Source organism: Pangasianodon hypophthalmus, chromosome 14 (genome assembly GCF_027358585.1).
Source record: "Pangasianodon hypophthalmus isolate fPanHyp1 chromosome 14, fPanHyp1.pri, whole genome shotgun sequence".
Lineage (NCBI taxonomy): Eukaryota > Metazoa > Chordata > Actinopteri > Siluriformes > Pangasiidae > Pangasianodon > Pangasianodon hypophthalmus.
Window position 1 is genome coordinate 7,104,284 of NC_069723.1, and position 65,772 is coordinate 7,170,055.

General features: G+C 40.6%; 2 protein-coding genes across 3 annotated transcripts in view; both read left to right on the forward strand.

Moving 5' to 3' along the window:
* Nucleotides 1-1,088, forward strand: part of LOC113533004 (transcobalamin-1) — a 3,032-nt gene extending 1,944 nt beyond the window's left edge. The window contains exon 4 of the mRNA XM_026924783.3: nucleotides 1-1,088. This exon is cut by the window's left edge and continues 456 nt beyond it. The gene's annotated coding sequence lies outside the window, so the exon portion shown is untranslated.
* A 25,401-nt stretch (nucleotides 1,089-26,489) lies between these two features.
* med13b (mediator complex subunit 13b) lies at nucleotides 26,490-52,180 on the forward strand. Of its 2 annotated transcripts, none has more exons than XM_053239721.1 (30): nucleotides 26,490-27,478; nucleotides 28,825-29,059; nucleotides 32,977-33,145; nucleotides 34,946-35,091; nucleotides 38,380-38,577; nucleotides 38,682-38,873; nucleotides 39,003-39,159; nucleotides 39,257-39,364; nucleotides 39,558-40,214; nucleotides 40,510-40,717; nucleotides 42,054-42,084; nucleotides 42,211-42,332; nucleotides 42,560-42,653; nucleotides 43,014-43,222; nucleotides 43,315-43,514; nucleotides 43,803-44,698; nucleotides 44,885-45,052; nucleotides 45,138-45,361; nucleotides 45,459-45,651; nucleotides 46,355-46,709; nucleotides 46,793-47,009; nucleotides 47,121-47,312; nucleotides 48,044-48,267; nucleotides 48,355-48,497; nucleotides 48,589-48,747; nucleotides 49,091-49,243; nucleotides 49,328-49,485; nucleotides 49,976-50,140; nucleotides 50,371-50,471; nucleotides 51,363-52,180. In XM_053239721.1, the coding sequence occupies exons 1-30, from the start codon at nucleotides 27,413-27,415 to the stop codon at nucleotides 51,493-51,495; spliced, it is 6,273 nt and encodes a 2,090-aa protein (XP_053095696.1). In that variant the 5' UTR covers nucleotides 26,490-27,412; the 3' UTR covers nucleotides 51,496-52,180. The 2 variants fall into 2 exon arrangements, with proteins under 2 accessions (XP_053095696.1, XP_026779874.3); XM_026924073.3 differs by having other exon boundaries at nucleotides 26,492-27,478; nucleotides 42,563-42,653.
* Nucleotides 52,181-65,772: the final 13,592 nt, after the last annotated feature.

The following is a 65,772-nucleotide window of genomic DNA, read 5'->3' on the forward strand; positions in this document are numbered from 1 at the left end:
CAACTTGGTAATCACTTCAGTGTAACCCACACCCATGTCCAGTGTGAAACCACACGCCTTAAGAAAACAAGGAAATAGTCCTTCCTTGAAACTCCAGCTAATGTGGGACCTAAACATTTAAAGTTAAAAAGCCAATATAATAATGGTTGTATAAACAATATTCAATATTCATTAATTATTTTATAAGCAATCTTGTACATCATTGATAAGGGGAAATAATAGCAGCTAATGGTAAGCTAATGGAAAGTTAATTAAACTGTTTATTAACAAGACAGTCATATTTGATACTTGTCTTCACATATCCATTGTAGACTGAATACTTAGAGTATCACCCTTTTCAAGTGATTCTGAGGTGTAGACCTTGCACTTTCTGCCATATGCTTTGGAAAGCTTTTTTAACTTCTAACTGTCATTATTAACCAAACTGTAATTGCAGTCCATCAGAACACACTGACACTACAAATGGACAGACAGCCACTGTTTAAAAATGCACTGTAATACATATGGACATAAATTTAAATGTGATTTAAGCATTATGGAATCCTCATTTAACCATTTTGGATAGGTACAGTAAATGGGTTTAGAGCATCATATTTTAGCTGCTATGCTGTTAACAACAATAACTGTAGTAAAATGATTATGAATAGTAAGGAGTGTTTATGACCTGTTAAGGTTTAATGGTTCTGAATGTAAAGTCCTAACTTTTAAAACTTTGTTTTACCAAGTGCTTATACAGTAGATGTATTGCTGTTTGTATTTTGTATTCTGCTTTAATTGTTGCTTAGAGATGTACAGTAGTAATGCAGTAATCCAGAGGTGCTTGAAAAAACCTTAAAATTAAAACAAAACTATAATGTCTTGTTGTGGACACATTTTAAAATAATTCAAGGTCTTCTGTGTAGAGTGCAAGGTTCTAATAAAGTACCTCTTTACTGAGGTACATAGGTATCGGCAGGCCCGGATAGGCCATCGGGAGTTTTAGAAGAAATCCCTGTGATCTGGCCCATTTTGTGCCTTATTTGCCCCACTCATTTGTTTGTTTTTTTTGTTTTTTCTTTGCCTGTGATGCAGCCAAGTGGCTGGCAAATCCTGCAGTTCCTTAAATTAGATTTTGTCCATATAGTCAAATGTGATTGAACAATAAATCTATTGGTCCTCTCCATATGGATTTTCTAAATAAAGCAACATGAAACAGTAAGTAATGCAGATGCACTGAAGAATGGACAAGAAGCAGTCATGTGGAGCAGAACGGGAAAGAGCATGAAAAAGAAAAGCCCTCCAAGTGAAAGCCTCAGAATGCAGAAAAATAACACACATTTTTTAAGGTAAATTCCAATGCAGATCAGTCTGATCTGCAAACACATTATCTATTTAAACTGTATTAAACTCAATATCACTATTTATCAATGAAAACTGCATCTGTCTGCATAACTGACAGTATTAAGATAAACATCTGAACATATTTTCGTTACAATTTGTTCTGAAAAATCAGTGGATACTTTTCAAGATTGTTGCTAATAAATCTCTATCAGTAGCCAACATTGATAGTCAGTAACTAGTTTGAGGTGGGTGTATGGGGGCCTGAGTGGGTTTGAGAGTCCCAGCAAGAATTTTTGTCCCAGTCTGGCCCTGGGTACTGTTAACCTGGGTGCCTCTGGTCATTCATTTTTATCGCTGGAGGGGATCTGTTTTAGACCTGCTTTGTCAAAGTCAATTAAATAAGTCAATATGCATTACCGAATTACCTATGACTAACAATAGGTGCAATTTATTAAGACTAGCTACTGGTATTTCAAAAAGATGTTAAGGATCCATGGGGCAAGCATAGCCAGGAATTAATTTCAGGGGGATGATGAAATATAAGTAAAGTCACCACAGGGCCTGTACTATTACATTGATAAGTGTGACAAGCTCATGTACTGGATGGAAATTTGTTATTTTAATCTTTTAAGGCATAGTCTATTTTCAACCTATCTTGATATATTAATAACATTGCCCTTTCTTACTGTGAAAATATGATGCTAGTAAGAGGGGGGAATGACATTTTATCTTACTTAATATTACCAAATTTAGTGTTATTCTCCTCCTCCTGTAGTAAACTTGTTGTATTTTATCACCTCTCACCTTGATATCCCTGAGCTAAGAGTTTATCAAGCTGGAAAATGAAAAAAAAAAAGTGTGATTCTGATTCATTAATCCTGAATCCTGAACCACGAAGTTCCCCATCATCCAAGACTTCCCCTGGATGCATGTTCACAACCCAGAGAAGGAAATCATTTGCTGGTCCCCCCACCATCATGCCAAATGTCTCAGAACCCCACAGCTTCTGGCCATATCTACCTCCATAGAGAGCCCATAAACATCAGCACAGGTGGAGATTGCTGCCTGTTACAAGAAGTTCAGGATGTGTCCAGTAAAGTCAAGGCCAGCGGCTTATGTCCTTATCGCCCTTATGACTGCACCATAGAGCTTATGGCAGGCACCGCACAACCGCATCTACCCACTAACATCCACTGAAGAACAAGCCATGGAAGCATACATTGAGGAAGCACTTAAACAGGGATACATTTGACTCTCCACATTGCCCACATCAGCAGCATTCTTTTTTGTTAAGAAAAAAGGTGGTAGACTATGACCATACTGTATTTTGACTATAGAGAATTAAACCAAGTGACCATAAAGAATCATTATCCCCTTCCTCTGGTTCCATCAGCCCTAGAACAATTCTGAGAGGCCTGTATATTCACCAAACCAAGAGAGGGACGAATGGAAAACAGTCTTTAGCACCAGTTCTGGCCACTCTGAATATTGCATCAAGCCATATGGCCTCTCTTGCATACCTTCAGTTTTCCAGTGTTTTATTAATGACATCCTTTGAGATGTGCTGAGCAAGTTTGTAATCACCTAAATAGACAGCATTCTTATCTATTCCCCATCCTAGAAACTCACTAACCATGTCAAGCAAGTGCTAAAAGAGCTTCTATGGAACCAGCTCTACATAAAAAGATATCTCCTACATATAAGATATCTCCTTCCTGGGTTACATTATATGCGAAGAGGGAGTTTTCATGGAGATGAATAAGGTAACTGCAGTCCAAGATTGGCCCAAACCTGTCACCATGAAAGACTTCCAAAGATTTGCCAACTTTTAAGAAGGTTAATTTGCAACATCAGCCACATCGCTGCACTGCTCACTTCCCTAATCAAAAAGCAGACCAATTAAAGTGGCCAGCTGCAGATCAATCCTTCTCTCACCTCAAGGAGGCATTTACCACTGCACCCATCTTTAAACACCCTGACCCCTCTAGACAGTTCATTGTAGAGTTAGATGCCTCAGAAATTGGAGAAGGAGTGGTGCTGTCCCGGCAATTAAGCAACAAGCCCAAACTTCACCCTGTCAGATTTTCCCTCAAATTATCATCAGCAGAGAGAAATTATGACATTGGAAATCAAGAGCTATTATCAGTTAAACTGACACTAGAGGAGTGGCGTCACTAGCTAAAGGGAGCTGAACTCTTTATTTATTATTTATGGATCTTTATGGAGCCTTATTGTCTATATGGATCACAAAAATCTCATATACATTAAGACTGCTAAAAGTCAATTCACACCAAGCCAGATGGGCTCTGAACAATGAATTCATTCTCCCTCAGTCTTGCATTGTGGGAGCTATTTCTTGGGATATTGACAGAGAGATAACCCAGTCACAAGAGCATCCTGTACCGGAATCCTGTCCCACAGGGAGAACATATATGCCCAACATTTTGCGAGACAAAGTGATCACATGGGTTCACACCCTTGCCACCGAACATCCCTAGGTTCACAAAACCTGTCAGCTCCTCCAAAATAAGTACTGGTGGCCAAGTGTGCACACCGACATAAACAGGTTCGCCTCATCATTTTCAAGCCAAAGTGCCCAGGACCGTGCCAGACATTAAATTGATTCCTCTGCCTGTTCCCCAATGGCCATGGTCTCACCATGTGATTAACCTATTTTCCAAGGAAACACAGTTATAAAGGTCATCATTGACTGCTTCTCCAAATCCCTACACCTAATTCCACTACAAAAACAGCCTTCAGCCTTCACAATGGCAGAAACACTTTTCAAGCACATGTTCAGATACTTCGGTATTCTGGAAGTCATAGTTAGCTAGCTTGGTCCAGTTTCATGGAAAAATTAGGAGTCATAGTATCACCTCAGGATACCACCCACAATCCAATTGTCAGGTGAAAGAGGCCAACCAAGAAATCAGCAGGATATTTTGTGATGCTAACCAGGAGGACTGTTCTTGGTTTCAGTTGGGCTGAATGTGCCCAAAACTCCCTGCACCACTCTGCCACTCAGCTATCCCCATTCCAGTGTATACTTGGTCTGAATATACCCAAAACTCCCTGCACCATTCTGCCACCCAGCTAACCCCATTCCAGTGTGTACTTGGTTACCAACCTCCTCTGTACCCGTGGAATACAACCAGAACACCAGCTGTAGATGAATGATTTCAACGTTCAAAGTGAACAGGTCTGGGAAAACACTCTCCAAAGACTCAAACAAGCAGCTCAGACATACAAGGAGTTCGGAGACGTCCGTAGGTAAGAAACCCCAATCTATGAACCTAGAGATCATGTGTGGCTGTCAACTCGAGATGTCAATCAAGGCTGCAGAAAGGTACAGATGTTCTGGATCGCCTCCTTTGCAATGAATTTTATGCCCATCATCCCGAGCACCGAGCTCCCAGATCTCGATGTTGGCCCAAAAGACAGCCTGCTCCCAAAGCGAGCTCTTTGGGAGGGGGTTCTGTCATGTATAAGCCAGAATCAGCAAGGGTCTCCAACTCTCAGGCGGCTCTACTTCCTACATAACATGGCAGCCTTGAACTCCATTTCCCAACATACATCACAAATTATAAACATGGCTGCCTTAGACTCCAGCTCCCCACACACACACTCACTATCATGTTCACAGTCACCTGATTTCTGATTACACACACCTGGACTCAATCACCACTCACCACTATATAAGCAGACACCAAACATACCCTCAGTGTAATGTATCATTCAGTGTTCTTTGTTCCTGACATGCTAAGCCTTGTTTAGTGATATTTATATTCTGGTATTCGAATCTCTGCTCTTGTCCTTTGGTTTCTGATTCTGATTACTGTTTGGCTGACCCTTGCATGTTTTTTGATGCTATTTTTTGACACACAATTTATTTTTTTTTTTGCTACCTGTCCTGTGTAATCTGTGCCTGCCTCTGCTGCTTGACACTCACCTTGAGTCCACTGTGTCTCTGGGTTGCATGTGTTGTCACTGTTACTGGTCATATGTATTATTTTTTACACTACATATTAAATTAAATACAAATTAAATGTAAATCAATAAATAGTAGTTACTTTTAGACAATCAGTGTGTCTTTCAGTGGCATCAGAATTTTAGAGCTTTTTTTCTAATTCGGTCATGGTCAATTTCCACCCAATATCCAGCTCTCCCTTATCACATGAGGGTACATGCTTCCTAGTACATGCTTCCTCTGAGACATGTGACGCTATGGTCACAGGGCAGTGTAACACACTAAGAGGAAAGTGCTACCTACCCTCTTCTGCATTCCTGGACTCACAGACACCCACAACTGGCTAGTAACAGGGGCAAGAGTATGCCATCCCTCCCATCCAAAAAGCACAGCCAATTTTTCTCCCTTGGCCTCTGGTCTTGGATGGCTGTGGCATCGTTGAGATTGATGATTGATGGGGAGAGAATGACGATCAGCTGTTTAGTTGGGAATTGTTACTGCTGCTACAATTCACAGACAATTTTCCACCACACCACCAGAGGGCAATCCTAAAAAATAAAAAGTAGCCTTTGGATATAAAATTACCCTTTGGATATTATTATTTGGTGCTTCACTTGTGTATGACCTGGAACTGTTTTTTGACTAACCTCTTTGGAATCTGGATTGTGTCCATTAACATACTCCTGCACATGGATCTTCACTATTTTCCTGCATTTTACATGCTACAGAAGGCCACTTCCATTGTCAGCCTGGAAGTTACTCCTGGCCTTGTCATGTACAACCTGAGAAATACAATGGTTCAGCTGGAATATGCAAACGTTTTCTCATGCAGCGTGGCAATGTGTTTGCTACCACAGCATCTGCTTTCCCCAGGGAAGTTGATAAGGTTTGTCAGTTCCTTGCGTTACGTACCAGAAGAACATTCACCTCGGCCACCACTACTTTCAATCATGTGAAATTTCAACATTCGCCAAGTTTGAGAGGTAATTCTGGGAGGTACGTCATCACCCTGAATCAGGAAAAGATGCTGGAGAGAGACTTGATTAAACAAGATAAACAGTCTGCCATTGATTATGCTCTTGCTTTTCGCATCCTAGTAGCCAAAAGTGTATGGAACAATCTGGCACTAAAAGTGGTTTTCTTTCAAGTCCTCACTGAGATGCTACAAACAGATCTACCATGTCACAACAATGCTCTCCCAGCTTATTCAGCTTGCCATCCAACCCTGACAATCTAGGCCAATCTAGGTAATCATGTCCTCTGCCTAGCCCCAATATACCCAAAGCCCATGGAAGTAGCCTGTACTAACCTGACTTCGGAAGAGAAGTAATGCCCTAAACAAAGTGGGCTTTGCTTATGCTGTGGAAATAACTTCTGAGTCACATCTGAGCCACCTAAACCCTAAAGCCCCAAAACCATCACCAAACACAAGTGAGAAAAGTCATATCTCATTCAATAGATAAGAGAATTCTCTTACCCGTGAAACTATCCTGGTGCTCATATTCTAACTATTTTCCAGAACTTGTTGACTCAGGAGCTGCTGGCAACTTCATGAAACCATAGCAAAAATGTTAAACATTCCACTTATACTTATTACCTTTGATGTGGGGTTCTTGTACACAAACATCAATCATCAACAAGGACTACAGGCTCTTCAACATTTTTTGAACAGTAAACCACTGGAAGCTTATCCTCCTGCGGAATTCATTCTTCAGTTAACAGAAAGGACATCATAAATCAACATGTTTCTTTTTCAGGATCAACTTTACATGCAAATACATGGCACAGCAATGAGAGCATGCTATGTACCAAATTATGGTAATTTATTTGGTTTATGAGAGAATGATTATCAATCTGTCTATACCAGTAAAATTTTAGGCTGGGGGCGGTACATAGACAACATCTTATGTTCTTGGAGAGGCACTAAGGATGAATTGCTTCTTTTTTTGAACACATTAACAACAATAATAGAAATGTTAAATTAAGTATTGATTATTCACTAAGAAAAAATTAGTTTTTTAGACTTGATGATTTCAAAGGGAGAGGGAGGTTGTCTGCATTCTACTGTATGTAGAAAGCCAACAGATAGAAACACCATACTAAGAGCTGATCCAACATGGCTAAAGGACAATATCCCTTTTGGAAAATTTCAACACCTTAGCCACATTTCTGATACAGACAGTGAATTTAAAGTACAGGCCAATGTATTAACAGAGTGTTTCACAGGTAGGGGATATCAGAAAAAGATGGTAGATCCAAGAGCCACTAGAAGAATAGGGTCTCAGAACACAAAAATGCCATCAGAAAACAGAATGTGGACTACCCTATGGCAAGACATTTTCAGGTAGCACATAAAGCAACCCAGACAGCCTCCTAGTGGAAGCATTAGAAACAATAGGTAAAAACATATAAGGTGGAGATCACTTGAAATTATTATTACAAAGGGAAACATTTTACATATATCAGATGAAGGCAATGGACTTTACTGGTTTAAATGAAGAAATTGAGTTTAGTCCCTTTCTCTGAAATCATTCATTCTCTTTTCCAATGCATAGTACTGAATATGTACAATATTTTGTACTTTTTGTATGCATGTTTCAGTTTATATTAATTTATCTTCTGTCATTGTGGCACCACCTAGTGATGTCCTTTTAGACTATCTAAATTGGAAGTGTGCCTTGGATTACCTTTTTGGATTCCACTTATCTCCCTTAAAGGCTCACATAGTGTCACTTCCCTGGATGGCTTCTTGCTAGGAAGGGGAAAAATCATCCAATGCACCATTCCTCTCTACAAACACAGAGGCACTCTACAGACAAAGACCCTTTCCTTCCTGATCACAAGGTCCCTCCCAGAATCCAGTTGTTCTTGAAACACTGTGGTTGGCTACCCATAACCTGACAATCTCATGGAAGGAAAGTGAGATCACAACTCATTGTTTTTACAACTCTCTTTACAGTTTCACTCTACCCAGGTGGAAAACTCCAGATACCGCATAAAACATCCAGCTTCCAGAACCGTATCCAGAGGTGTCCGAAGTATTTAGCAAAGACAAAGCTACAAGCCTCCACCTCACCGTCCCTGGGATTGAGCCATTGACCTCCTGTCTGGCTCCTCACCCCCAAGAAGCTGTGCATATCCACATTCCATGCCTGAGAAAAAGCCCTGAACAAAGGCTATATTAGGCTGTCTATGTCCCATGTAGTCGCTGGGTTCTTTGGGGGAAAAAAGATGGTGTGCTCTGACCTTGTATTGATTACCAAGACTGCAATGCTGTCATGATTAAGTACCAATACCCACTGCCTCTTGTCCCTTCTGCCCTCAAACAGGTAAGAGGAACAAAGATTTTCACCAAATTAGATCTTTGAAGTGCATACAAATTAATCCATATCAAAGAAGGCAATGAATGGAAAGCTTCCTCATGGCTGCCTCATGACTGCCTCTGGACATTATGAATATTTTGTAATGCCATATGAGCTTGAAAATGTTGCTTCAATTTTGCAAGTCTTTATTAATGAAATTCTTAGAGTTTTTGAAAACAATTCTCATTGTGTATATATCAATGATATGTTAACAATTTCTTTATAAGAGATGGAACATATTCAGCACATTTGACAAGTTCTCAAGAAACTCTTAGATAATAAGTTCTTTGTTAAATGGAAAAGTATGAATTTCTCCAGCCATCTGTGAAGACCTTAGGTTACATGCTAGACCAGCATGGGATGAAAATGAACCAGTCCAAGTGTGGAGCTGTAACTTCCTGGCCCTAGCCTCATACCACCAAGGAGATGCAAAGGTTCACCAGCGCGTGCATTCTTCATCATCAAAAACTCCTCACTTCCATTAGTTTGAGGGCATGCCTTTTGCAAATGTCTAAACTTTATTGTCATTCTGTCTTAAGGCTGCCACCTCCATATCAATTGACAGACATCAACTCAATCAAGTGATCAGGAGGTTCTTCATAGCCTTATGTGCAAACAACCAACACATCCAGAGCTGCTTTCTCCCCTAGGCTGAGTATGCACAGAATTTTCTGATTACCTCCTCCACAGGCTTCACAGCCCTCCAATGTATGTTAGGATTTCAGTTTCCTCTCTTCCCTTGGACAGAGGAGCCCTTGGGAGATTGGCAGTTGGTTATGAGGTTCTGTTCCTTTGAAAGATCTCCCAATCATCATATGGAGAAGCTGTGTGTCCAGGTGGGACAAGCAAAATGTGCACTGTCCAAAAATCTCTGAGATGTTTTCTCTATGCAAAACCCTGCATTCACTCCTAAAGATGCGCGGCTTCCAGGAGGAACTCAAAATAACATATTAAAAGTTGCCCAAATAATTTTAATCTTTGCTCCTATTAAAACACATTGTACTTGAACCTGCCATAGAAGCCATGTGTCTCTAGATTTCTATTAGTGGTGAAATCACACAGGCTGCGTTGTTCACTGAGAACAGTTTGCATTGCAATGGACAATGAGATACTGCAGTGAAATATTTGATAATTTGACTCACTAAAATATTGAATTTCACCAAGAATGATGAATAATGTAAACACTTTTGTTAAGAATTTTATTGCTGCATCATCCGTGCCTTGGATGTCACAGCAGTCAATGATTTGATGAGGAGTGAACAGACTTGGGAGGCAGCCCATGTTTGAATGCAACGTGCCATTTGCCATTAAAAATGCCAAGCAGACCCCAAATCATCATACACGTCCATCTCTATGACCTGGGCAGACGGTCTGGCTATCCACGAAGGATCTGAAACTCAAACTCCTGTCTAGAAAATTAAGTCCCCATTTTACTGGTCCCTTTCATATCCTCAGACAAGTAAATCCAGTTTCTAATAAACTAGAGTTACCACCTACGTACAAAATTACTCCTAGTTTCCATGTCCCTCTACTCAAACTTTACTTTCTATCTCCCCTGAACCAAGTAACCAGAGCTGAGCCACCACCACCATTAGAGGTCAGTGAGCACCTTGGTTTAGAATCTTCATGCTACTCAATTCCAAGGGATGGGGCAATGTAATGCACTATGCTAAGTGATCTTGACTTGCCTTTGAATTATTTTTTGGATATTATTGTTAGGTGCTTCACTTGTGTTTGACCGGGAACTGTTTTTTACTAAGCTCTTTGGAATGTGGGTTATTTCCCGTAGTAAACTCCTGCAAATGAATCTATCAATATTTCTCTCACTATTACTATATCTCCTTTGTTACACTAATTTTCATCACCAACAACATTATTTGTAGAGTGTTAAAGCAGAAAAAGACTGCTCTTTTTTCCCTTTTTTGAGTGATAAATCCTACTAGCATACTCGAATGTGAAAATGCACTGCTCCTGCACAAAAAGTGTAAAGGTTGGTAGGTCTTTCAGAACAAGCTCAATTCTTCATGGCAGGGATTCCACAAGCTATTGGAAACATTTCTTTGAGATTCTGCTCCATGTTGGCATGATTGAATCACATAATGGCTGCAGATTTTTCAGCTGCATATTCATGCTGAGAATCTTCTCTTCTACAACATCCCAAAGGTGCTCTACTGGTTTTAGGTCTGGTAACTGAAGATGCTATTAAAGTACACTGAACTTATTGTCATGTTTATTGAACCAGTTTGAAATGACTTTTGCTTTAGGACATGGTGCAGTATCTTGCTAGAAGTAGTCACTATAAGATGGGCAAACTGTGGCCATGAAGGGATGCACATGGTCAGCAACAGTACTCAAATAGCCTGTGGCATTCAAATGATGCCAAATTTTTATTAAGGGACCCAAAGTGTACCAAGAAAACACTCTCCACACCATCATACCAGCCTAAACTGTTGACACAAGGCAGGTTGGGTCCATGGATTCATGCTGTTAATGCCAAATTCTGACCTTACCATCTGCATGTCACAGCAAATCAAGATTTATCAGACCAAGCAGTTAGCTTGTGGAATTTAACAATTTTATTGTCCCTACACAATATTACACTGCCATGATCAAGGACATGGAAAGCAGGGCTGCAGGGGGTGCAGCAGCACACCAAATGTCTGGCTTTCTTTAACTGTAAATGCAGCTAGCAAAATAGTAATAACAAGAAGAAAACGAAGAAGAAGAAGAAAACTAGTACACATTATCATGCAAAAATAAGCCAAAAGAGCACTCTTTTTCTCCCCAATAAAACATGAGATGAGCCAAGTGACATATAAATATTTAAAGATTTGCACAGGTGTTTTGAGCATTCATGTGCATTCATGTAGCACAGTAGCCTATTTGTGACAGTGCATTTTCCCAATAGAAACAGCAGAAATTTTGAGTAAATTTGCAGCATAGGTATGCCAACTTTGCAATGCACATGTATGTGAAGAAGAGTCGGATCTATAATCCCAGGAAGCAGTTCCTGACTACACAGCTGGTAATAATATTACACCCTCCCCTTCTCTCTGAAACAGTGGAAATGCTAATTTTCCTGCTTTTCTGTTCTGGAAAATTGAATTGTTTCTCATGATTTTTTTTAAATGGTAAATCATGATCAGGGAAAAATCAGTATCGCACAAGCCTACCAAGCCACATTTTTCCAATCTTCAACTGTCCAGTTTCAGTGAGTCTGTTCCCACTGTAGCCTTAGATTCCTGTTCTTGGCTAACAGCAGTGGAACCTGATGTGGCCTTCTGCTGTTGTAGCCCATCAGCCTCAAGGTTCTATCCGATTCCTGCTCACCACAGTTGTAAAGAGTAGTTAATTCAGTTACTGTAGCCTTCCTGTTGGCTTGAACCAGTCTAGACATTCTCCACTGACCTCTCTCTCATCAACAAGGTGTTTCTGCCCACAGAACTGGCAGTAACTGGATGTCTATTGTTTTCTTTTGTTTTTTGTTTTGTTTTTTTGCACCATTCTGTGTAAACTCTATAGACTGTTGTGTGTCAAAATCCCAGGAGATCAGTAGTTTCTGAAATACTCAGACCAGCCCATCTGTCACCAACAAACATGCCACAGTCTCTGAGATCACATTTTTCCCCTATTTCGATGTTTGATGTGAAATGTAACTGAAGCTCTTGACCTGTATACCTCTAACCAGACAAACATACAAAAAATTCTTTTTTTTGTTTGGGTTTTTTTTTCTGCCTATGAACTATTTTGACAGCCCTATTTTAAGGTAACATAAATATGACATGAAAATGTTATTTACATAAAATGTTTTCTTTAACATAAAACATGTTTTATTTTTTAATTAATAATGTTTTTATTTTTTAATTAAAATGTTTTTATTTATAAAACAAAGTCACTAAAAGTGAAGTAAAAGAAACGTAAAAGTAAAAAATTTAAAACTTATTACTTTCCTAGTTAAGTGTGCTTTTATCACACAGATAATGATTTAATAATGTATTCAATTTAAATATTTCTAATACGTCAGAGCTTGATACAGCAATATTGTCCAAACCGCCCTGTGTTATGCACCTGTCTATAACCACTATAAAATCCAAGAAGAGGAAATTAGGCTGAGCTCAAAGAACAAAACACTGATTTCTTCTACAGTGGTTATATGCATAGATGTTTTAGAATATGGAATGGATCAGGACAAACTTTATCGCTCTGATAAAGCATTACAAACTTACTGGTGTGGAAGCAAGAGTTGATAAAACTAAGAATAGGCTCCCATTAAATTCACTGAAACTGAAATACACCAAAGCAGCTGTAGATTTCATTCTCAGCTGAAGTCAATGCCATTGTTCTACCTGGCCGCACACCACAGCACCAGAAAGCAGATCTGAAACTACTGCTGTCCAAATGCAGTAAACTGCATAGTTTCACTCATGATATTTCGAAAGTTATGGCAACAGCTGGTGCCTTTTGTGACAACTATGCACCACAGATCTTCACAGGTTTTGTCAGTCTGGACTTCAAAGCTAGCCTGTACTGCAAACCTTCCAGATGAAGAGAAAAATCCTGCTGTACATACTATGGAATAAAATGGAGCCTACATGGAACTGATAGATAGATAGATAGATAGATAGTGAAACACCTCTTTTGTCAAAAATAGACTGTCTCAGTGACATTGCTAATACTGTGGAGCAGTCCTCTAATGTCAACACTCAGTTTAGCTGCACAGAAGAGAGAGTCATTGTTCCAACACTTGACTCGGTAAATTTCCTTGACATTTTTTCAACAAAATGGTGGGAAGTAAGCAACAACTACCATTATTACTTCACTGGGTGATCTGGCAGTTCCATCAATTTTCAGACAGTGATATCATAGAACAAATTCTGCTGAAGAACAAACCAACTCCAATAAGAGAAATTCCAGAAGTGTCTCCAAATACCTCAGTCTAAAGCATAGTGGTACCTATATGAAGAAATCATACGTTTTACAATTGACAAGTTTAAAAACATTATTTAATTGTCTTTCAGCATCAAAGCTTTATGAAAGATGATTGATGATTAGACTAAGTCTTTGGGTCAATTTAAAAGTGAAAACTGAAGTTACATATACATTTTATATACTCATCAACAATATTATTAATAGGCTAATATTTTAAAGTGTCTTTATTAGTTATCTATCTCTCTAACAATATTTGGCATCCAATTTTTGTTTACCTCAAATATTTCTAAGTGCTGAGTTATGAATATCTCGTATACATACATACATTATATATATATATATATATATATATATATATATATATGTATATATATATATATATACACATATATATACACAGTCAGGTCCAGAAGTATTTGGACAATGATGGAGTTTTTGTGATTTTGCCTTTATACACCACCACAATGGATTTGAAATAAAACAATCAAGATGTGATCGAAGTGTAGTCTTTCAGCTTTAGAGAGGTTTTAAGTCTGGAGCCCATGTTCTCAAAACTCAAATTCTGAGTTTCCTCCCTGGAGATGCTTTGTCAGGCCTTCACTGCAGCCACCTTCAGTTGCTGCTTGTTTGTGGGTCTTTCTGCCTTCAGTCTTGTCTTCAGTAAGTTAAAAGCATGCTCTATTGGATTGAGATTTCTTTGCCTTCAAAAAGTCTTGAGTTGCTTTCGCAGTATGTTTAGGGTCATTATCCACCTGCACTGTGAAGCGGCATCCTATCAGTTTTGTAGCATTTGGCTGAATGTGAGCAGAGAGTATAGCCCTGTACACCTCAGAATTCATCTTGCTACTTCTGTCAGCAGTCACATCATCAATAAACACCAGTGAGCCCGTTCCATTGGCAGCCATACATGCCCATGCCATAACACTGCCTCCACCATGTTTAACACGTGATGTGGTATACTTTGGATCATGAGCTGTTCCTTTCTTTCGCCATACTTTTCTCTTCCCATCATTCTAGTTAATCTTGTTAAGTTAATCTTGGTTTCATCAGTCCAAAGAATCTTATTCCAGAACATGGGAGGCTTTTTTAGATGTTTTCTGGCAAAGTCTAATCTGGCTTTCCTGTTCTTGAATGCTACCAGTGGTTTGCACCTTGTCGTAAACTCTCTGTATTTACATTCATGAAGGCGTCTCTGGATTGTAGATTTTGACAATGATACGCCTACCTTATCCAGAGTATTCTTGACTTCTGTTGGTGTTGTGAAGGGGTTTCTCTTCACCAAGGAAAGGATTCTGCAATCATCCACTTTAGTTGTCTTCCGTGGTCTTCCAGGCCTTTCGATGTTGTTGAGCTCACCAGTGCTTTCTTTCTTTTTAAGAATGTACCCAACTGTTGATTTGGCCACACCTGAGGTTTTTGCTATCTCTCTTATAAATTTGTGTTGTTTTTTAAGCCTACTGATGGCCTCCTTCACTTGCATTGAGATCTCCTTGGACTTCATATTGGTAGCTCCAGTCGAACAGCTGCCAAATGCCAACTCAATACCTGATATCAACTCCAGACCTTTTATCTGCTTAATTTGTCTTGAAGTAACGAGGGAATGGACTGCACCTGGTCAATTAACTTCTTGTCAGTCAATTGTCCAAATACCTTTGAGCCCCTGAAAATAGAAGTACTTTGCTTAAAATGGCTATAATTCCTGTGGTGGTGTATAAAGGCAAAATCACAAAAACTCCATCATTGTCCAAATACTTCCAGACCTGACTGTATATATATATATATATATATATATATATATATATGTTGTAATATTGCGTACATTTTTATTTAACCACAGGCATGGATCAGTGAAAATCCTAAATACCTAGCTAATCTCCAAAATTATTAGCTTATTTCCATACATTCACAAAGTAGCATATCCAGAGGCTATATAACATAACATTTACAATATTACATCCTGTACTTTATATGTACAGTATAATCATTATTTCATCAGGTCACCTGTAAAAGTGTGAAAAATGCATTTAGACAGGGCAGTATTACTGCACTGCTCAAAATGTATTGCATTGCTTGATGGCGATGTTCTCATTACGGTAGAATTGTGCAAACTCTGTGATTTCCATATATGTTTACCTGAGGGGTGATGACTACCACTCAAAAAGAAAACAGTTGGCTATACTTCTGCTATTATGGTATACCTGTAAAACTGCTCCTTCTGCAATAAAATAGCCATGAACTAAATAAAGACTATAAAACATATATACAATCCCCTCTGAAAGTATTGGAATGGCAAGGCCAATTCTTTTCTTTTTTGCTGTACACTGAAGACATTTGGGTTTGAGCTCAAAAGATGAATATGAGATGATAGATCATAATTTCAGCTTTCATTTCCTGATATTTACATCTAGATGTGTTAAACAACTTATGACACCATTTATTTTGACTCACCCATTTTTCAAGTGACAAAAAATATAGAATACTAGTGCTACCTTGAGCACTAGCGATGACTGCATTAGCAACACATCACCCCAGTCCACCACTGCTAAAGTTGTGCCACTGGAGAACAGTAGAGAGCATGTTGTGGCTGTCCAAGCCCAGGTGTGTGATATGGCAATGGTTGTATCAGCATCTAATCTCCCACATAACTGAATCACTACACACTGGAGAGAATGGAAAGAGAAAAACCCTTGGTTAGGGGCGCATCACACTACCACATTCTTCAATACTGTTCCTGCGTTTCCAGTTCTTTCATTACACTCACAGTGGTGATGCTTTATAGTCAGTGTCTAAAAGAGCTCCTGAAGATGAATGTCAATGATATTCTTCAGATATGTTACAATACTTGCAAAGTCTCTTCTAGCAAGCTGAAGAAAGGCTTCAAACTCTATGCTTTGTCATATATACACAGCTACAAATGTCTAAGATGTCTATGTATGTCAAAGAACTCTCATGTCTAAGAATCTGCAAGTTAAATAGTAACTCAAGCAGGAACTGCGTTGTGTTGAACAACTCTGCAGAATTATACCAGAACGTGTTATACACTAGTGCACTGATATTGTGTAGAATTGAACTTGAACTTGCAAAAGTGCAGTAAATACACATCAAACTTAATCTCTTGGGTGTTATTGCCGTTAGTGTTAAAAGTAAAAACACATCAGAATTGGCTGTGAGTGTAACCAGAACCCTGTCTTATCAAGAATAGTAGCTTGACTGAAACGACTATATACCATGTATTGAAACAGATTTTAGTCGTGTGCCCTGCCTTGCACCTCTTGCTAACAGTGGTGCTAGCAGAAGCAAACTGGAAGAAAGGACATGGAAAATAAGGTGAGTAAATTATTAGAAACTAATTAAAAAGTCATTGGAATAAACAAAAATGTTTGGGTGTGCAGGACAAATGGATGCTTTGACAGTTGAAGAGTGGGCATTAGCACCAGCAAAAAACTGCTGAGAAAACATTCAAAGAAATTGTTCAAATAATGCAAAGGCATTTAAATCCAAAGCAACTGGTATTTGCTGTGAAAATGAATATTTTCTGTTTCATAAGCAAAACCAAGTCTTTGCAGACTTGCGGAGCATTGCCAGTTTGGCAAGGTGTTGCCTAATGCCCTCAGAGATTGGTTTGCGTGCAGGCTGCACAATGAAAGCATGCAGAAATGGCTGCTTACAGAAAAAAATACTTGACATTAACTTGCACATTGGAGATAGCCATTTCTATGGAAACAGCCATGAAAGACACTCTCGAATTGCAAAGGAAGACCACGGTATAGTGGCACGTGAACTGTGAAACAGAAAAGCACAGGCATACTTTAGATATGGGAAGAAGCCACATGACCCTGCCAAATGGTGGTTCAAAGACAAAGAATGCAAACAGTGTAACAGAAAGGAACCCCTACAGAAAATGTGCAAAGTGAAAACTTGTGGAAACCAGGAAAGAGAAAAAGGTGCATGACATGAATGATGCAGGCTCAGATGACTAATAGTAATGATAATTACCAGAGGTGACATATCTAGAGCTCCATTCTCTGAAAAAGACAGACCACAAAAGAATCTGGGTGACATCTGTAATTGAAGGAGTAAAATTATAGATGGAGTAGGACACATGGTCATCACTGTCAAACATCTCCTACCAAATGTACGAAGAAAACTTTTCACACATGAAACTGAAACCTACCACAGTAATGCTAAAACTATACACAGGAAAGAAATCTGTACCTGTGGGAAAACTGAAAATGAAATATGATCACAAATGAAGAACACTTGCCATGTATGTACTGCAGACCAACACTGCAGACCAACACTGCCTTTGTTTGGATGTGAGTGGCTAATGAGCATTCAGCTCAACTGGCAGTCCATAATGGCAGTACAGCTGACTTTCCATAAAGTGTGAGGCCCACTCAGAAGCAGACCCAGCTAGTGGAATGTTCTGCTCAGGTGTTCCCAGAGGGAATTGGGACTATGAAGGCTTGTATGTTGATAGAGGACAATGCCCAACCAAAGTTCCATCAGGCTCGATCTGTGCCATACTCTATTCACCTTAAAGTTGACGCAGATCTCAAGCCTCTGGAGGATCAAAATATATTTTCTAAAGCAGACTGATGTGACTAGGCAACACCCATGGTGCTAGTAGTCAAGAAAAATGGCATGTTTGTGGCAACTTTAATGTCACTATGTCCTTTACTACATATAGACCAATATCCACTCCCTCGCATACATGATATCTTTGCATCACTCTCAGTGATAGAAGAGTCATTCAAATATTTTCTCACCATAAATAGTCATAAAGGTCTCTTTCTCTATTACAGGCTTGTTTTTCAATTCAGCTCTTGCTATGTTGCAGAGAGCTCTGGATGAATTGCGCCAGGGTATCCCTGGCACACAGTGTTAGTTGGACAATATAATTGTCACTGAAAAAGTCACTGGCAGTGATGAAGAGACTCACCTGGCAAATTTTGAAGCAGTCTTGACCAAACACTCCATAGAATACTGTGGACATGTAATTGATAAGGAGGGAATGCATAAATCCCAGGACAAAATTAATGCAATTCTCAAGGCACCTAGACTGGTAAATATGAATCAGCTGCAATTGTTTTTTTTGGGGGGGGTCTTGTCAAATTCCTGCCAAACTTCTCCATGGTCCTACATCCACCGAATTGCCTGTTGCAACAGGAGAGTACATGGAAATGGGAAAAGGATTGTGACCAAGCATCTAAAAATGCAAAAGAACTGATCACTTCCGAGAATATACTTACTAATTACAACCCTGTCCTACCTCTATGCTTAGCTTGTGACACTTCATCATATGGCATTGGTGCAGTGTTACTGCATTGGATGCCCGATAGATCTGAGAGAACGATAGCATTTGTGTCAAGGTCATTAAACCCAGCTAAGCATAACTACACCCAAATTGATAGGCTTTAAGCCTGGTATGGGGGTAAGCAAGTGTAATCGGTACATCTGTGGGCAACATTTTACATTAAGAACCAATCATCAACCACTCTTCACCATCTTCTGAAAGCTGTACCAGCCATGGCTGCAGCTTGTTTATAGCACTGGGCCCTGTTTTAAAGGGGCCCATGATTATACCATTGAGTTCAGGGGAACAAAACAACATGCAAATGCTGATGGGCTTTCACGTCTGCCAAGTGAGCCAAAGGAGAGGGTGATGGGGAAAGATCAGGCTGAAAAGTTCCACATGGTATAAATGGAAACACTGCCCAATACAACTGCTTAAATACAGAAAGAGAGAAGCCAAGATCCAATTATGGTCAGTGTACACTCAAAATGGCTTGAGGTCTTTACAGTGAAAAATGCAACCTCCCTGAAAACTGTAGACATTCTCCGTACTTTGTTTGCATGCATCTGCGTACCAAGGTGGTTGGTAAGGGATAATGGGACCCAGTTCACTTCAGAAGAGTTCCAAGCTTTTGTTAGAACAAACAGTATGAAGCTTATTACCTCAGTTTTGTACCATGCATCAATGAATGGTCTTGCTTAGAGATTCATCCAATCTTTTAAACAGCCTTTAAAGGCTTATCGAAACACACCTCATACAGCTACAGGTCAGATACCAGTTACGCTCTTCATAGGAAGAAACTTGAGATTATGTTTTGACCTCCTGAAACCTCACTTGCAGCAGCATGTGCAAAGTAAACAATGCACACCAGGCCAAAACATGCTCAGTTGAGAACCTTTGACATTAAACACATAGTGCTTGCAAGAAACTATAGGTATACACATCAGAAATGGCAATCTGACAAGAATGGTAATCTGGCAATGACTGAGCCCCGTACATACATTGTCACATACACATATATGCAACTGTACAGAATGTTACAAGTGGAGACACTGTTGAGGAGTTAACAAGGTTCTCAGACTCAGATGAGTTTGCCGTCCTCATGCATGACATGTCCATGTCTAGGGCCATCCTAGAATTGTGTTTACCTGGACAGTACTTTATTTTTACGTTGAAATCAGCCAGTTTGGCAACTCCAATGACCTGTTGTATTAAGCTTTGCTGTTTGACATTTCCCAGGTCTTGACTCTAACACTCCTGAAAAGGTTGAACCCACTGCTTGTCAGGGGCCACATTACCCTGAAGGTAATTTTCATCTGTGCAGAGAACGGGGCACCAATGGCAGACCTGCCAATTCTGGTGTTCTCTGGCAAATGCCGATCGAGCTGCATGGTGCTGGGCTGTGAGCACAGGTCCCACTAGAGGACATCGGGCCCTCATGCCACCCTCATGGACAGTTTGTTCAGAAACATGTCATTTTGTAGGGCTCTGGCAGTGCTCCTTCTGTTCCTCCTCGCACAAAGGAGCAGATACTGTCCTGCTGCTGGGTTGTTGCCTTTCTACGGCCCTGTCCAGCTCTCCTCATGTAACGGCTCGTCTCCCGGTATCTCCTCCATGCTCTTGAAACTGTGCTGGGAGGCACACCAAACCTCCTTGCGACGGCACGTATGGATGTACCATCCTGGAGGAGCTGGACTACCTGTGCAACCTGATTGGGTTGCAGGTACTGCCTCATGCTACAAGTAGTGAAAAGGACCCTAACAAAACACAAAACTAGAGACAAATCAGTCAGGAAGAATAAGGAGAGAGCAACTGTCTGGGGCCACCACTTGCAAAACCATTCCCTTTTTGGGGGTTGTCTTGTTGTTGCCTCTCCAGTGCACCTGTTGTCACTTTCATTTGCACTAAAGCAGGTGAAACTGATTCACAATCACTTATGCTTCCTAACTGGACAGATTGATATCCCTGAAGTTTAATTGACTTGGTGTTATACTGTAGTGATTAAGTGTTCCCTAATTTTTTTGAGCAGTATGTATATGCTTGGTAGTACTTCATAGCTGGCAGGGAGGAAATGTTATGTCTAAGAAATCGTCTAGTTAAAGAGTAACTCAAGTAGGAGCTACTTTGTTTTGCAAATCTCTGCATAATTACATATCTGGATGCGCTGTTCTCAGCTGGTGAGCAGTGGACTGTTGGTCCTTCCTTCTAAGCTGGAAGAATCACCCAATGACAGTGTCTTTGACATGGATCTCATGCTCCCCTTTTACCTCTGGTACAGCAATGGAGAATGGGGTTGTGTACACCAGGGTAATCCAGTATGGGGGGCTCCAGTAATTTGTCAGTGAGACTGTTTAATCTGTCTTTGTGGGTCTGTGTCCAGTTAATGGGAGTTCTTGTTGACAGCTGTCGTGTGTTATTTGCCTCAACAGTTCTCTTGTTTCTCTTTTGTTTAGTGGCTGAGGACTAATAAGTCGGGAGTGATAGGAACTGATATAAAGTTTTTGCTAGCCTAGAAAATTTGGGAACTAATGTCTGACAGTATGAGAGGAAAGCAAACATCCTTCTTAAGTCTCTAAAAGTGCTGGGTACTTTCTCTTTTTAATGCTTGCATAGGGGAAACTTCTGCCTGGTCCATCGTGTACTTATCACCAGGCACAACTCTACCGAGAAAGTGCGCTTTGAAAAGTTTGCCTATATGTAGTTTTGCCCCATGCTGCTGATATCTCTGTAAAACTGTTTTGATCTGCCTTACATGATCCTCAAAGCTAGGGCTGTGTACTAAATTGTCATCTAAATATGACTGACAAATTGCATCCCTAAGACCAACCAGACACTTCCATATTTCATTGAAATTCAGCAGGAGCTGAACTTAGCCCAAATGGAATCCCAATCCTGGTACTGTCAGTCAGTGGGTGACTTTCTTCATCTCTGAAGCCCTGGTGGTAGGCTTTTCCCTGGTCTAACCCCAAGAACCAGGAACTACCGCTAAGTGAGTCCAGCATGTCCTGTATCCGAGATTTAGGGTGATGCTCAGGGATGGATTTTATTATTTATGCTGCTTGGAGCTTGGAATGATGTCTTTTTTTCACAATTTAACAAGTCAACCAATTTCACTGTCATCATAAAAAAGGCATAACATTCCTCTCACAAGACCTATCTGGACATGCCCCAGGAGAGTCTTTCAATCAGTGTCATGATGTCATATTTTGTTCACAATGGGGACAGATAGATATATTGGCCTTTCTGCTCTAACTGTGACCAAGCCTTTTCCGTAAACATCCTCTTGGGGTAATGTAGGTGCTTCAGAAGGTACAAACAGCAGGTTCTGACCCCTAAACTGAATTCCTGTGCTAGAACTGGCATAGACTGAAGTAACCTGCTCAGCCGCCAAATAGATTCTCTTCTTTCTTGTCTAACTCTCCTATTATCCTCAAAATTACTAACATCTTTTATCCTTGGGGTCAATTTGACCCCAGCAATTTAAACCTCCGGAATATGATTTTTACCCAAGTTTGTGTGTCAAGTACTTTATGTTTATTTGTTGACTACCTAAATAGCCCTTTAAATAAAATATAGATTTCCTGTCTTCTCTGGTGATCAGGACGGCATTTTGTTCATGGTGCTCATCAGCAGGACAGTTTTCCATTTCTTGGGGCAATAGGAGATGACAGTGGCTCCGTCAATGAAGGTAAAACATTGAAGACGTTACCATCTTGTTCTTCATTGCAAGAAGCTCAGAGGGAAGCTCTAGCTTGTTTTTTTCTCATTGTCCCCTACATGGTAACCTTCCTTTTCAGCAGTTTTTCACCCAGCATATACAACGTGAAAAAAATTATCACATGACATGACCATTCAGTCCTTCAGCCATTCAAGTGGGGAGAGGGACCACAATAACTTTGCATTTTTGGAAGGTAATGTGTCTGCTGGTGGTTGAGAGACAACAGGAGGGTCAACACTAAGAGTATCATTCTCATCACAGGAGGATGCTCATAATCAGGGTCCTCCTCAACATTATACTCTCTCTCAGACACATTCTTTTCTATGTCCCTTTCACTGTCAGAGAACTGTGACAAAACGTCATTGACAGAAAACCTTTGCTAAAATGTCATTTTCAATTCATTTTCAATCTTTTTTTTTTTTCATAAAAAGAGAGCCCACGGAGCACCAAGAGAAATTTTAGAGAAGGCTTTTGTGTAAGTTTTTATATGTTTGCTCCTCCCCTATGTTGGGTGAACTATCAGTGTCCTCATGAGAACTGTGTTTACCCCTTCCCACTGTCATGTGAACTATAAGTGGTTCTCGCAATACTACAGGTATGGTTATGTTAGATTAGGGCCCTAAAGCAGAAGGAAGTTTTTTGAAGATTATAAAATTGTATGTTATAGTGACCCTCAATATCATCTAAAACAAATGTGTGTAAAATTTTGATATTTCTTATATGTTTTATACAGCTAAAACAGCCTGGGGTCAAATTGACCCCAAGGATCACTGATGCTACAAAATGTGTACAGGACACTGAAAACATATCATCATGTTAATTTTATGTTTTCCCTGTTGTCCCCATTAAATTAGGAAAAGTCATTAAATAAGAAGCAAAAAAAATGACGTCAACCATGTATTTAGAGACACTAAACATTGAATGGGGTCAAATTGACCCCAAAGATAATAGGAGGTCTAAACTAATCCCACCTCACTACTGAAGTATGTATTACTCTTAGTATTGACTTGGCAGTACTGAAAGTCACAGAGAATGCCCTGCTTTCCTTTTCCTTGGCCACTTCCACAATTACATTGAACTTAATTGTTGACTGCTGCATTAGAATCATTAGAAAACAGTATTGCTCTTAACACTGGCCTTGCTGAGTTTGTGTTGCTACCTAGTCTAAAATTTGCCTCTACCCATCAAATGAAAGGGATCACTGTATGATTTGCAGTTAGCCCTACCAGTTCAATTGACTCTTAAAGGTCCTTAACAGGCTGGACATGACAGTGGGGTAGGTGTACCTTTCTCAATTCCTCATTAATAATGGAGGCCTGTGTTCCACAGTATTTCTACAGCTGTTCCATCCAGAAGACAGCTTTATAAGCAAAGTACTTCTGAGGCTGTAGTCCAGCTGATAGTCCAGTACTTTTGTCTGAAATGTTCTCTGAAAACATGTATACTATGGTGAACTTTTACTAATTCTACCATTATTACTGAAGTACAGAGCAGTAATTTCCTGGAATGCTTAAAGAACATTAGACACTGGAAACTGTGAAAAACTAGTTTATGCATTTGTTACTTGTAAATTGGACTATTGTAATGCCTCACTGTCTGGATGTTATGCACTTACCAAAAACAATGTTTGCCCACGACTCACCCTTGCTTCCATGGTTAATCTCACTTTGATTTTTTTTTCTCATGAAGGCTTCATCCTCATGTCATCTCCTTTCATACTGTCACATCTGGCTTTCTCCTTAGAGATTCTAAATCTAAATCTACATCTGGATTTCTTTAAAGCTGTCTATTGTCTAAATGCCTGCTGTTAAAATTGCTATATGACCAAAATTGAATTTAATTAAATTGACGTACTGACATCTGACATCAATATAGAAAGTATTCTGAAATGAGTCTGAAATGATCTATTATTACTATTTTATTTTATTTAAAATGCGTCTTAGTCCTAGAATATGCACTTTGCATTGGTACTGTATCAATCACATTGAATACTGTACACACCTTTATTTAAATCTCCCATATTTATAGAGAGCTCAACATAATGGACACTGATCTATGGACAAATTAAAAACTGCTCTGAGGTCAGTTGAGAACCAGTCATCACTGCTGATTGGATAGTTTTCAAATGGACGTTCTTCCACAATGTAGGCTACATTCTGCCACAGCATTGGCATGGGGGGTAAAAAAAAAAAAGATACTTTCTCAAACTACCATGATCTGAACCTTGGTGTTGTCATAGCCAGTTACAGGCATGAATTCAGTCTACTTTTCAGTATGAACATGGTGCTGGGTTTGAGTCAGGTTATTGACTCACCCATTCAGGACTTTTTGGTTTTGAACAACACTTTGGTTGAGAGCTATAGATTTGGTGATGTGTTTGGTCATATCAGAGAGCAGGAGACTTTTTTTTTTCTAGAGTGATGCATAAAAAACTGGTAGTCATTCAGGTGACATGGTATCCTTGCAGTCATGGAAATTTCCTGTTTTTTCCATACCTCCTGTTAGGGTAGTTGATGTGTGTGCAGGTATATAATGGACAGGAAACTACAACAAGTGCTAACAGAGGGCTACTGGGGCATGAATCACTCGACCCCATGCTCGCTCTATGATTGTTTTGATTATGAGTGGGGAGGAACAGTAGACAGGACAGTTACTGATATTACCTATTCTGTGTTCATCAAACACAGTTGATGTGGCAGTGATATACTGTCTGATCAACTAAACAGACTTGATCTTTAAGACCAGACTACATCTTTCTGTTCTCTCATTGAAAACTGGTGTACATAGTTTTTTTTTTTTTTTTTTTTTTTTTAAGTTCATGTGTTCAAGAGTTGTCAACTTTCCAATGCCTATTACGGGCTTACTTACTTAGTAGCCTATAGCATAGGTCAAGTGTAATAGTCTCTTGACTTAATTTTGTTTGAGACTAGACCATTATTTTATGTCATCCTGTCCCACCAAGATCTATGGTCACAAGCCCCTCCTGGGCAGGGTAATACTAACAAGTCTCAAGACAAGACAACCAGGCTGATCTATTTTTGAGACTTATTAGTGGTTTTGCATTACAGCCTTTCCTAATGTTATAATTTGCATTCTGTTATATGCTTCGGAGTGCTTTTCTAGTAAGCTGAGCTGGTGGCTTTCAAATGAATTGATTTACAAATTAAAGGTTTCATCCATGACTGTGGTAGTCCTCCTTGGTATAATGTTGTTTGCTGAACTCTTAAGTGAGATTTTAATTTCTTTACACCCCATGTTCTGACTATTTCTCTGACTACTTCTTTTTTTCCCATCCCCCAATTGACCTGCTTTTATTGGATAGCTTAAGAAAAAAACTATTTATAATTAGCCTTTTAGATTTACCTGTGTTTTTGGGGTCTGCACAGAACATATACTTAAACCGGCTAAAAGTCTGTGTGTGGTTTATTGTACTTTAGAGCTTGGGTCTGATGCGTGATGCATCTGGCCTGTCCAGTTGCTGAGCAATATCAAAGAAATTATGTACAATTTGTGATCAGTGCTCTGTAAGTCTGTGATGCAGCAGGATTTGGTTAGAACATGCTTTTATTTTGGAAATTAAAAAAATCCCATAAAAGCCATTTTCATAATTATTAATAGTTCTAATTTAATGTCATTTAAAACAACAAAATGCACGTTTATACATTATTACCATTCTTCCTAGTCTGAACATTATATTAATGGTCAGAAATTAAAAAAAAAAAAAAAAAAAGTGACAGGGCTAAAAGAAAGTTGGAGCACTTCTGTTTTATACTCTTGAAAAAGGTTCCATCTATTACTCTGAATGCTTGTTTTTTTTATTCCTCAGTCAACGAGGAACACTGCAGTAGATGGTTACCCTCTCACACGAGGATCCCCTCAAACCCTGAAGCACCCACAGAAGCCTTGTGGAACCTGTTTCCTTAGTGTACAGAGACTCTAAACTGCAGTCTATCTATTCAAAACAAGTGTTGGTATTTTTGAGGAGAACGATTCCCATTAAGAACCGACTCTTTTATCTTCGCAACGCCTTTCACTCTAAAGCTCCACAGAATCCGGAGTCGACTCATTTCTCCTCGGTTGACTCCCAGCCGGAGCCGAGAGGCAGCTACAGAGTTTGTCCCTGTGGCCGCCATTAAAGGATACAGACCCATGTAGCTATTCAAACAGAAAAAACAGCAAGACATTGATGAGAAAGCGGACAATGTTTCGCGTTTTAAACGATTTTGCACTTCGGCTTTTAATTGATATTTAATGGGCATTTTCTAATGTGAACACCTTCTTGTGAAGACCGAGAAAATAGTGGGGATTTTTTTTGTAACTGAACACTTTTGTTTTTTTACTGGACTTGACTGCCTGGGCTGCCAATCGGTTAGCCAGCTAGCTAACGTTAGCTAGCTTGTTAGCTAACGCTAGTGGGTTGGCTAGCTAGCCGTCCAGATACTCTGATGCTAAGTGAGGGGGGAGGGGGAATTACCTCGAACAATTTGATTTACGTTGTTTTTATCGGATTTTTTTGCAAACAGAAAACGGAACGGTATTTCGCAGAGCCGGGTACTCTTTTAGCACCGCTTATATTTGTTTTCCACCGCGGCTAAGTAACTAAGCGAATGTTGGCGAGTTCAACAAGAGACTGGAGGATTTGAATAGTTAGCTCGCTAGCAGCTAAACTTGCCCGAGACGCGTCTTGACGGCTGATTTGTTTGCGGAGCTGCTCTGCTGGAGTTTATACTCAGCCAGCCACAAAACACTCGAACGCACTCGTAAAAAAAAAATCTGTTCCTTTGCTGTGAAATGATGGCGAGATTGGCTTCACCCTGAAGATGAGTTCTTGTTTTGTACCCAACGGGGCGAGCCTGGAGGACTGCCACTCCAACCTATTTTGTCTGGTAAGAGATTTAACCGAGCTAAAGCTAAACTGCGGCTAAAGCCAATTCCAGCTAGCTGGCCAGCTACTCAAGACTAGCTTCCTCGAAGTAGCGGCCCAGGCCTGTTGAGCTACTCAATGCTGTCTGGACAAGTAAATAGTGTTGCTTGATTTGAAAATAAAACACAGCTACGTCTAAAGGTTGTACACGCAACATATACCTGCGGGTTTTTTTCTTTTCTTTTTTTGAAGTTTGAAGATTATCGTTTGTATTACGTGTAAAGTTAGCACCGCTAATCTAGCTGTTGCTAGTATGTCGGTAGTAAACAATGTCACAACTATCTGGAGTTACAAGTTGAAGGTTGTAATTACTCATAAATAACAGTCTGACAGAATAATAATAATAATATATACGTTACTATTTATTATTAAACCAGATTGAACGTTTGCCATGTAATATCTGGATTAGTGTCTATTTGGCTAGTTATCTTTCCTGTTAAAATCTAGATGCATGATTTTTAATATATGAAAGCCAATAGGAAATCCGATTTCACGTTAAATACTGATGAACGTTTACCTAAAATGCATGTTCTGAAAGCTTAACATTGAGTTAGATGAAGTATTTTTCTGTTAATCTTCAAATCAACGCTAGTAAGCGAGCTAGCATAACTAGCCATCAATCAGATATAATACGAGTAAGGCCTACATGTGTATTCCCTGCTCTGCTAACCTGATCACCTTTATATAACAGTTTTCTCTCGTGTTTACATCGTGATTAGAGAGCATTGGATTCACGGCAAGTTTCTTTTCCGTGTATTGCTCTCGTCTTACAAAGTTAGGTAGTGACCTCTGCACTGCTCAACATAATACCGATATGATCTGATTACTCTGTTGATATTTACATCCTTTCTCAAATAGAAAAGAAATCCACTCTTGCCCAGAGAGCAGAGTATTTCCTGGAGATAATTGAAAACTTTTCCAGTCAGATGGTCTTGTATAACTGGATTTAGGCCCTGGCAGGCAGTGGCATGATGCTATGGGTTTCAGGAAAGTGTAATCATTCTAACTATAGGGCTATTTTTTTCCTCTGTGTAATCTCATGCCTATTTTTATATTACTAAACGTTCAAACTGCTCACGCATAACCTCATGCTTACTTGAAGTGCACGGTTAGATGGGAATGCATACTACTAACAGCAATCAATACTACCTGCAGGCGCACGTTCATTAAACATGTTTCTGCGTAGTGCTCTTGAAGCGTGTCTGTTTTTCAGGATATGTATGCAACATTTCTTAATATTTATGGCATTGCCATTTACCATGTTGACTTTTCTGTCCTAACAGTATGTTTTTCTGTCTCTGACCCCAGGCTGACCTCTCAGGCATCAAATGGAAGTGCTTTGTATGGCAAGGCCCCACATCTTCACCCATCGTCTTCCCTGTGACTGAGGAGGACCCCATCCTGTGCAGCTTCAGCCGGTGCCTGAAGGCAGACGTGTTGAGCGTATGGCGGCGGCACCAGACACCTGGACGCCGAGAGCTCTGGCTCTTCTGGTGGGGCGATGATCCCAACTTTGCCGAGCTCATCCACCACGAGCTTTCAAGTAGGTTCTCTAACTTTCTCCATATCCCAGCTCCTAATACTTAACTTGCAACATCTCACATTAAAACAAAACACATATCACCATTGGCTGGCTGTTATATTCCTGTTGAAGTGTTTCATAGCTTGCCATTATGAATGTATTCAATTCTTTATTTTGTTTATTTATTTATTTATTTATTTTTGATGGAAGAATATGATTGTGAACATTGTAGTGATTAAAAGCTGTCAGTTAAATCTAAATAGATTCAAATAAATATTTTTCTATTCATGTTTAAATCACTGTTAGTTAGCCTTACTCACTACCTCATGAGAAAATCATGTGGCTTGCATCATATTGCAAGGGAAGGGGACAGCAATATGCACATTTATATAGATATTAGAGAAGCCACAACATGTACAAGTCTGTAGTTGTAATCTGTGAAGAACTCGTCATCGAGTTTAGCTTTTGGAAATAGCTTGTGGATAATTGCACTCACTTGCTAGTAGGATCATGTTTCTCATTGCAGCTGGGCTCAGTGTGCAGTGACGCGTTGAGAAACCAAGAACATACAGATGCTGAATGGAGCTCTTAGTTACTGTTTGTTACACAGAAGCTCTGAAGATTAAACACTTGTACTTCTGCGTCCACATATTTGTGAACACATGAGGGCGTTGTACATGGGCGGTTGCATAGGTGTCTGCCTTTCACTTAACGTGGATATGTCCACTAGGGGGCAGAAAATAAAAATAAAAAAAACTGAATTAAGTTTCATGTTTCACTACAGAGCAAACTGAGTGAGGAATAAAGTAGTGTGTGAGATAATATTGAGGATCCCTACTACTTGTGGGTTTTAAATTACTAATAGCCATGCTATTAGGTATTAAAGGTGACCAGATAGGGAACTGTTTGGGATTTTTTCAGGTACTCTTTTTTAAAAAAAAAAAAAGATAAGTGCGGATATCACATATTAAAAGAGAATATGTTACTTAAGCATTTTCCCCTTGCATCAGTAGTAATAGGAATTATTATTTCATGAAGTAATTGCCTGCTGCAGCCCTGCAACACCAAAACATCAGCTTGGCCAAATAAAGCAATATGGGATTGCTTAGTTATGTGTGGGCATGCTTTGTGCCTGACAAGCAGAGCGCTCCCCCTGCTTTTTTTTCTTTCTTTCTTTTTTGTGTGTGTGTGAGTGTGTGTTCTTGGCAGCACTTTCCAGATGCTTGGTGATCATTATAGTACTGGGTTTCCAGTCAGATTAAACAATTGGACCAAAAAAAAGCAATCTGCTTTATGAGCACATTATTGCTATGCAGGATCGTGAGACATGGCGTGCAATTTGTAAAGGCGAGTTTAGAGTTATTTAAGGAGAAAAAATAATTTGAATATCATTAAAATGGGATATATCAATTTCATTGTATTCAACTCATCCTGACAAGTAGTGGGATGATTTAATCTAAGACACAAGCTGGTTGACGCACAACACTACAGAGACGCACAGTGAGCCGTTAGGATTTGGGGGGTGCGCGTGTCAGTCTCTCGGTGCACCTCTGACGTGGTACGTTTACCCATAATCCTTCTCTCTCTGTCGCAATCACACTTAAGTGCCGAAAAACAAACCAGCATTAAAGTGAGCTAGATTTTGTTTTTAGTTTTCTTTGTATCACTGAACTTTACCACAATTTTAGCAGAAAGAGCACAAAGAGTTTGGGCAACATTTTGATCCTGTTTGTCCAGTAACTTTACAAAACCTAATAACCCGGGGGCTATATAGTGAATATGATTAATAGATTTTGGAATTGCAACAACATTGGCACACAGATAGCGTGTTTTCTTTTGTCTGGATCATGTACATGATCTGGTAGTTATAATCCTGTAGCGCTCTTTTTGCACTCCACATCTTGCTTAGAATTGTAAAGATGGTAACCGTGTGTTCACACTAGCAGGTGACGAAGTGACAGATGGCCATACCTTTCCTGTGAATTTGCTTCACAGCTCTGCAATTCTGGGGACAACAGTCAACATTTAATTACCTGATATTATGCAGATTAGCTGCGATGGAATAAAGTAGCAATCCAAATCCAAATAATTGTCTGAAATTCTTTAATTTTCAATATGTATAAATAAAGTATACAGTTAGTTGTATATTGTAGATACTACAATTTTTTATTTGTTTATTTTTTTTTTTTTTTATGGAAACCTAGAGGACTGGACAGTGCGTGTTCTCAAGTGATTGCTACACATCCACAAGAGGCAAACCACATGCAACATAAAAGACTTTTTTTTTGGCTAGCATTAATTTTTATGTAATACAACAAACAACAATAATCTATGATTTCCATTGATTTTCCACTGCAATTAAAGAAGAAATGAAGTTGTTCAGTGTTGAATTTCCCCTGGTGATTTACTTGCCACTAAATTGCTAAACAGTTATTCTGATGCAGTGAGGGGGAACTTTTGTGCCAAGGTTCAAACATATAGACCGTAATTTAGTGCTGGGCAATTTTCATGATTAATTCGGTTTGTATGAATGATTTATACAAAATCATAAATAAGAGATTATGTATGCCAGCACCACGTCGGTTGTGCCTTCATCAGTGGATGTTCCTGGACATCCACTTCTTGGTTGGTCTGCAACACTTCCAGTCTTTTTGATTTTGTTAGTAAGTTTGGCAACAGTGTCGTGTGTGATGTGTTCGCCATGATTCCTGCAACCATTGCTTCTCAATCCAGCCATGACAATGATTTCAATATGTTCTTCTTTGGTCAAAGGCATTCTAAAAGGCTATATATATATATATATATATATATATATATATATATATATATATATATATATATATATATATATATATATATATATATATATATGGATACTTTTGAGACACCCTGTTTTAATTAAAATATTCATAAATGCTATTTAAAAGTTTAAATAAATACAAAAGAAAAACACAGCTTTCTTAACTTGATAAACACCTCCAACAGCCTGCGCTAGTCCCAAACACTGTGTGCTTAGACTGGGGGGAAAAAAGCTGAGATAAACAGGCAGAGGACTGAGCTCGTAGCAAACAAAGGTTCATATATCATTTCAGAGATATGGAATTGATACAGGTTTGAAAAGTCAGATGAACAAGTTTATGTGAAATATAATGCTGCATTACGTTCTAAGTGGTAATTCGCCGGTCATTTTCGACCACGGAAAGTTCAGCAGACGAGGTGGAAAAATGGACGCCCCATGTTCGTATTTTGTTAGTAACAAGCTAGGCAGTAACTCGGATGAGTGACACACATTTTCTTTCTCAAACAGTTAACTGTATAGTAAGTGTTTTAGATTTAACAAATGAATATGTCTGTGCATTGATTAATCTAAAGCTAATACTTGTGTATATACAGTATAGCTCATTTAAAGGTAAGGAGTTTTACTTTGTTTATTTTTTGATGCTGTGTGGGGAAGGAACCTGGATTTGGGAAGTTGACTTCATAGGTGTGAAGTTGACTTCACACTTTTGAAAGACATGGTCCCCATTTACTCTGTCGAGAAAGTAGGGTTCATGAAGTTGTGCAAAATAGTAACAGTGTCCTCTGTATCAAATAATGCAATATTGTTGTTTTTTTAGATACCTTTTCTGTATATATTCTTAATTTAAAAGAACCATTGTTTGCACTGTTTGTTATAGATGGTGCTATTACAATTTTTGCACATCTACATTTTCCAAAGTCCATTCTAACAAATAAAAAACTCATAATAAATAAATTTTTTTGCAATATCTTCCAGCTGTACCTTACTTAGGAGAAGTGTAATTAAAGAGCAAGGTTATGCAACATGACAACGTAATTATAACAAGCAAACATCAACGGAACCTTGCTAATAGTCACTTGTCAGAATAAGGATGTCGTTGGAGAAACAGTTATTAAGCTTGTGGACTTTTCTCTGTTAGGTGATGAAGACGGCGTGTGGGAAAGCGGTTTGACATACGAGTGCCGCACACTGCTCTTCAAAGCCATCCACAACCTGCTGGAGCGCTGCCTCATGAACCGCTGCTTTGTGCGCATCGGCAAGTGGTTTGTCAAACCCTACGAGAAAGATGAGAAGCCCATCAACAAGAGGTAACACATCTCTGAGCACTGTGGAAACAACTGTGGGGATTTTTTTGTATTAAGTTTTTTACCTACCTACCCAGTGATGTAACCGTATGCCAGAGGCTGCTGTATTAAGCATTATGACCGCAGAAGTCAAATTGCGTTAAGCTGTTAACACAGTAGGGCACAGTTTCTCATCTGGAAGCCATATATATGTCTGTATCACCCCTGTGATCGCTCACTGTGTTTATGTCTTGGGTTTCTCACTGGACTTTTTAGCAGAATCATCTGGTTTTGGTATGTAATGTGCATGGAATCTGTTAAATCCTGACTCTGGCCAAATTAGCTGGGGAAGCAGGGCTGAGTGTTCAGTCTGAATCGACGAGAGGTAATTTGCTCCCTCAAGACTGAGCTGTTGTGCTGTGTTTACGATTTTGACAATGTGTCAAAAATAGCCCCTTGGCTTCCTGCTCTGCTCTGGGTGTACTCACTGGGCCACAGTGGCTGCTAACTATACATGCACTGGAAAATGTGACTGATTTCCCTGTTTTGCCTTTAACAATGTACTGTTTTTTTATTTTTTATTTGTTTGCGTTTTAAAGTAAACTACATAAGCATTAAAAAAAAAAAAGCTTTACACATTTGTTCATAATATCGGTGCCTTAATTTGCCCGGGTGTGAGCACTTATAGGTTTTTAGAATGATCTCCGTACCTCAGGCTGATCATTTGAAGTGGTTTGATTTCTTCAGATAGACAACGAACAGATGACATAGTATGATGTCAGGCTGTGTTAAACACCACAGGGCTGTGCGCAGGCTTTGAAGTACCATCTGTTGGTGTGGAGTTTGATAGTGAGTTGGTAGCATGCCTTAATGACACTCCACTGAGTGCTCAGCAGTCGTGTGAGGAATGTGCACACTTTACCCATTCAGCATAATCTCCCTGCTTTCTCATTACCTGGGTTGTGATTCATGCTCATATTTTGTGTCTTTTCTGTATAAGCAAGGTGGCACCCAGTAGCTTTGCACCTGTGAAATGTGCTTCTTTGAATTTGACTTTAAATGTAAAAATAATCCCTCTCACAGGTTGTGACGGAGGGTTCAGAGTTGTGTGACAGCAGTTGTTGTGCCTCAGGCTGTTTAGTGTAATAGATTACAGTAATTGTGATATTGTAAAACGATCTGAGGCTTATAGAGGTTTCTGGAAAGTTTTGACAGGCTTCTGGCACATTCTGGCAAATTGTTTGTTTTTTTTTTTTTTTGGTCTTTTGATATTATTAATGCCGTGATTTATCAAACCAACAGAAAACTGGAAGCTCTGTGTTCTTGGAAGGCTCCCAGAGCACCATAAACAATGGTGTGGTTTGGATAAATTGTGGTTTGGATGGCACATTTTCATATTGTAGGCTTCTGCATTATTACAAAGGTCTGTATTGCAAGAAGAGTTAACAATATAGCGTGCAACCTTATCTTGAATTAATCCCTCAGATTAACTTGAGTTGTGCACCTGAAAACAAGTCAAGTCTCTGGAGATTTAGAAGCAGCTCCTACTAGGAGTACTACTGCTGAGAAACCATAAAGACATGTCTGTTTTACATTGAGGGGGTTTAATTATAATTACCATTTGGTTAAGGGTTTATTTTGCTTCAGCCAGTCAGAGTTTATCTCTACAAGTTGCCTATATACATTGACTCCAATTGTTGGCACCTCACTGCTTAACATGTAGGTAGCACGATTCATTTTCTCACTGTGGTTATAAAAATTGTGGTAACTTCAGATAACATCAGTGCTAATTCGCTTCTGTTTTTGTTCTCTGGCTCTTAAAAGCGAGCATCTGTCCTGTTCCTTCACCTTCTTCTTGCATGGAGACAACAACGTGTGTACCAGCGTGGAGATCAACCAGCATCAGCCTGTCTACCTGCTGAGTGAGGAACACCTGACTCAGGCCCAGCACAGCAGCAGCCCAGTGCAAGGTGAGATCATGCGTTTCAGCTCGGCAATGTGATGCCAAAAACCACGTTTCTGCTCGGCAGGTCAGCTTAAGCCGGTACTTTTTGGCAGCGCATTTATAGTGTCGTTAAAAAAAATGGAAGGGTATAGGCTGTACATGGGAATCACAGGAACTGATAGATAAACTATTTACACCACATGGTTTAAAACATTATGCTAAAGTAACATAGATATTGCTGGCTTCACTGTTCTACTCCAACTCTGTCATTGTAACTCATTGACTTGCTGAAAGTGCCACAGCAAAGAAACATGTATCAAATTTTAAACAGCTATTCCTTGATTAATTGGTTGACACTTGGGGCATAAAAACACTGGTTGCATATCAAAAATGAATTCTGATTGGGAGTTATATTTCTGAGTCCAGTCCATAAAAGTGATTAATCACAAATCAAATTTTATCACACAATTTGTGTTTGTGTCACAGTAATTCATTGTTTTCGATTTTTTATGACTTAAAGTATAAATCAGGTACCTGTAATGTAAGGCGTGCAGATCTACTATAGCAGTCGTGTCAAATGTAGCACAGAAAATCTAGCAAGTGTAATTTTTTTTTTTTTTTTTTTTGAAGAACGTTTGCTTTTAGGAGAATTACTGTCTTGCTATGAAATGTTCTAAAAGCTAAAATGTATGGCCTTAATCAACAAACAGTAGGCAGTACAGGTGTGTGCAGATACACTATACTGCCAAAAGTATGTGGACACTTGAGTATTGAACATCCCATTCCAAAACCATGGGCACTGATATTGAGTTGTTCCCCCTTCACTACTATAACACCTTCCACTCTTCTGAGAAGGTTTATCACTAGATTTTGGAGCATGGCCATGAAGATTTGCCCATTCAGCCACAAGAGCACAAGAGGTCAGGCACTTATGTCGAGCAAGAAAGTTTGCATTCCAGTTCATCCCAAAGGTGTTTAGTGGGGTTGAGGTCAGGGCTCTGTGCAGGACACTCGAGTTCTTCCACTCCAACCTTGGCAAATCACGTCTTCATGGAGCTCCCTTTGTGCACAGGGGCACTGTCATGCTATATGGGTTTGGGCGGCTCATTTTCAGTGAAGGGAAATTGTAATGCTACAGCGTACAAAGACGTTCTATACAATTTTGTGCTTCCAACTTTGTGGCAACAGTTTGGGGAAAACCCACATATGGGTGTCAGGGTCAAGAGTCCACAAGCTTTTGGCCATCTAGTGTATGTTCAGTTCAGTGCTATGTATTCTAAATCTAGGTGATAATGTTTCTTGGTTCTTTTTGTTGTCTCCTTAAAGGCCTGCAGCTGTCAGTGTGTTGGCAAGCATGTGTTTTTTTTCCTGAGCTCAAGGGCATAGTAATGACAGAGTTACAGCATCCTGCTGATTCTTCAGGGACTCTCTTGCCTTCCCTGCTGCTAGTAATTAACTCAATACAGGCACACTCTAGCACTGATGAAGGCTTCTCCAAATACACACTTATGACTGTACCAGTTCACTGTTCCCTTTAGCTGGTGCTCATTTAACTAACCTATGGGGTTTGTACTGATTTAGTTTACTCTGAGCTTCAGCTATGTCAGCATGTTAGAATAATTTTATCAGATATTTACAGCAAGACAGTGTATGAGCATATTCAGGTATGTTTCACATAAAAGAACTCTGCATTGGTGATTGGGGTGTTTGTTCTGTATTTCAATAACTGATTGTGCATTAACTCCCTGACATGGTTTGTCCTTTGTAGTCACACATTCATCATTAGTCTCCCCGGGGGCATTTTAGGCCGTTATATAAGCATTTTATGCTTATAGGCTTAGCCAAATGCAGCTCGGGTCACATCCAGTCAAAACAAGCTCAATCCCTCAGTATTCATTTCCCACCTTACTGCTGCCAAATGCTATTTCGAATGAACATTCATGAAAATGAAAATTGTAATAATAATTACAACAAGATTTACTGAAGTTACCAGTACACCAAAATGCTTCTTGTAAACACTTCACAGATACATACGCCTTAGTAAAGCATTACTTATTTATGTGTGTACTTCAAAATTATTAACGCCCTTCAGGAAAAGAGCAAAAATTGTTGCATAAAAAACATGTGCAGTAAGCGCAAGCATACAGGGGCATAGGGAAAAACTATACAAACACAGTTTTTAAGAAGTGCAGTGTCTTTAACAAAACACTGGTTTCAAAACTATTGGAACTTTTGCAATTAATATTTTGTAACATGTGCTCTAAGGAGAATAACTGTAACAGAGTCTCTTCCTGTAGTGTCTAAAAAGGTTGGAGACACTTGTAGAGGAATCTTGGTCCATGCTTCCATGCAGCATGTTTTAAGCTCCTTTAAATTCTTATGTTCAGTGCCAACTTTAGGTACAATGACACTGATGCTCAGGCTCTGTATTTTGAGATGCTCTCAGGAAGGGCTTTTTTCCTTGCAGTGCTTCCAGACAGAATGTTATTATGAAATTGGAGTTTAACAATTGATTTTGTGTCCTAACAGACTCAAGAATCAACTATACTGTAGTTCTAAAACTGTGATCTTGGGGATCCTTTTCCTTTCTTAACCAATTTCCTAACTGTGTGTGTGTGTGTGTGTGTGTGTGTGTGTGTGTGTGTGGGATGGTGGGCAGGGATTTTGCATGTGTGCAGCACAGTATTTATACCCCAGGGAAACAGGACATGGTAAAAGGCAGAAAAAGTATATACGTTTCTCAAGAATGACAATTTGTGCAATTTCTTCCAAGAAATGTGAAGCCAGGCAACCTCATTTTTTTCGAACTCATGCCGCATAACAGGGTAGCATAACACACTTGAAGGAAAGTGCTCTATAACCTTTTCTACATACATGAGCTAACAGACACCCACGATTGGCTAGTGTTGCTGTGATTGACAGGGGAGAGAGAATATGCCATCCTTCCCAACCAGAGGGCATGGCCAGCTCCTGCTCCTGTGGCTGTGGCATCATCAGGATTCAAACACACAATTTCTCAGTGATACGAAGAATGAGTTTTTGTTGTACCACTTCACACATGCATTTGTATTGTGAGAAAATACTATTATTTTAAAAAAGTACTACTTTTATTTATTTATTTTTGCTTGAGGAAAGATAAATGTTTTACGTTATTTGAGATAGATTATTGTGTGTAATGTTTTATATGTGTATTTTTTCTAATGCCAATAATTCTGGAGGTACTAACAGAGCTTTTTAGTGATTGATGGTAAATGTGGTGAAGTTACCAAGATGTTGTAAATCTAATTCGACAATGTTTTAATTTTATTTCCAGTGATTCTCAGTCCATATGGTCTGAACGGTACACTCACCGGCCAGTCCTTTAAGCTTTCTGATCCGCCGACACAGAAGTTAATAGAAGAATGGAAGCAGTTCTACCCCATTGGCCCCAACACCAAGGAGACCCCAGAAGACAAGTTAGACGACTTGGACTGGGAAGATGACTCTTTGGCTGCTGTGGAGGTTCTTGTTGGTATGGCCCAAATATTACTACAAATTGAGGATTCAGGACATCTCTTACATTGTAAGTTTAGTTGACATTGGTTTTGATGTTCTTGTTTGTGTTTTCTATCTCAGCTGGAGTGAGGATGGTGTACCCGGCGTGCTTGGTGCTCGTAGCCCAGTCGGATATTCCAACCCCGGCTGCAGCAAGCTCCTCTGGCACTATGATTACCCCGGGAGGACATCATAGTCACACCATACACAGAGAATCTGCCCTCTCTTCAGTTACTCTCACTCCTCCAACTTCACCAGAGGAAGCTCAAAAAGGTATGGTTGCTATATAGCCTGAGAAGACATCTCCATTTGGCTGTAATTAGCAAACACGGTTTCCTTTGATTTTAGCCAGGTTTTTTTTGTACAGTGATTTTATTTTACCCTTTTATTCCTTTACTGTAGTTCCTCAGCCTGCTCCAAGATGGACAAAAATTTCCTCAGCAGCTGATGGCTTTAGTATGGACAGTACTAGTCATCATGGGGGTAAAGTTCCTCGCAAGCTGGCTAGTCATTTGTTGGAGGCAGTGTGGCAGGAATGCAATGTCGACCGTGCTCAGAAGTATGACCTTAATTTTTTCTGTTCTCTTACTCATGCTGGTTTACATGAAAGGAAAAATCAGGCCCATGTTTCATCATTTATATTTAACTTTTTACAGGAGAAAGTTCTCATCTTTAGCTGGTGGTCTATGTGAGGAGGAGATGGATAAAGCTGTTGTTTGGGATTTTGTTGAACGCTATCAAAGGATGCAGTGCAATTGTTCAAGGTATAGACTGCATACATGTTTCTCAGAGAAGTATCAAAATCCCTTAACATTTGGGTTATCAACATTTCAGTATTCATTATTTCAATCAGTAAAAGAGAAAAATGTTGGTTGTATGTGGTTTGTTACATTTATTTGTGAGTGAATGCAAGTTAAGAAAAGTCAACTGTTTCAGGATTCCCCTTTTTTCCTACAGACACAAAAACCTGAAGCAGCGTACGAGTAACACTCCTGGACTTCCCCTCCCTGCTGGCCAGCCCTCTCAACTCCCCTCCAAATACAAAGTGGCAGAGAAGCCAGAGAAAGCAGAGAAACAGCAGAAGAGGCCTCAAACACCTTTCCACCACCGCAGCTCTGTGGGTGAGGATTTGAGCCTGGAGCCAGATGAGAGAGGCAGCCATTACCGTGCTCTTCACCATGGGGATGTTGATACGAGCAAATCTCAAACCCTGCACACATCATCCAGGGACATGGTTGGCTCACCTCCACCTCCACCGCTCAGCCCACACCCCTGTGAGCGAGAGGAAGAGACACCAGCAGAGCTGAAACGCTCTTCCACCCCCCTTCATCAACAGTTCTACCCTCCCTCTTCCGAGGCCTGCCTTCTGCCTTCAAAAAGCCCTGATCGCGCTTCCTTTGACCCCTTGACCTCGGCGTATGCTACAGCTTACCCAGACTCTCTGGAACCCACAGTGTATGTTGGCTCAGCCATCAGCCCCAACGAGGATACGAGTCACAACCCCTGGAGGTACTTCAGACTCCCTGGCAAAAGAAACATGGACCTACTGCCTCCTCAGCTTCCTGTGGACAAACTGAAGCAGGACAGCCTGGACAGCGCTGTTTCTGTCACAGAGTAAGCCCAAACTAATTCAGGCCTGTGGTTTTGCTCTGTTCCTCTCCATGATGTTATAGCTTGCCTTGTTATAAGGCAGGTCTACATGGCTTTGCTAACAAGTGACCCAGTGACTTTCAGTGACTGGCTCTTACAGCTAAATGTTTATTAATATGTTGTAGTACTCATAATTTCTCTATAAAATTATTGTAAGTATCTTGCAGTCTCAAATAGGCCAAAATAGACTGGGTTTAATGTGTTCTAGAAAAATTTAATTTACAACATAATTTTCTGACGTACATGTTTTGGTTCACAGGATGATGGCTTCCTCTGCGACTCTGAAGGTGTCAGAGGAGCGGGTGAAGATGTACATTCAAAAGAAGAACCAGTATCTCTCAGTATCTGTGTGTGATGGAGAGCAGGAGCTGGATGCAGATCCCTATGCTTTTGTGGAGGGAGACGAGGAGTTCTCTTTCACTGATAAAGAGAAGAGGCCTGGAGCAGAACCTGCAAAGAGAAACAAAGTCAGTCATGCAACTCTTTAGTTGCTATTTTTCATTCAATAATACAAATCACAGGTATCTCCTTTTACACTCGAACTCAAGACGTGTGAACTTGCAAAAAATATTGAAAAGGCCTTCACAGCACTTTCACACTGGAGCAGTATTATCTAAAATTCACACCAGATTTGTCATGTAGTGTCTGAAACATGAGGGATGTTGGGACAGCTATATTTACAAAACAGGCCCCTTAAAAACATGACACAAGGCAATGGAACAGTGAATAAGCCACGTACACGGTTACAGTCCACTTTTAAATTTAATTTAATTGTGCGACAGCTTTGAGCTAACTGTATGAGATGGGTATCTGATTAAGTCATTTGTCTCCTACAATACTGCTACACAGTTAGTTGAAGAGCAGTAAAATTGCTTCCCACCACCTAAGTTTTCCTTTGGAGCGGGAGAGAGTGGTCCCACTTTGAATTTTAACCAAACCCAAATTTGACCCCACTGGCTTCTTACATTTCAAAACTTAACCACTGAGACAAACCTCGGTCTGAGATGTGGTGATAAGCATCTCAGTATGGGTAGGCCTGGAGGAAAGATTGCAGCACTGAATCATTTACACTGGGCTAAAAATACTGCATGGCTACGTGTTAGCAGTGAGACAGATATGGCATGGTACACTGAGGAAGGTGGCAAGTGACAGTGTGAGGTTTCAATGCATCTTAATATACTTAAATAAATACATTGTGAAACAGATGCAACAGGGCACATGTGCCGTTGTGTTGGATATTATGCTAACTTAACATTTGAGCATTGCAATAAAAAGTAATTATTGATAAATATCAGTATTGAGTGATATTTAAAAAATAAAAACTGTGACAAGATTTTTGGCCATAACGCCAGCTCTACTTACACAAGTCTAAGCTGTTCAGCAGTGCGACTGGGCAACTGATATGGAGTAACAAGTAGACCAGAGGTGGAGGATAAGCTTTTTCAGGTTTCACATCTTAATCCACAGTTTGTATTTTTGCTTTATGCTCTTCTTGCAAGTAAAACACACAAACAAGTGGGACAAAATGCAGTATATTCTGCTCCATCTTTCCTTGTGTCATATGATTGAAGAGGAATTGCACAGTTTTCATGTGACAATTGACACAGTCCATATTCCAGTACAGTGTCATACCTAATGTTTTTACTCGACAAGTGCACCACTGATAGAAAGCTATAACCCAAGGGAATTTTTGTGGCAGACAAGAAAACAAGAGCTTAATATATTGTTTACTTGCTAGATTTCAAAAACACAAAATTAATTGACTATAGATGTTGTTGATTGACTTTAATTTTATTCTTTCAGAGGGATGATGGAAGTACGTCTTCGACTGATGGTGCATATGCTTTCTCTTCTTTTACATTTCCTTTTAACTTTAAGTCTTCAAGTCTTACAATTTAAATCTTGATTTTGTTTTTTTGGAAGCGTGACGGTAAATTTTATTGCTATTTGTTTATCACAGACACTCATGGCTCAGCCTGCAGTAAACCTCTCCCATCCACCAGCCTAATACATGAGACCGACCTGGCTGTGTCAATAAACGATCTGGATAATCTCTTCAACTCTGATGAAGATGAGCTTACGGTCAGTAGGCCCCTTGCACGTTTCTTGTGAACCATAGCTCAGTTCTCCCAGTTTGGCCTTTCAGATCTGCCCTGTTATTAAACATTCTGATTGCCCTTGCGTTCTTAATAGATCATTCTCATAAGGGCCTGCATAGTATCTGTTCTATTATGCGCCACATTGTTATACAGTGTCATGGCAGCATCACGCAGGTGAGCAATTGTTTTCTGTGCTTTTATTGTTCCCAGCAGCCTGGAGCCAGGAAAACTGGGAGTGGAGCTGAGGAGAAATTTGGTGGCAAGGAGCCCAAACCAGCAGCAGCAGACACTCTGTCATGTTTAAGTATGTCTATTAGATGATGGCTGTTTTCATGGTCCACTGTCAAAAAATTACTGTTTATACATAAATCTAAGTTCTGAGTGAAAAATACTTGTAATTATTTTAATTAAAACTGAGATATGCCTAGATTTTATATATATATATTTATATTTTACTATAATTTAAAATATATATATTTTTATATATATTTAGTTTAGTATTTTTTTCATTTATATATATATATATATATATATATATATATATATATAATAATAATAATTAAACAGCTAGATATTAATAAAGAGCAGAAGTTGCTTTGAAAAATTGGTAGAGGTCCTCCTGTTCAGAAATGGAGTAAGTGTGTGCGTGTGTCTGTCTGTCTAGGTGCTGCAGATCTACACCAGATGTTTCCCACACCTCCATCTCTGGAGCAACACATCATGGGCTTCTCCCCCATGAACATGGGCAGTAAGGAGTGTGGTTCTATGGAAACTGGGCCAGGTTTCACTCTGGCAGATGGGCCATTGCTCATTGGGACTTTTAAAATGGAGGTGGAGGAAGGGCTTTGCAGCCCCAAGCCCACAGAGATCAAGGTGAGGACAATGCGTTACAGAAACTGAAAACATTATAACATAATGTTTTATATTACAGCCTAGTGCTGAGATTGTGTTTTCTTTTCTTTCAGGATTTTTCTTTTGTATTTAAGCCAGAGCCTAGTCAGGTTTTTGTGGGCAGCTCTCTGTATGCTCCCTTAAAGACACTTCCTAGTCAATGCCTGATTTCCCTCAAGCTGCCAGAGGAGTGTGTGTACCGGCCCAGCTGGACTGTGGGCAAACTGGAGATGCTGCAGCCAGTGCCTGCCATGTCTTTCCTTGGCAAGGAGAGGTAAACTACAGTACAGAGAATGTGGCAGTTGCATTATGAGAACAGTTAGTCAGTTTATGCTTCATCAGAATAGTTTTTGATACAAAACGGTGACGTTGCATGACCCTTGTCTCAGAGAAGTTAGGTCTTACCCTCTTCAGTGACGCTAGTGGTTGGGAGTGATATGGGATAAATTGGAATAGTAATTTAAAAAACAAAATACTACTACCCAGCAGTCTTGCCCACTATTTCTACTTGTTAGTAAGCAGCATGTGTGATGTGATTGTTGGCTTGTGTCTGTTTTCACAGTAACATCCCTAGTGTGGGCAGTGCCATGGAGCTGCAAGACTACACACAAACGTACACCCCTCAGACCCACACTCCCTTTCAGTCCAGCAGTGCCCCACCTAGCAACAGCGGTGCAGGTATCCTACCCTCACCTGCCACGCCTCGCTTTTCAGCACCCACACCGAGGACACCACGCACCCCCCGCACCCCGCGTGGCCCTGCTAGCGCCCAGGGCTCAATGAAATATGACAACTCTGACCTGTATTCTCCCGCCTCCACCCCCTCCACCCTCAGGCCTCTCAGCTCGGTGGAACCAGCTACAGCGCCTTCGGTGCCTGAGGCCCACAGCCTCTATGTCACTCTCATCCTCTCTGACTCAACCATGAACTTGTTTAAAGACTGTAATTTTGACAGTTGCTGTGTGTGTGTGTGCAACATGAACATCAAGGGTGCTGATGCAGGTGTTTACATTAGTGACGCAGGCCTGGATTCACAATATTCCAGTACAGAAACCTGCTCCTGTGGCTTCAGTGCTGTCGTCAATCGGCGCTATGCGAATGGTGCTGGCCTCTTTCTTGAGGATGAGCTAGACGTTGTGGGCAGGGGCACGGATGCTGGCCGAGAAGCAGAAAAGCACCTGGAAGCACAGCGCCGTGCTTCCTCAGTGCACCTCCAAGACGAGCTGCTCCTTCTGCTGCAGGAGCAATCCTCCAATCCCTTTCCTGCTCTTTGCATGCCAGAGCCCAGAGTCGGCTTAGTACCACGGCCACCTCGGCGCCTGGAGGAGAGGGACTACTGCAGCGACTGCTACCTGGCTTTGGAGCATGGTCGTCAATTCATGGACAACATGTCTGGAGGAAAAGTTGATGAAACCCTGGTCAAGAACTCGTGTTTGCACCCCTGGGCCAATCGCAACGGTAAGGCTATTTTTGTATTAAAAATCTTGTTTACTTTGATAATCTGGCGGTTTACAAATAATACCATAGGAGTAGCTTAAAAAAAAAAAAGGTTTTCTGTTTCACAGTAGTACCTTGATCTAAATAGTCAAAATTCTGTTTATTATGAAAGTGATCAGAACCTTTGTTCTCTCCTTTTTCTTTCAGCCATGGACGTGAGTTTGCTCTTCTCACAGGATGTGCTGAGGATGTTACTGTCTCTGCAGCCTGTGCTGCAGGACGCCATCCAGAAGAAGCGATCTGTGCGCTCCTGGGGTGTTCAGGGTCCCCTTACTTGGCAGCAGTTCCACAAGATGGCTGGCAGGGGATCCTATGGTATGCTTAGTGGTTATCACCACATGTGTTTTTGTGACACAAATCTGTCAGTTTGATTGACTAAATTCTGTATTTCTCCGTTCAGGTACCGATGAATCTCCCGAGCCGTTGCCCATACCGACTTTCCTAGTTGGTTACGAGTATGACTTTGTGGTTCTGTCACCTTTTGTCCTGCCCTACTGGGAGAAGCTGTTACTGGACCCCTTTGGTTCCCAGAGAGATGTTGGCTATGTGGTGGTGTGTCCTGACAACGAGACTCTGCTGACTGGTGCTAAAACTTTCTTCAGAGACTTGACTGCAGTCTATGAGGTAAACACAATGTAACTTGTTTGTATAATGATTGATTAATTGCAATTCAGTGGTACTGTATAAAACGTCAGTTTATGTTATATTACTCGTCATGCAGGCATGTCGGCTTGGTCAGCATAAGCCCATCTGCAAGGCCTACGCTGATGGGATAGTAACAGTGAGTACTGCTGGCTTGAGGCCTCAGGCAGAGCAACCGCTCAGTGACTGGTTCTTCAAAATGTGCAACAGCATCAACGGTGACTCCATAACAAAACTTAAACTCTACGCACAAGTGTGCCGACATGACTTGGGTATGAATTCTTGATCAATTTTTTTTTTATTCATTCATATCATTTTTTATTCTAGGTTAGGCTTCCTGGCTCAAACTAAGGCAGAGGTGACAGGTGGGGGTGGTCCTGAGGCACACCTACGTTGTGTTGTGCTGATTACAATGTAGTGATGCTGGTATTGCAGCCAACTTGCAGAATTACACTGAACAGAGCAGCATAGTTTTACTGTCAGTGTTTTTTGCCAGACTGATACTGCCCCTGTGTTCAACGACTAACAAGCAGCTCGTTGCTTGTGTCGCTTGTAGTTTATCTTTTGAGAGTATGTATCAACTGCTAATATTGTCATGTGCACTGTCCAGGATTTTAGTAGTAGCCAAAAAGTATAGCCTACAGTCTGCTATATGATGTATACTGTTACGTGCACTCACCAGAGGCACCAACAATTCTCCTTCCAAGTTTTAGTTTTCTTCATAATGTCTCTATACACATTTAATAAGGGGCAGTACATGACAGAATAAGATAAATCCAAATGAAGTTTTATTTATTTTCCATTTTTGCACCCCAAACAGTAAAACGGACCTCATTTTGATCTGAAAAGACGTTGGGCCTCTCTCCATCATGTTGCTCACATACACACAAAATGAATAATCAGCTGCTGCCTTGTTGTATGCTAGTTTGAACAGGAGGCACGCAATTTGTAATATCTGCATTTCTTTCCCTTCAGCTCCATACCTGGCAGCCCAGTCTTTAGACAGCTCCTTGCTCTCTCAGCGGAACCCTTCATCGTCCTCCTCCACAACACAGCCTGCCAGCTCCAGCAGCACCTCGACAGGCCCTCAGAACTCCTCCACTGCCACCAGCACCTCCACAGCCAGCAGTAACAGCAGCACCCCAGCACCCACCTCTGCCACCTCCTCTAACTCTCAGGGTTTGGGAGGCTTAGGATCTAATAAGCCCAGTTCTCTCCCTCCCTTTGGAGCTCAAGGAATTCAGCATGCTGGAGCCCAGAACATAGGCACCATAGGGGACAGCACATCAGCCACCAGCCAGCCACAGGCTCATCCTGAGCCCCCTGAGAGGTACGCTATTCTCATAAAACATTGCTGCTTAGAGTATATCAATCTTTGACCTTCCAATTGATGTGAGCATTGTCTTTTCTCAGCACTATGGAGAGGGACAAAGTGGGAGTGCCAACAGATGGAGACTCCCATGCTGTCAGCTACCCTCCTGCTATAGTTGTCTACATAGTGGACCCATTTAGCTATGAGGAGACGAACAGAGGCTGCAACTCTAGTGTTTGGAGTCTGGGGCTCCTCTACTGCTATATGGAGATGCTGCAGTTTTTGCCTCCACATATAAGGAATGCTGTGTCTGTGCAGGTGAGTTGAATGTGTTGGTCTGTGTGTGTGGTTTTTTTATTAATTTTTTTACCTTTTGTAAACAATATTTTAAGACACTAAATTTGATGACATTGTTGTATTGCCATGCAGGTGGTTCCCTGCCAGTATCTGCTGCAGCCCGTACGGAGTGAGGAGAGGCATATGTATGCCCAGCATTTGAAGTCCCTGGCTTTCTCTGTCTACACACAGTGCAGGAGGCCTCTCCCAAACTCTACCAACGTCAAAACACTAACAGGTTTTGGCCCTGGACTTGCCATAGACACTGCATTACAGAGCTCTGAGGTACGTTGCTTCTTTTTTCCCAGCATCTCCCAGCATAACACATTTCCAGTTTGGCTGACTGCAGATTTAGATACCTTATTAACAGTGTCGGTTTATAATTGACCACATTTGTCCTAGGGTGCTAACAGGATCATTATAATTATTTGTTTTCAGTAGGCAAGTTTCAAGTAGCTATTATTAAGGTTGCACACTTAATTTTTAAGTCAGGTTCAAGATGTTTGACTTCCTCAATTATTTATTAAACATAACGAAATGCATAATTGGCTCTCATTAGATAAGTCGCTCTCCTTGTTAGATTTAACTGTGTATTTGATTCTGAACTGTTCTGACATTTGTTTAGACATTTATTTAAAATGTCATTGTTTTTAAATTTAGCAGTTTAAAAATGTTTAATTATTACAGATTAGGGTTATTGTTTTATAGGGTTATTAGTTGCTTCAACGTTCAAAATTTACAGTGTGAAATTAAGCTCATGTTTTCTGTTGATCTCAAGTGCATTAAAACCATTTTGTTCTTAAATTGGTTGAATAATTGGTGCTAAATAATCTTAATTCTGTTTTTGAAAAAAATATCATTTTAGATAAGGACACAATTTTACAAATACAAATTTTACAGATATTTTACACAAAATATTTAAGAATATATTATGTAAAAATGAGAAAATAAGGATTGATTGATTACAACTATTGAGCACAGTTTTGAGTTGAGTATTCCTTTTTGCCATCAACCAGAGGGCAGAGTTTGTGCGTCTCTACACACCACCATTTGTCCTGGCTCCAGTGAAGGACAAGCAGACAGAGCTGGGTGAGACCTTTGGCGAGGCAGCGCAAAAACACAACGTCCTCTTTGTGGCCTACTGTTTGTCTCACGACCAGCGCTGGCTGCTGGCCAGCTGCACCGACCAGTACGGAGAGCTGCTGGAGACATGCATCATCAGCATAGATGTGCCCAACAGGTCAGTGCTTAAAGAAATGGTCTTTTCTAGATTGGGATTTCTGTAGTTAATTCTGTGTAACCGAGAGAACTTTGCTTCTTCCCACAGAGCTCGGAGGAAAAAGGGCTCAGCCCGTCGACTTGGCCTTCAGAAGCTCTGGGAGTGGTGTGTGGGCCTGGTGCAGATGACCTCACTTCCTTGGCGAGTTGTGATTGGACGGCTTGGTAGAATGGGTCATGGGGAGTTGCAAGGTAGGTAACCTTTTATACCACATAGCTTAGTTCTGTTACACATGGCATTGTTGTTCACTCTTTAACTTGTGGTCCCCCTAATTTCTAACAGATTGGAGCATCCTGCTAAGCAGGCGTAACTTGCAGTCTCTGAGCCGCCGCTTGAAGGAGATGTGCAGGATGTGTGGCATCTCATCAGCAGATAGTCCCAGCATTCTTAGTGCCTGCTTAGTTGCCCTAGAGCCTCAGGCAACATTTGTCATTATGCCAGGTGGGATCTATATGAAGTATTCAAGCTGAAAGGAAAAGAAATGCTTAGAATCTTGTAAGCTTTCCCAGGTCAGCCAGAGTAGCACAAGCATAAAAATCTCTTTGCAAATCCAGGCTGAATTCTCTTTGCAAATCTTAGTTGTATTTGTCTCTTATAATCAGTTAACTGATTATATATTAACATTAATACTAGTTCCAAGAGTTCACAGTCTAAAGGCATGCAGGAAAGCTAAATGAAACCTTATTATTCAGGATTTTTAAAGTTCGAATTTAATTACCTCTGCTAAATAATTAGCCATGACACTTCTCTGACTGTCCCTGCTTTTTTTTATGCCCATGTGTAGACTCTGTATCTACTGGTTCCGTGTTTGGCCGCAGCACTGCTCTCAATATGCAGACGTCACAGCTGAACACCCCTCAGGACACCTCTTGTACCCACATACTGGTGTTTCCCACCTCTGCTGTAGTCATCGACACACCCTTCAATCCCATTCATGGTGAGTCTCATGCACACTAATAGCTCTCACAGCTTTAACTGACATTGTTCTTGTTCCATTTTGTAATCAATCCTCTCTTCACAGATGCATCAGATGCCATGGGCGGTATGGATGGAATCCTGGACCTGCTTGTGGAGAATGATGTGGACCCTGACCTCATTAATATATTACCTAATTCTCCTACAACTTCCCCAGTGCACTCGCCTGGCTCACACTACCACCATGGAGGAGATGGCAGCAAGGTTCCTTTCTTAACTTAAGCTCAGTATTATGTTATTGACAGCATGGTGTTTGTGACAAACTATCTGTTATAGTCATTAATTGAAAAGGGTTGTTAACTCGTTAGTTAGTCTCAGAAGTTGGTGTACACAATCAAGAGTTGTTTTTGTTCATCAGTTATGAAAAACGAATACACTTCTGACAAAAACATGTCATCTTCCTTCACTTATGTAAGAAAAAATCTATTGTTGACTTAAAACACTGCCAACAATGATGCATACTTGCATTTCTATTTGAATGAAGTGTATGGCATCAACCATTTTAAAATGCCAAGTAAATGGTGTGTGAACGGCTTTATCTTGAGCAATTATCAAGTACCTTACACCTTTTTGATAACTGATTAAAGAAAAAGTTTCAGGAGTGCACTCACTATAACCTTGGCAACAAAAATAAAATGAATGAATGACCTGTGAAACACTATTTTGCTCATGAGTTTGTGTGTGTGTCTCTCAGGGCCAGAGTACAGACCGCATGGAGTCTCATGATGAAACTCCCAACATCCTGCAGCAGCCGATGGCACTTGGTTACTTTGTGTCCACAGCCAAAGCAGGGCCGTTGCCTGACTGGTTTTGGTCCTCTTGCCCTCAGGCCAAGAACCAATGCCCCCTCTTCCTGAAGGTTAGGCATTATGCATCTGTCTTTTTCAGCTTAAGAATAAGAGCTTCGTGTGGTGTTAGTATGAAGATTTTTACAAAAATTGAGAGGCTTTACATTTTGTTTATTGATTGTGGCACCCCTCAGACACAGTTTTGGGGTGAGCTTTTTCAAGGTACTACTGGCTCTTGTGATTATAAATATGATGAGCATCATTGGTAGGTGTATGTGACTTGTGATATTCTGTTTTTCAGGCATCTTTACACCTGCACGTCTCCTCAGTGCAGTCCGATGAGCTGCTGCACAGTAAACACTCCCACCCACTCGACTCTAACCACACCTCAGATGTGCTCAGGTAAATTGTTTTCTTAATGTCATGTTCATTATCATGTTAAAGACACCTGATTATCTCAGTCTTAATCTGTTTGTTCATCTCGTAAATGAAATTGAATTGAAAGTATCTCTGATAATACCTGTCCTCCAGTAAAATGTCTTGCTTTGGCACAATTAACTGTCCAGATGTGGAAATTTAGTACTGCTTTCCCCCAGCAATTTCAGAGAACACTGGACTTCATTAACCTTCACTAAGGGTGTTGGTTTAAGTAGTTAAAGATGCTTCCTGGTCTCTGCTCAGCTGAACAAAAGAGATAGGCAGGATATTGAAGGGTGCTTTGTGCCTAACCAGAGAGTACTCCTACCGTAATGATCTGGGCTGGGAGATATCTGTTGCTGTGGGGTGTAAATTATATGTAGAAATATGAATTTTGATGAATATAAATGTGTAAAACTTTATGAAAGTCAATTAAAGGTCACCAGGTTCTTTGCTGAAAAATTATTTGAGTAATTACTACTACAGGCAAAAGTATTCTTGAAGTAACACAGGCCAAATAGAATCTCATCTATGAACAAATAAAATTGATTTTGTCATTAGACTTTATCATGAATTTAGTAAATGTAGCCGTTGGTATTTCGCAGAAAAGTTTACAAACATAATCACTTCAAAAGAAAAAACATGCGAAACCAGAGGCCAAGTGCCATGCATCCCTCCAAACGAGAAACGTTGATGTTTTCCATACTAGGAAGAGGCTGCTACGGCATTTTATTGTACCTTTTTGGTCAAAAATCCTACCCTTTTGGCCACTGGCCAACACTGATATTTGTACTTTCCTAATGAATCTCTGTGCATCCCTGATGAGCACTGTATCAGGCAGCTGATGTAAATGTTTCGTGTCTGCTTGTTGTATAGGTTTGTGCTGGAGCAGTACAACGCCCTCTCCTGGCTGACCTGTGACCCTGCCACGCAGGACCGCCGCTCTTGTCTCCCTGTGCACTTTGTCGTGCTTAACCAGATGTACAACTTCATCATGAACGTGCTGTAAAATCATTACTTGCTGTGATGCACTGCTACTGCAGACCATAGCACACATCACACAGTCAGTCTGGGCACTTGGGAAGTGCAGGGATACATTAGCATTGCCAAGAGTCCATCTCAAAAACAACTGGAGCTAAAGGGACTAGTCTACTGAAATGTTCTTTTTAATGACCTGATATTTTGGTCTGGGTAAGATCTTTTGCAAATGAAATGCCTGCATATATCTTATTTATTGTACGTTTTTAAATGTGTAATTTCTTAATCTTTTATATATATAATATCTGAAGGTACACATTGCCTTCCTATAAAATTAAAAATGCTCTAACATGTATGTAATTGTCTTAATTGCAAGGCAAGAACTGACAAGTGTATTTGCAGTAGGTTGCTTTTAGAGAAGTATTTTCTGAGAGTGGAAAGACAATTTTTATTGCCATGATGTACAAATGAAGTATGCTGAAGCTGTTCTTAGCCTTGTGTGGTGGAAACTGCAGGATAGGCTGTAGTTGCAGAATACCTGTACAGCGATTTAATGTGTTCAAATAAGAGAACAAGAGATACATTGTCAAATTATATATTTTATATCAGATTTAGAGAATTGTGTGTGTAAATATCTATATAAAATGTGTACATACAATCTTGTGCCGCTATGAATGGTGCAGCCAATTTTAGGAATAAAGTGCGTCAACCTGAAATTATTGTGGTTTTCATCGTGTTATTATTTTATTCTTTGTAGATCTTTCTGAGTAGACGTTGTTGCAGAATGCCTGTTCTTTAACGTCAGACTTATTTTAAAATTAAACTTCTGATGTAGGTGAAATTCCTCTCCTTTTTCCTCCTATAAATTCTCTTCATGCCTTATTACTGTTAGCAAGCCCTGGTTGAGAGGTAAAAGCTAGGAAACAGATCCTTCTTGTTCAGTGTTCTGCAGAAGTCTTTACAGTGTGTAGTGCTTTAGGAGTAATTATGAATAATGGTGTTTGGAAATCTGCACTTAACTCGTTCACACCCCTGTAAAATGATATCTTGGGTGTTGAAGCTTTTTTTATTAAGCTGCTGTTATCGCCATCATGTGGTATCTCATTCTCTGATGGCAAGAGCTGCAGCGAGTCTGTAAATGAAGTAATGTGACTTTGCCTGGAGCTCCATTATTGCTCTCCATTATGATGCCTGAACCAATGAATCTCTTGATGCATTTTCTTTTACTGATATACTACATATGACACTTTATGGCCCTCTGTGGGTTACTACCAGCATAAGCTCACAAGCCTTGCTTTTTGTGCCTTGCTTATGTAGCAAGTGTAGTAATTTGATGTTTAACTATGTAGTACCGCAGACCTTTGTGTCTAGTATGAAGTCAAATACTGTAGCTACAATGTCAGCATACTAATATAGGCCTACTGAAAGGGTGTGGTCATAGTCGGTGATTTTGGTGGAGGTTAGCTGAAGATACACTATATGGCCAAAAGTATGTACACACCTGACCGTCATATTCATATGTTCTTGTTGAACATCCTATTCCACTGGTGGTCCCCTCTTTGCTGCTATAACATCGTCCACTCTTCTGGGAAGGCTTTCCACTTGATTTTGGAGCATAGCTGTGGGACTTTCCCATTCAACCAAAGAGCATTATTGAGGTCAGGTACTGATGTTGGGTGAGGAGGCCTGGAGTGCAGTCACTGTTGTAGTTCATCCCAGAGGTGTTCAGTGGGGTTGAGGTCAGGGCACTGTGTGCAGGTCACTTGAGTTCTTCCACTCCAACCTTGGCACATCATATCTTCATGAATCTCGCTTTGTGCACAGGGGAATTGTCATGTTGGAACAGGTTTGGGCTCATCTCTTTAATTCCAGTAAAGGGAAATCTTAATGCTACAGTACACAGTGACATTTTGTACAATTGTGTGCTTTCAACTTTGTCTCAGTATCATCTTGTCCTTATGACAGGGGCTGGGACACCACAGAGTACTCAGGCCTTTTCTCTGTATGTGGATTACTGAGTTAACTGCATTGGTTTGTTGACGTTTTGACACAATCCTGGATTTGTCTGTTCTTTGAAGCTGTTGTCAGACCAAGACAACAGGTCTGTACGCTCACACCTGCTCAGGAACAGGCTTATTCAACGTAAGATTTGACTGGCCATTTAGAAGAGTTATCGTGTCATCACAATTGTCATTGTGAGTCCTCATCATGATTTAAAGAAACAGCTTACAGGTTAGGAAGACTTCACGGACTATGGATAGACATTTTTAATTCAAGTGTTAGCATGGGGATGATATACAAATACCTCTTGCCACTCACAGTGGGAATTGTATTAGGGATATACTACATATCCTTTTCATGTTTGAGTTTTTCCTCCAAGTATATGAAAGAAAACTTTGCCAAGTATGAAAGGTGTTAAAATCACTGACCCAAACTTTAAATGGTATGCTACACAAAGGACTTTTTATTGCTTTCAGACGTGAGGCAGACACTGAAGTTATGTAGTCTACCTTAGTTTTCTAACATTAAAACAGCCATGGTCTGAATTCTAAATTTCTACCCCCTAAGTCACAGGTTTCCAGCCCTGGTCCTGGAGAACGCCTTAGTGTTTCCTGCTCTCTCACACACACTCCAACTCAGGAAGGGCTGTTCATTATCTTATTAACTGCATGAGCTGTGTTAGAGAATGAAAAACGTTTATGTGTAGGACAGGGTGTGTTCCAGGACCCGGGTTGGGAATCTGTGCACTAGGTAATGAACTACAGGGTGTCTCAAAAGTCTCCATACACAGGGGAAATTAACACTTTTTAGCGAGATGTCACTTTATTGACAAAGTATCCTCTACATGATTGCCATTTCTTTGTAAACACACACAGACTCGTCTCTCCTAACTTTGGCTCCGAGTTTGGCAACAGTGTCGTGTGTGATGTGCTTGCCATGTTTCCTGTTGAAGTCCTTGCGACGGCTTCCCGATCCGGCCATGAGAATGATTTCTTCATTAAAGGCTATCTGAAAAAATATAGAACATAAACTAAGTATGAAACATTTTGGAAGAAAATGTTTTTGCTATGATGTGTTGATGTATGGAGACTTCAGGGTCACCCTGTGGGCTGTAACTAGTAGGTGGTTAGAGAGTCAGCTGTAGTTGGTGACAGCAGATGGCGCTCTTGTGCCTGCTTTACATTTCAGTTTTCAGGTTAAAAGCAAAATGTCTTCGTTTCAACGAAATCAAACCACACACACGTGAATGATGTTATGTGCGTAACGATGAATGAGAGAAATGGTGCATTTATCTGGTTAGTGATTGTATAATTAAATTAATAATTCCGCTTTCTATGAATAGTGTCAGTGTGTTTTTCGTTACTCAGGTGGCTTTAGTAGTTGAGAGCAGCATTTTCAGACATCAGCCCTCTGACAGCTGAGCAGACCCGAGAGAGCGCAGCCCATCGACCGCATGTCACTCAAACCTGCGGCCCGCCGCTCGCGCACAAACTCGTTAGGCCTTTAATAGGCGGGTTCATGGCCTTGGCTCCGACCCCGGGGGAATATCACCTTCAGCTCCTCGCCCTGCCCTGGGCTTGGAGAATGGACTGATAGCGGAGAAGGAGTAATCCGACTCCTATAATTGCCTGTCTGGGCTGACATTTGTAGTTAGGGAAGAAGGGAGGGCCTCCCGGACCGCAGGGATAACAAAATCATTATCTGCGCGTAATGCTCCTCTGCTACAGGGATATGTCTCGTAATTTAACGTTGAAAAAAAAAAAAAAAGGCAGAAAAGAAAATGTGACGCTAATGGATTATGTCGCGCGCAAGCATCTGGCTCCCTGCAGTCCACAGCCTGTAGTCTATTCAGCCTCTTTATGAGCCTGTTATGAATGTATCTGATTGAGGGACTCATTTATCTCAGTCGAACCCATCGCCTTAAAAGAAACATTCTGCTGCCCAAAGAAATGTAACCCGCTCTCTTTTCCCGATTATCTGGAGAGAGAAAAAAAGCTTTTTCTTCACCCTTAAGCCATTGACTTAACATCTGGGTCTGTATTCATCGCGCATAAGCGACCTCTGAATGGCCACGGTCTCTCTCTCTCTCTCTCTCTCTCTCTCTCTCTCTCTCTCATGTTACAAGCCCCCGCGCGACCTGGCGTTAAGTGGCTCAGGAAATTGCTCTGACTCCCCCACATCAGTCAGCCTATAATGGCGGCATCGTGTTGCCGGCGGAAAAAAAATGAATGGCAATAAAAAGGGGAGATGATAGCTGTCGAGGGTGAAGAGGGAAGTGGAGTTTTATTGAGCTTGGCTGCCTCTGGGTGGATGTGACCTGGCACGCTTCAGGCAGAAATGTGCTTTGAGCTGATAGATTAGGACAAAATGGCCGCAAAGCAGAGGCGCGGGAATTTAATGAATCGCCTACAAATTTTGTTCGCAGTGGGGGAGAGGAGGACTCAACAGTCACGGCTGTTTACAGGAGAGGATTAGACAACGTTTTTAATCACGTCTGGTTTCTGTGGCTCGTCCTGAAAGTCGACAAGCATTTCCCTGAAAGAAAATGGCCTACTTTCAAGACAGAATTGATTTCAGGTCGATTCTTGTTGCAGACTAAAAAAAGCCTGAACCTTTAGATATAGAGCTTCTCAGTCTTAGCTCCATGTTTGAGTTCTGCACAGCTCCTAAGGGGACGTGGTGAGGGGAAAAAAATATGAGATGGCAGGAAAATTTCTATTTCAATGCTTCTGCGGTCCCCTGCAATTGCTTGGATTCCCTCGCAAAGATACAAAGATATTTGCATTCTCTTGCAAAAATAATAAAAATATTTGCGTTCTCTCGCAAAGATACAAAGATATTTGCGTCCTCTCGCAATTGTTTTGCGTTCTCTCGCAAAGATATTTTCGTTCTCTTGCAAAGATACAAAGATATTTTCGTTCTCTCGCAATTGTTTTGTGTTCTCTCGCAAAGTTATTTGCAATTTCTCGCAAAGATACAAAGATATTTGCGTTCTCTCGCAATTGTTTTGCGTTCTCTTGCAACGATGCAAAGATATTTGCATTCTCACAATTGTTTTGTGTTCTCTCGCAAAGATATTTTCGTTCTCTTGCAAAGATATTTGCATTCTCTCGCAATTGTGTTCTCTCGCAAAGATACAAAGATATTTGCGTTCTCTCGCAAATGTTTTGCGTTCTCTCGCAAAAATAAAAAAGATATTTGCGTTCTCTCGCAAGAGAATGCAAATATCTTTGTGGGAGAACACAAAAGTTTTGTGAGAGTTTTCCATGGATTTTTGTTTCTTTTTATCCCCACAGTTAAAGGGTTCCTGGCTGCAAAAAGTTTCAGAAAGCCATCATCAGTGCCATTGTGTTTGTCATCTTATAGATCACTAGTCAAGCCGAGTCACTGCCATAACTCTGCAGCTGTGCTGTATAGCTGCACTGCGTTGTAACTGCGTTGTATCCTGGAACTTTGAGTCCAACATTACGTCTTCACTATTACTATGTTGGATTTCTCCTTAATATGACATTGAACATCACATTTGGTTTTGGAGATAACAGCAAAACCTTACATTTATCCCTTATTCATTTTCATTAAAATCAATTCTAACTACCCAAGCAATGTCCACCTGTGACATCAGAGCGACACACAACCATTAACTTCTCACAGCAATGACGTACGTAAATACGCACCAACTTACAAATTAGCACCAAAATCACTAAGCACATTACAAATATTTGAATACAAACACTTTTAATGTGTTTCAGGGTGGAGTTTTCCTTTAACATACAGCTTGGTAACAAAACTGCAGAGCTCTGAATACTTAAAGAATGCTGCAGTGTTTTGAGACATCAATCTGGCAGGCATTAGCATCCTGTTGAAGAGGCAGGAGAGTGCATTCACCTCAGCTTCATACTTCAACATGCTCCATAATGTAGCAATCTGTCAGACTGAATTCAGGTAGAAAAGTTGAGTATTTCTTGCAATGTTGCAATGTGTAATTAACTAAAAATGTATTAATCATACTGGGTTGAGGAAATTGGTGAAGTGGTCAGTTTAAAAAATAAATAAATAAAGTGAAATTCATTATGTGGCATTGAAAAGGAACTGCAATGATAATGTTGACAGATCATGTTTTATTAGCTATTTCCTGAGGGAGAGGGGGAAAACACAACCTTCCGGTAAATTGGAACGATTACAGTCAGAGTAACGATTTTTATCAGGAGCAGCGTTATCTGATATTCTTTTGCATCAGCAGAACCTTTGAAAATGTCTCTCATATTCACTTGTGGTTGAGTACACAAGCCTTAATTAGGTTATCAATAGGTCAGGTTTGGAGGTTTGTAATATGCATCTGTGTCATTTGTAAGCTAGTTTGCACTGTTTCTGTAATGTGTCTGTGTGTGTGTGTGTGTGTGTGTGTGTGTGTGTGCCAGCTGTTTGGTGACCCAGGAACGGCGGGTGGGCAGAGGACCCCATTAACCCAGCTTGAACTGGGCTCAGTTTTGCAGATTAAGCAGGTCAGAAAGAGTGGAATTAGCTTCTCCTGGAGAACATCTGATCACAAAGCCTCATCCAATTACAGACTTATGTCCCAGCAAATAAGATCCATGAGTAAATGGACACCAAGTGCTCTCAGCCAACAGGAGCCACTGGATAAGGGCCTGGTGATTAAATTTTGATGCCAATTAACAGGTAATAATAATGCATAATTAATCAAAACAGATAATGTATAATTTTCATTGTGACGAGGCTGCTCATAATTAATGCCAAATCTGAAAAAGCAAAATAGGCAGGACTAGTAGGTCAGTATTATGGGTATAATGAGTAAGTATGTAAGTATGATTACTGTTAATTAGTTTCAAGCTCATAACACAGATTATCATATAGGTTATGGAACCATTTCTTTATACTCTGATGTGCTTGTGTGGTTTGAATGGTACTCAGCTAATAAATGGATGATGTGCCATATTTTAATGAGCACCATCTGGACATGAATTGAGCACGAGAGAAGTGTTGACCCCAGATATGGTTTCTCACTGTCCACACTAAACAGCTTTTTTTTTTTTTTGGTCTAAATACTCATTGAAATGGGGATTTCTCAGGGGATCTCCAGATGATTAAGGATTCTAGCTTTCTAAACAGGTTTAACTTGGAATATTTTGCAAAAAGCAAAACCACTAATGTACGGTTATACACAGAGCCCATATGGGTTGCCCATGAGGAAAAAGGTGAAGAACCTATTAAGATTATTGATTTAAGTGGCTACTTGTGAGTGTACTTTTATTAAAGTCCTGTTGTCTTTTTGGTACATCTGGTAGGCTCTTAGTTAGAATTTGGCAGTATACTTATTATAACTAAGAACAGTAAAATTATTGTCTGCATTAGGATTGGGCAGTAACTGAATACCTGATTAAAACAGAAAATTACACAAACAGATTGCAGGTACTTTTAAGAAGTATCTGTGTATAGAATTACAAGGGTATAAACTGCAAATTACCTTGCCTTTAAACAAGATAAACACTATTATACCTCAGCACAGCTGAATTTATAAATGTGTTTGGTCAGAAGGTGTCGATTAATTTTCTATAACAGCAGCTCTGACAATAGTGCTTGCTGTGAGGTAAATCACACAGGTTTATATTAATGCACTCATTCTTGTCTGTTATCATTTTTGTAGTAACGGCTCATTCAAAGGGATGTACGGCGTATACGCCACATAATCATTGGCTGATAATAAATGACTTTAAAAATATATTGTTTTTTAACAAAGAAAAATGTATAATTGTTTGATATGATGAAGTGTTCTGTAAGGAGATGTTATTTAACATTTATGGAAGGAGTCTCTAGTGTCACTGCTTCACATCGGGCACGCATAAGGCCACAACATTGTCGATTAGTTTCCTATAACAGTACACCACTTAATGTTTTACTACTTACATAATAAGTAGTTAGTATGAAGGGGTTCATCTGACAGGACAATATCCACAGATTGATTTCAATCTTTTGTGTTCAAACTTTAAGTTCAAATGGAATTTCTATTTCTGGAATCAGAATAGTTACATGTTTCAGATTATTTATTGCAATTTTAACTGCGTAAGATCCGAAAAGTGTGGATGTGACATTGAGACATTTAGAAATGTAGAATAATCAAGTCCTTATTTTATGTAAAACTGACAATCAATCGGTCTGCTGCTTTTCTGTAATTGGACTGAATGTTTTTTAGTCGTCTGTGACACAGCTTGTGTGGGCCTAATTTGTCCTCTCTCATCTCTGAACAGCTTGAGCATCAGTGTTATCTTAGACATTTCCCTCCTCCGCTTCTATCCTCCCACCACGTTCCTTCAAATTCAGCTGACAGGCTAACCAGAGCAACCTCAGTGATCTCCTTTGATGTCGACTCCTTGGAGAGATGTGAAATGGGGGAAAAAAAGGCGCTCGCTCCAAAGCACCCCTGATAAGGTCCTAATCAGCTGCCGTGGCGCCTTCCATTTAGCGCACCCTGTGAAAAAAAAATCATCTGTCACCAAGCTAGCATGCCGCTCGTGTCAGACTCCATATTCTCCTGTCGAACGGCTAATTTCTCACGTGGCGTAGAATTTATCTTCCCACCGAAGCTGTCCTGACAGGTTTGTTATCGGTTGGCCTGCTTGCCGAACCCTGGGGAGATGAGGCGTAGCTATTAGCCGACGGGAATCGGAGTGCGTAAATGTCAAGTAAGCTGTCATTGCTTTGAGGGAAGCCAAGAGACTGTGTTAAAGGCTGACATATTCAGTGTGGTAAACACCGTGGCAAATCTCACCTGTCACAAGCCATTTGTAATATTCCATTTTGGTTGTTGGTGAAAGCAAGAGAAGAGGGAGATAATAGCTTGTTATGGGCCATTCCTCATGAAGGATGTGCACTGTTCTTATGAAATCCCACTGTTGTAAGTTGGTTTTTATGGTTAGGCCTTCTATTATTATGTTACTTCAGTATCACAATGCTGTTGAGTGCATAATGCCGCAACATCTGCCTGTCTAAGTATATATTCTGCTTTTCCCGTATGCTGATACCCCTAATGTTTTGAGTTGACCTCATCACTTGCTCTCTTGGTGAGTTCATAAACCCTTTGTTTCCACTTCAATGAGTAGAAGCAGCTCATGCCATCTGCCTCAGAGCTAATGGATGACCCTTCAGGGCTTCTTGCCTTGGCCTCTGCTGGACTGCTGGTCTCTGATGGACAAACAGTGAGAGCAGGGTTAATTGCTTTTCGCAACACCGGCTCATCAAAATGATTGTAAGTAAGGTCCTCCTGGATCAGCTGACTATCACAGTCAACAAGAGCATTGAGAATGATCAGAGGCTTTAGTGAAGTGACCAACACAAATTTAGCTATCTTCCCATTCGGGAACTGATTCCAGTAATTGAGGGTGAGAGATATATTTAGTGTTGTCCCAAGGGAAAAGTACACATTTCTTTATTCCTAATCCAAAGCTTGTCAAAGCATACAATAGACCGACATTGCCAGTATGGTTAGATGAAAAACTAAGAGATTTACAATTATGTAAATGTCAGTGTTTTATTCTCTGTAGTAATGTGCAGTGCTGGATGTCAGCACCATCAGAGTGGAAGGAGTAATGGAATTGACTATTCATGGTCCCTGGGGAGGACCCTCAAAAAGCCAGGACTGGATTCTTTGTTTAGAGCTTCAGTTTGAAGTTCTTCAATAATTAGGATCATAACTAAACTAATATTGGAAGAGGAAATTGATGGGAGTGAACTTTTCATCGATAAAATACATTGGAGGTCCGCTGAGGTCTTGTCTCCCATATCAAAGATACAAATGGTTTAGTCTACACCACACATACAGTATAGTAATCATTTAAAGACAGGTAATCATGGCTGTCGCAGGACACAATTATGCCTTTCCTTAAGAAAATAAAGTTGAAAGGAATGAAGGAATCATGAGGGGAAAAACAACTCATAAGTAGTTTCTTTCTGAAACCACCCTATCCTCAGTTTTTTTGGGAAGGCGGCCCTCAGAGTAGCTCCATATGCAAGCCCAGAGTTTTGTGCTATGCTGTTGCTGAGTGCTGAGAGTCTTCTTCAACGCAACGTGTCTGAGTGCAACTATAGAGCTGACAGATGGTAAGCATCCCAAGGACGTTGGCAACGCCAAGCCTCCCACAGAGCTATCACAGAACACAATTTGTTTCGCCGCGACTGTGTGCCAAGGTGTCCTCAGCGGTGGGCCAGCTCTGCTCTGTTCTCTCTCATAAGCATGCAGGAGCAGAGCAGAGAGAGGTGCAATCTCACCAGGCAAAGAGCCTCTTCGGCGAGAAGCTCCAGGCTAGCAATCAAGGCGTAAGCCAACACACATATTGACAGCATTTCTAATGCATTCCTGATTATGCAGCTTCTTCCTTCACAGTTTGATGGAAAAACTATTTTGGCTGAGACAGTTTTTGGCATCTTTATAGGCTCCAACTAAAAAAGAAATGAGGCCAGTGCCAAGTTGACTATCTTTTCTATGCTACACACTGAGAGCTCTTGCCCAGATTTTCAGTGAAAATTACCACTCCACATGCTGACAAGGAGAGTTACAGTTCCGCGTTACAGATAGCTGCTCCATATTGGCATCCCAAGCTGCTCTGCTTCTTTCCGGTCGGAATGGCAGAGGGCGTTGGTGGCCACGTCCCGATCTGTCTCCATAATGTATGAGCTGCTGGAGAGGCTCATCATTAGACTCCGGCGGTGTGTCTCGGCCAGGCTGGAGACGGCTCCTGGACAGAGCTGTAAATTGGATGGGCTGCCCCTGCTGAGCCGAGCGGCAGAGTCAGTGCTGTGCGAATTAGGGAGCTGTGCGAATTGGCGCTGCTGTCAATTATAGTGCTGGCACGGCACTGCCACGGCAAACGCACCCGCTCCACCGTGGCTGTCATTACCAGCACTGGCAGACTCCCAGCCCTCTGTCATATGCGCACAGTCAGGGCGCCTCCGTCTGCTCACCACGCCGGGCATTGGGGAAGGTGGGGGTAAATGGACCTTGAAATTGATATTGGGCGGGAGGAATCACAAGCTCTTTTATTCCCCCCATCCACCCACCTACCCCAAAATCCACAGGCGAAACGCAGAACTAATTTCCAAAGGAGTTTTTGTTATTTCACATATATCAGCCTGTATCACCGTAAATGGCATGGTAAAATAGATGCCCAGGTTTTTGTACAAGAATCTATCATTGAGAAGCATTAAATATAGCACTGAAGTTTACATAATTTGTTGAAAAGAAAGAGGATGAATGGAAAAGTTCAAGGTCATTCTTAAGAACTCGTTGAAGTTCATTTCTTGTGTATTAACTGTAACTAAACAGTCCAAAACTGGGAACACCTTCAAGATCAATATGGTAAACCTGCTGAGATATACAGTGATATATGGTGGTGTCTACTCCTATCTGGTCAAATCCATTGTGTGTGTGTGTGTGTGTGTGTGTGTGTGTGTCACAGGCTTCAGTTCACAAAGTATGTGTGCTGCCAACTGACAGAGGGTAAGAAAGAGCTTTCCCAGTCTGTCAGTTCATGATTTCTCCCTTGTGTTTTCATCGACAGTACACCAGAGGCCATTGTCACAGATGACATATCACCATTTGCATGATTTTGTTTTTTTTCTAGGGCTATTTGAATGTACTTGGACCGTAATTTGTTCTTGGCTGATAATATGACCCTTAGCGAAGCAAGATCATGGGGCGACTGAAGTGATATTTTCTGTTAATGATGGTCATAGATCATTTTTGACGGCAAGGGTTTAGAGGCTAGCACATCGCCGTGGCCTCCTCAGGGACTCAGCTGCCATAAAGCAGCGAGACATGAGGACCCTGCGGAGAGCAGAGCAATTTCACAAGCTTATCCAGAGACCTCAGTGGCTTGAGGCTGCGCCTCTCACTGTCCTGGTGATTAATACCTCCCAAGTCCCATCATCTTTCTTCATGCTCTCCCTGGGCTGGTGCACTGCATTAGCGCTGGTCTAGATGTCCTCAAGGTGGAATGCTGCAATCATTTTCAGCATATAGGGCTACTAGCAGGGGAGTGTGCTGGGATGTGAAATATGGAGAGATCAAGTCGTAGCACTTTAACTCCAGTGGTGGAAAAGGAAGGGTGGGCCACCTCTATATGCCAAAGAGCAAGGGTACATGGCATCCCAGACTGAAAAGCTTAGGATGCAAAGGTGAGGGTTAACTAAAAAGCTTTATCACAGCCTGCAGCAACAGTTGCTCAATCTGCAGTTTACGGCTTCCCACTGATTGATGATCAAGCCCAGACTGGATTTTGTGTGAGTGTGTGTGTGTGTGTGTGTGTGTGTGTGTGTGTGTGTGTGGGTTGCAGCCAAGATTTAGCTGCACAGGAAAGGTGAAGATGTACCATCCAACCAAAATGACATGAAAATATGACATGGTTGATAGATTGTTTAGGGCCTGCCTCTTTTCTAAGCTTAAAATCTCTTTCCCTATCCACATTCTCTATTGTGTTTTTCTGAAACCTTACTATCTGAGGAAAAAAAGCTGAAGAATTTCACCTCTTTGCTGTCTCTCCTCTTCTATCTGCACTCATGACTGCAATGGGAGCTGCGTGATTATGATGGAAATCTCACAAGCCATTACCATGAAGAGGCCGGGCCCGATGCAGACAGCTTAATGGGCTCATTTGTAATTGGTAGGGGGCAATGACTAAGCTACCATGCTCTTTGTCTGATGGAGTATAGAGGCATGCATGCAAATGTGACAAATGAATAGGGATGGAGCCTCTCAGGTTTTTTTTCCCTTCTTCATCTTTCCAAGCCAGCAGAGTGACCTTGAGAGACTATGCAATAGGTGTTAAGAATCAGCATAAAGGGCTGTTAACACTGGGGGTAATGAATGGAAAGGAGCAATTCAGGACATCTAAAGGACCATATTCATTAGCTGTCACATGTATTACCTCCAAGAAGAAGGGTGATGTGCAGAGCAGCCAGTAAAACATGATGGTAGTACATTTATGTTCATAATGCCATCAGAATGCATGTGCCATCAGATTGTCACATACGCCTGCTGCAACATGTCGATTGCCAATAAGTTAGCAAATTCAACACTGAATATACAATTGCACTTGTCAGCTCCAGCTGATGGCAAGAGCAACGGGGTGAGGTCCTCACAAAAGTCAGAAATATTTCACTTGTCAAAGGTGCACATAGCAAATGATTGAAATAAGACCTGCATTTTTTATCATTATGCTCCAAGGAGCTTATGAGTTGATGAGAATATTCAGGTTTTTTTTTTTTTCTAAAACTTCGTCATGAATAATCTTGTTAATGTCGTTCATCAGCCTGGCAGGCAGGAAAAATACGCTCCTTTGTGAGAGGTGCTTTTTTGTGTGTGTGGCATTGGAAGAGAGCCTGTTCATCACAGATGTCCAGGGAAAATTACACAAGTGGCTCGTTAATGAACGGCTGAGCGGTCTCGGGAGGAGGCCACTGAGGCAGCTCTTTAATGAGCTGGGAACCTAAACACTGCCAAAGTTTACCCTGACCCTGCCTCTTAGTCCCGGGTCAGTCGGAAGAGCGATTCAATTCAGGGCCACTGAAGCAGAGGGGAATGGCATCACGCTGATTTTCCCCTTTCAGCTCCCAAGGCAGGAATAATGCACTTTTGTGCCACGCATCCTTGGGAATTATGGCTCCTAATTTGATTAGGCGAGATTTGATTAACTGGAAAATGGGGATTTCACTAAAACTTTCACATGCTTAATTTATCCCGAGCGGAGCAGACGCAACATTGTATCATCCAAACCAAAGGGCATATGGGAAGCCTTTTCAGTCGTTAGATGGGCTTTGAAATCCAAGAGGACTGGCGTTTTGCTATGGTTCTCAAAGAAGTCCAAATTCCTTTGATTTACTTAGGCTGGCGTTGATAATCATTTGGCAGTGCCATTTTCTGTAGGCCAGAGATGCTCTGCAGTCATTTATAATGCATAAAAGAACCTTTGCTGACCAGGGTCTTAGCATACATTCACTCCTGATGATGGATTGGGGCAAGAATTTTAATTCGTAGGAGGCTAGAAAGGCAGGTCGTTTGAATCTTGACCCGAGTTTAGCCCACGCCTTACAATACACAGGGCTGATATACTTCTTATCAAGGCTGACTGGCCATTAATAATAGTCAATAAGAGTCACAGGCCATTACAGCTGAGCGTTTATGGAGGACATGTGCTACTCCAGAGGGCCACTATGTCCATTAACAGTTATCTACTTTAATCAGCTCTCCCTCTCTTTGGGCCATCAGGCCAGACCTGCATGCTGAAATTAATAGCCAGGC

What these genes read in the sequence shown, in the direction of transcription:
- med13b (XM_053239721.1), top strand. Translation starts at nt 27,413, where the DNA reads ATGAGTTCTTGTTTTGTACCCAACGGGGCGAGCCTGGAGGACTGCCAC. An exon ending in AGACACTCTGTCATGTTTAA is followed by an intron (nt 42,654 to 43,013) that starts GTATGTCTATTA and finishes CTGTCTGTCTAG; the next exon opens with GTGCTGCAGATCTACACCAG. An exon ending in AACATTTGTCATTATGCCAG is followed by an intron (nt 48,748 to 49,090) that starts GTGGGATCTATA and finishes GCCCATGTGTAG; the next exon opens with ACTCTGTATCTACTGGTTCC.